The sequence below is a fragment of the Rhinolophus ferrumequinum genome, chromosome X (assembly GCF_004115265.2).
Source record: "Rhinolophus ferrumequinum isolate MPI-CBG mRhiFer1 chromosome X, mRhiFer1_v1.p, whole genome shotgun sequence".
In the NCBI taxonomy this organism is placed as follows: Eukaryota; Metazoa; Chordata; class Mammalia; order Chiroptera; family Rhinolophidae; genus Rhinolophus; species Rhinolophus ferrumequinum.
This window is the reverse complement of record NC_046284.1, coordinates 114,433,821-114,505,909: the sequence shown is the minus strand read 5'-3', so window position 1 is coordinate 114,505,909 and position 72,089 is coordinate 114,433,821. Positions and strand designations below refer to the sequence as shown.

At 41.3% G+C, this 72,089-nt stretch overlaps 2 protein-coding genes across 2 annotated transcripts; both read left to right on the top strand.

Moving 5' to 3' along the window:
* Positions 1-12,083: 12,083 nt before the first annotated feature.
* On the top strand, positions 12,084-46,622 carry GRPR (gastrin releasing peptide receptor). Its single transcript, XM_033114827.1, has 3 exons — positions 12,084-12,888; positions 37,736-38,087; positions 40,103-46,622. Exons 1-3 carry the CDS (start codon positions 12,464-12,466, stop codon positions 40,490-40,492), a joined length of 1,167 nt encoding a protein of 388 aa, XP_032970718.1. The 5' UTR covers positions 12,084-12,463; the 3' UTR covers positions 40,493-46,622.
* Positions 46,623-51,901: 5,279 nt separating this feature from the next.
* Positions 51,902-52,900, top strand: MAGEB17 (MAGE family member B17). Its single transcript, XM_033102722.1, is given in 4 exon segments — positions 51,902-51,980; positions 51,983-52,294; positions 52,297-52,635; positions 52,638-52,900. Coding segments are annotated over 4 exon segments (993 nt in total).
* Positions 52,901-72,089: the final 19,189 nt, after the last annotated feature.

The window sequence follows — 72,089 nt, the reverse complement described above, 5'->3', positions numbered from 1 at the left end:
TGAATTATAAAAGCTCTCTGGACCTTGGTTTCCTCATCTTTAAAACAGAACAAATAATAGTACCTACTTAGTAGGGTTGAAAATCGAAAGAAAAGAAAGCATTTAGAATAGTGCCTACTACACAGTGAATACTCAGCAAATGCTAGTTATAACTCCCACTCCCACTACACATGTTCCCACATACCAACACTCCTGAAAGGACGAGGAGCTCACAGTGAGAATTTAAGGGATCAATGGGTCCAGGTTCGGCTCTGCAGCAGCTATGACTAAAGAAACATTTTAGCCTTGCTTTTTGTATATCCTCGTTTCTGAGAAAAGGTAAAAAGCATGTTTCCTTCAGAGTACAATTTGTGTTGCTTCCGGATTGCCTATAACAGAAGCCTCTTCTCATTCTTTTCCTGATCTGTTTTCACATGAACGATATTTTAATGGAAGGTTTTTAAAAAATTGTTAATTGAGTTCTGCTCCCTTGACCATTTGAAGTCACTGAATCTCAAACAAAATGCTTCAAAAGTCCATAAACATCATCATCTGCTACAGCCTGCTCAGAGTTATTAACTTTCCATCTTTACATTTTTTGGATGCTTGACAACCAGGCTTTCTTTGCTATAATGTGGTGTCACCCTTAAGTCAGCCTCACAGCCTGTGTGTGTGTGTGTGTGTGTGTGTGTGTGTGTGTGTGTGTCTGTGTGTGTAGTGGGGGAAGGGTCTGGCTAATCTCTTCTCAAAGGCAGAGTTCCCACATTTTCAGCCCTTCAATTAAGGAAAGAGAGTGTGCTTTGGAAATTGATTCCAATGGTACAAAACCCAAAGAACAAGACTATTGTCAACAATAATCATCAAAAGGAGCATTTACAGATGAAGGAAGAGGAATGGGTGGTTTTGAATGACTGGACAGAGGTCTTTTTAATCCCAGCAGAACAGTTTAGCTGTTCATTTTAAAAGGTGGCATCCTCACTGTTGGCAAAGGGACGCAGAAGTGGAATTAGGACTGAGAATAAGGTGTGTGAGAAGGAAATGGAAAATAATGCAGCAAGCCTCGCTCTGATCCTCCAAGTCACGTTTGCTATGAGATCAGAAACAGTGGCGTGCTTATTGTTGTTAAGAGTCACCCTGAAGCCATTTCAGCAAAATGGTGTATAATTTGCTTCATGTTTCTATGTGGATGTTTCATCTGATTTATTGAAAGAGGGAGCACAGTGGAGGTGTTGTCACCATTGGGAACCAGTGAGTTTCTTCTCTCTACATCTTAAATTACTTTGATATTAAAGAAATGTGACTGTAGACATGAGACAGGAACTTAGCATTCTGTTTATTTCCCTAGAGGCAAAAAACCCAAAAGCAGAAAAACAAAAAGCACAGGACACCATTGCCAAGGAAGAAATAGAAACCACAGCTGCTGGACTCTGTTTTTTCTCACTAGTTTTTCAGCTCCCTAATGACTTATCCCTAGTTTCTACTTACCTGTGTTGCAGCACACGTTTTTCTCTTTCCCCCTTGTCCATTTCACCTCCCAGGAGAACTCTGAGGTGTGACCATCTTTCTAGTTCTACCTTTTGTCCCCTGAGAGGCCTGTGGTTTAAGCACCCAGTTACCAGAACACACTTATTCACCATGTAAATTCAGGCCAGTTGCTTCCCCTCCCTATACCTCATTTCCTCATCTGTAAGAGGGATGTAAATAGTCCTGTACAAGTGGTTACAATTAAGCTCACAAACTTATTGCAACGATGTTGCTAACCTTTTTTGATATCAGAGGGATTATTCATTATGAATTTGTACCAATTGGACAAACAGTTAACCAAGTTTACTATTTGGAAGTGCTGAAAAGGCTGCATGAAAAAGTTAGACAACCTGAACTTTTCGCCAACAATTCATAGCTCTTGCATCACGACAATGCACCAGCTCACACGGCACGGTCTGTGAGGGAGTTTTTAGCCAGTAAACAAATAACTGGATTGAAACACCCTCCCTACTCACCTGATCTGGCCCCCAATGACTTCTTTCTTTACCTGAAGATAAAGGAAATACTGAAAGGAAGACATTTTGATGACATTCAGGACATCAAGTGTAATATGACAACAGCTCTGATGGCCGTGCCAGAAAAAGAGTTCCAAAATCGCTTTGTAGGACGGACTAGGCACTGGCGTCGGTGCATAGCTTCCCAAGGGGAGTACTTCAAAGGTGACCATAGTGATATTCAGCAATGAGGGATATAGCACTTTTTCTAGGATGAGTTCGCGAACTTAATTGTCAGACTTCATATCGTAGGATGATTATGAAGAAATGCATATAAAACATCTAGAATCAATGTTGACTCTTTCTATTGTTATATCCTTTGTCCTCACCCCTTCCCATAGATCTCATACTACGCATTATCTAGCAATTTAAAGGAAAGGAAGAGAAAAATGACTAAGGGAAACAGAAAGGTGGTAGCAGCTTTCAGGCAGGGGGGAAATGGAATGTTCAGCTGTCATTGAAATAGAAAAAGGCCCGCTCTAGAATTTTTGTGTAAGGGTCTAGACCAATCATTTGAGCCTATGTAATTCATATGGGAAAATAAGAATATCGGCATAGCCATTTTTAGTTTCTCTGGCACCTGTGATAGAGAGCCCTATGTAGTGTACCTAGTCTTAAAAACGAATTTGGTCTAAAAATTGATCTCACATTTTTGGCTTCTGTAGGACATAAGCAGAATTTAAAATATACTAGTATGGCCATGGGGAGGAATGGGAAAAGATGAGAGCGAGAGGGTAGTTAAAAAAAAAAAAAAAAGTCAGTCCATTTTCCCACTGAGGCATTTTCCTAGGCTGACAGTCCAACAGCAAGTCTGAAATTAGTTCTATCCAAAATCACTTGGGCTCTATGGCACTTCAGTGTTGGGCCTCTGGATTGATGTGGAGCAGAGGAAATGCATATCTGAATGGCTGGCATGATGGTACCACCCTTCTGGACAGCTTCACTTAATGCCAGCCAGGCAAGGCCTCAAAGATACAGGCGTAGTTACTCGGTTGGCATTATTCATCCTGTGAATAGTAAACGACATTTTTGACATTGTACAAGCTTTTAATAGTGGAGGATTTAAAACATACAAACTAGGTAGATGCATAACATAAACCCTACATACCCTGCACGTATCTGCAACAATTATTAATTCAGGGCCAATCCTGTTTATTTTTGCCCCTACCTACTTCTCTACTTTCCATATGATTTTGGAAATCATATGGATTTCCTAGCTATCATATCACTTCATCCATAAATATTTTAGTAAGTTTCTCTGAAACAGAGGTTGGCAAACTCTGGCCCATGGGTCAACCTCCTGTTTTATAAATAAAGTTTACTGGAAGGCAGCCATGCCCATTCATTTGCCTGTTGTCTATTGGCAGCTTTCCACATAGATCCTATGGCCCACAAAGCCTAAAATATTTACTATTTGGGCCTTTAAGAAAAAGTGTGCTGACCCATGTTCTAAAAGATAAAGACTTTTAAAACCTATCTACGAGGGGTGGCCGGATGGCTCATTTGGTTAGGGCGGGAGCTCTGAACAACAGGGTTGCCGGTTCAATTCCCATATGGGACAGTGAGCTGTGCCCTCCACAACTAGATTGAAGACAACAAGCTGCAGCTGAGCTGCCGGAGGGGCGGCCGGATGGCTCAGTTGGTTAGAGCACGAGCTCTCAACAGCAAGGTTGCTGGTTCAATTCCCTCCATGGGATGGTGGGCTGTGCCCCCTGCAAGTAAAGACTGAAAACGGCAACTGGACTTGGAGCTGAGCTGAGCCCTCCACAACGAGATTGAAGGACAGCGACTTGGAGCTGATGGGCCCTGGAGAAACACACTGTTCCCCCGATATTCCCCAATAAAATTTGAAAACAAAAAACCTAACCATGATACCATTATCACACCTCCAAAATTAACAATAATTCACTACACAGTAACTTAAATTTGTTTAGGACTTCATACATTTTTAAATGCCTTCATATTTGTCATCTCATTTGAATCTCACAACTTTGTGAGGTAAAGACAGAAAGTCTTATGCCATTTCAATCCCTTTTATATGTGAAGAAAACTGTGATCGTAGAGAGTTTAAAAGTCAGAGTTTAAAAGTAATTTCATCAAAGGCAAGCAACTAATAAGCAATTTGAATAAGATTCTGCCTCTGCTATATCGTGGCAGGGTGAAGGGAAACCTGAATTCTACAGTATGTGAATGATAAATTCCCTGTGTATTTCTCAGTCGCTCCATTTCAAGAATATTTGACTTGAAGAAACTGGTATGAGATATATATTTCAGACATCATGACTTGGAGTTAATTTAAAGTGATCCTCCTTCAAGCGGTAAAAATAACAGAGTTTTTATATTGAGTGAGCATTCTCATGGAACCACTCTGAGTTTGAAGTGCTATAGTGGAATCTGGAGAAAAATCTACTGGTAACCTGGTTTCCTGGCATCTTCCTTAGAGAAGAACATGGTGTATTATTTAATAGGCTGGAGAAAGGGGGTGAAATGTGAGGTGTGGAAATTCACTCTAGTGACATGAGTACTCAGGGTCTGGGGGTGCATCCCAACTTTTTTGTCCCATAAAACTGGCTGGAAACAAAATAAAAGCCAGACTTTCTTGTGAGAAACCTGATGGCATTTTTATTAGTTTGCCCATAAGATAATACTCCAGTTTGGGGGAGAAAAATCCAAGAAAGCATATAAAAGTGGGAAATAGTCACAGAACACCGAATCATACCTCAGCAACTATAAGAATATTAGTTTCCATTTTCACATGACCTGAAACGCTCTATAAAATCAAAGGTCATCACCAAAGCAGTGTCCAGATTGTTTAAAAGGAAAGCTTGTTTATGTTTATGTTTATAAACTGGCTTTCCTTAAAAAAATTGAAAATGTTTTCCTGGTTAGGCAATTAACTCCTTGAAGGTGGGACCATTGCTTGTTAATTTTTGTATTTCCAGGGCCTAGAACCGGGTCTGACGGGAGTGACACTAAATGTAAGTGTTGAATGGCTACATCATTACGTTAGCTGTGAGCACAGTCATACTTCTGGTAGTTAAAAAGGAAGCTATCCCCCAAATAATAACTTTCACAGTGGAGAATCCTGGCACACACCACCTTAACCAAGTGATGAAGGTAACATCACTACTGATAAATCATGTGGATATTATGCAGCCTGCTTTGGGCTGAATAATGGTCCCCAACGATATCCAGGTCCTGATCCCTGGAACCTGTGACTATGTTATATGGCAAACCCTATACGGCAAAAGGGAATTTGCAGGTGCAGTTGAGATGGGTTGATTATCCTGGATTATCTGGGTGTGCCCAGTGTAATCCAAGAGTCCTTATGAGAGGGAGGCAGAGAGAGATTTGACTATGGAAGAAGAGAACGCAATGTGATGACGGAAGTAGAGATTGGAGTAAAGCAGTCAGCAGCCAAGAAGCAAGGAACTATTTTCACCGGAGCCTCCAGAAAGAACAAGGCCAGCTGACACCTTGATTTTAGCTCTACAAGATTCATTTCAGACTTCTGGCCTTCAGAATTGTAAGATAATAAATTTCTGTTGTTTTAAGCCACTAAATTCATGGTAGTTCATTACAGCAGCAACTAATACATTCCCTCTGATAGAATGTGAGAAGAGCACTTCACCTCTACGGTTTTTCTCCCCAAAATCCATATCCCCTGTTTCACAACGAAAAGATATCAGACAAACCCAAATGGAGGGATATTCTACAAAATACCTGACTAGTACTCTTAGAATCTATCAAGATCATGAAAAACAGAAAAGAACCTAAGGCATCATGATGACTAAATGCAGTGTGGTGTCCTGGACTGGATTCTGGGACAGGTAATGACAGTAGTAGAAAGGCTGGCAAAATCTGGATAAAGTCTGCACTTTAGATAATAGTATTGTACCTATGCTAACTTTTTAGTTTTGTTGATGTCAACAATAGAGGAAACTGAATGAAGGGTATATGGGAACTCTTTGTACTATTATTGCAAAATAAAATGTTTCTAAACGAATCCACCCCAGCATCTTATCAGATCTGTTATTGGAAGTAGAAATAATACAGGGATGTGTTTCAGGGGTCTAGGGATGCACTGATTGGATTCTTCCAGCAGAGAGGAAGAAAGAGCTGGTAAGAGAGATGACTGAGGATAGAGGGAAGGTACCACTCTCTATTGCCTTAGGTGACATTGGGTGGTACCAATGCCTCCAGTCGTCCTGGAGCATAGGCAAGGGGGAAATGCCACTATGTTTTTATGGATGGAGACTTCATGGCACAGAACAATTCAGTGATAAATAATGACCACTGAATTGATTTGACTTGCCCAAGCTCACTGAGCAAATGGATAAATGGAATATAAATTTTCTAACTTCCACGTATATGGTGGTTAGGCAAGAAAGTTCAGCTCATTTATAATATTTTAATACATACATATTACCCATATAATAAACTTTGGGTTACTGAATAACAAATGGATTTCAGTCTCCATAACTTTTGTAGATTTGACCACACTTTCCTTTCCCTCATACCCTGTCTGACCACTCAAGGTTCAAATCAGGTTTATGGCACTTGCCTTTTTCTGGTATTTCTTTTCTGTTTTATTTGTCTCTTTGGTGGTTTTCTCTTCTTCCCTCCTCACCATTATACTTACCAGGTGTTATCTATTGCTGCATAAAAAATTACCATAAAACAGTGGATTAAAATAAAAAACATTTGTTAACTCACAGTCTCCGTGGGTCAGGAATTTGGGCATGGCTTGACTGGGTGGTTCTGGCTCAGAGTGTCTCTTGAGATTGTAGTCAAGACGTCAGCTGGAGCTGCATTTCATCTGAAGGCTTGACTGGGGCTGGAGGATTTCCAAAATGGCTTCCTCACAGAGCAAAGGACAGGAGGCCTCAGTTGCCCACTATGTGAACTTGTGACTTGAATGTCCTCACAACATGCTGGCTGACTTCCCTCAGAGCAAGTGATCAAGGGGAGTGTATGGAGGAAACTGCAATGTCATTCGTCGTGTAATCCTGGAAGTTACGCACTATCACTGTTGCCTTATTCTATTAGTTAGGAGCCAGTCACTCAGAGCAGCTCACATGTAAGGGGAGGGAAATTAATCGCCACCTCTTGAAGGAAAAAATATCAAGAACTGGTGGATATATTTAATAACCACCATAGCAGGTGTTCTCTTAGTCTTGAGTCTGACTAAGAGTTTGGTCTTCCACTCTAGGCTTTCTCTGTGCATGTACATGTACTTCTGCGGCTTTGTGTGGCTCAAAATGAAACTGACTGTTTCTTTCTGCTGATGTCTCCACTGCCCCCCCTAAGTTTCGAAGCCCCATGAAAAGTCATGGAGTGTTAAGAAAAGGGAAGGGAGCTAGAAACGATCCCAGCATTACCGGATCTGGATATAGTCATCTGTCTCTTTTGTTCCTGCTGCAGCACTACAGTTTGACAGCTCTGATTCTTCTCAAGCAAGGGGTGCTACAATCTTTTCAGCAGCTTTTCCACAGCGCTGTCACAAACATAATACTGAAATTATGCTCAGTAGCCACTGACTTTCACCACGTGACCTTCTCCTCAAAGCCTAACACCATTTGACCCTCGGTGAGCCTTTCTCTATACATTGAAACTGTTTGGCATTCGGTGGCCTGGTTCTCAGGCATTCCTCTTTTATTTAACCTGTCTGCCTTCGGACTTCAGTTTTCATTTCCGTTAACTTCCTTACTTTCCCTTGTTTATATAGTGAACTCAATATGCCTAAAAGCGGATCAGCTTCCCTCTTGTTCTTACTCTGTATTCTCTGACTCATGAGCCAAAAAAAAAAAAAAGAAAAAAGAAAAAGAAAAAACTCACCATCTTGAGCTTTTCCTTGCTTATAGTTCCTACATTTTCATGGGATTCTTGTCCCTGTGTTGTGGCAAAAACAGCTTCCCTGCCATGTAGTCTGGGACAATTCCCAGCCATTATCAGAGATATCAAAAAGCCCCAATTCAGTGGTTCTTCATTCAGCTTAATGTTGGTCCAGTTGCTGGTTCCATTCTGAACTGGAGATTCCAGTCTCCTATCTGTTCCCAGTTCCTGCCCTGATTTCTTAACTTTTTCTGCCAGGTTTCCCTAATGCCTAAATTAGCACTTCTCACTCTTTGATTTTGTTAAAGTGCAGGTCATGATTCATGAAATCTTGGATGGTGCCTGAGAGTCTGTATTTCTAACAAGCTCTCAGGTGATACCCATGCTGCTGGCTCAAGGACCACACTTGGAGTAGAAAGGACCCATAGCAACCATGTCCTGAATGTGCTTCCTTGCTCACCAGAAGGAAAAGCACAAGCATTGTCACATTGCCAGGATCTCTAGGTTGCACACTGCCTGCATCTTTGGTCCCCACCATAGCAGCGTGCTGGAATCCCCTGGAGACTCATAAAAAAAAATACTGATTCTTGGGTTACATCCCTGGAGATCTGATTCAGTAGATCTGGGGTAGGACCTCTGAATCTGTATTTTTAAGCACCACAGGCAATCTTGATGATTTTTTAAGAGCCAATGTCTTCTAGGCTAAAGTGCAACTGAAACCTTACATGTAAACTCTTCCCCAGGAGATCCAACCTCCTTTATTTCTCATTTATTACTCCCCTTCAAACTTCAAACCTTTTCTCCAGGCAGACTGTCTGTCACACATACCCAGAGCACCCCCTTCTCTTTACTCTGGTTCCACCTACAAGTTCTACCCACTCTATAATTAATATATTGTATCTGTGTATGTTCATTATCACTCTACCAGGAACACCAACTACTGGAAACCATAGTGCCATGCGCATAGCTGATGGGAAGAGACTTTGTCTCCATTCTCTTTGGTCCTGTTGAGCCCGCCTATTCTCCCCAATTCTACCAGGTCACTGACCCCTCATATCCAAGTCCCACATAAAATCCACTTTTCTGGAAGAATGCAAAATGTGATTTGCTTGACTGAAATAGAATGAGAAGTGACACCCCTGCCCCAACACATTAGAAAGGATGCTGAGTCACACTCCAATTCTATTCAGAAACTAGAGTCCCTGAGGACAGGGACTTCGTATTATATTTGTTCTGTGTCACTTTCATAAGTCCAAGGCATTTCATGCTCACCATTAAAAAAAAAAACTTCTAAGCAAATGTCTGAATATGTTTGGTGATCTGCCGCAAGGTGACACATAATGGAAGGGACGGAAAGAGTCATTTAGCTAATTAGTTGAAATGACATCAAAGTTCTCTAATTAGTTTTTTAAAACATCCTTGATCCAAGAAAATATTAGACATTGAAGCTCACGATATCTTCACTCCTTGAATACCATTAGAACAAGTCTCTAATGCTGTGGAACACGTAACGCTAACACCGGCTGTGAGAAATCAATACTTCGCAGCATTAGCTTAACTTACATAGGAAAAAACACTAATAGCCCAGTTGGATTTACGAAGTGAGTCTGACTCAGCACAGAGGGGTGTCTAAAGAAATAAAGGGAAACAGCATCCAGGAGTCCTCTTTGTGAACCGAAATATGTCCTCTAGTCCAGACTTCTTAACAGGGAAACAAGATCGATCCATCACAATCTCACCCAAACCTGCCTCTAGCTGCATTTCACACTGATCTTTCCCCACCCACTCTCTCATCTAACTTGGATGGCTTTTCTGGACTTGTATTTGTCCCCTGCTCAATGCTGTGCTCTTCCCTTTATGCCTCTGTCCTCGGCACATACTATTTTCTCTGTTGAAAAGGTTCTGCCAAACACTTGACCTTTAAGATTCAAATGTCACCTTCTCTGGAGAAAAGGTAGTTGCTCCATCCTAGAGAGCGGATGGGGTCTAAACTGGGACTTTTTAAAAGAAGCCAGAGTTTATTTCTATTTAAACAATACTCAAGGAACTTTCAGGAGGTTAAAAGGCCTAAAGATAACGGTTTTAATATAGTATTATAGGCAGGTGCTGGCTGTTGTTGCCAGTGTTTTGAAATTCTCAGGACAACCCTAGGCAGTTCAATGTCTCACTAATTCTTCTAGTTCAAGAGTGGTGAATTCCCCTGAGTTTTGGCATAATTCATACAAGGCTATCCTCCCAGTAATGATGACAGAAAACAATGCCAGAAGCAATCATGGTCACTGAGAGGAAGAAAGGTAAATGATCAGAGAAGAAAGCCACCACAGCAATTTCGAGGAGCAAAAATATTAATCCAGTATAGAACAAACAGAAGCATTTGCAGAATCTACGTGAAAGCCCTTCTTTTTTGAAAGCTTATCCTCAGACTGAGCTTCAGTAGCTGGGATCATGATGGGTCTTATGATAACATGTATCTTCATGTTGTTTTTTTCAAGCTTTTGCACAGTGCCTGGAAGCTGGTCGATGTTTGATAAATTTCCTTCAAGTAAATGGAGGAGTCGCTGATTCACTTATATGAGTAGGACTTGTTGTCTACTGATCCAAGGTCAATCTATTTTCTGAACTTCCTGAGCTTTTCTAAAGTGAAATCACAACAATAATCTCTCTCAATCACAATAATGATAGTTATAGTAGTAGCAGCTAATATTAATTGAGCACTTACTATGTGCCAAACATTATGAAGTCTTAACATGGATAATTTTGTTTAACTTCACAAATTATTCCCACTTTACAGATGAGGAGCTTGAAGCTTAACACACCGAATAACTTGCCAAGGTAATAAATGAGGGAGCCAGGATTTCGGCAGAGCCCATATACTGCTTTATTAAGATATCCTGCCGGTAACTAATCCAAACCACTAGGCTGATGGTTATTGACTCCTAATGGGCAGTACTGATCTCCACTGAGAAGCTCTTCCCCCTGCAGAAGCCCTTTGGGTTTATGGAAGGAGCATGGCAACATTCTCGGTGCTGTAACCTGCCACTGAAAATTTCCATGACAACACAGTTGGAAGCTTTCTTCCTGGGCCCTGGCTCGGTGATAAGCGCACGCTTCTTTATTCCTTATGGACCCTGAAAAAACAAAATCTTCAATGGCAACGCCTGTTAGTAACTGGCTTCCTGTGATGTGCCTGGAACAGCTGGCTCTACAGAAGTCCTGAAGACACACACTTGTAATGTATTATGAGTTGTTGGCTAAAGGTCTAAGCTCAACTCTAACAGTATCTCCTCAATAAAGCCTCCCCCGGCACCCCATTAACTCAAAGTTATTTCCTTCCACTCTCGAATGCCTCAGTATTCTATCTGTAACTGCTTTACAGTTCATTTTTCCACTGAGGGCTTAAGAGGAAATTTGCTAAAAAACGTGGTAAGCATTCAGTAAAGAAGTGCAAATAACTGCATGAAAATGCCAGTTCATGTCATTTTCAGATCCAATGAGAAAAGACCCATTTTTCTGGAAAAGACCACTGATCTTTGAGAGTTAAGAATACAGCTGGCTCACAATTTAATTTCACCTGGTACAGGGAACGAGAGTGGCCTGGCAGACCTGCAGGTGTGCGTTCTGCTTCTTGTTTTCCCAGAGGTCAGTAGCTGAAGGTTGAAGGCACGAGTCCTGTGCCTATTTGTCCTCAGTCGTATCCCCGTTCAGAGGCTCACACAAGGACATCCTGTGTATCTGTGTGCATTTAATTCAGAGACCGACCCCATTTTATAGCAATCTTCACCTGTCATTCTAATGTAGTGGCAAAGATGAGAAAAATGGTCTGTGCGTCCCATCGAGATTCATAGGCATAGCATCCAAGGTTTGCAGCGCCTCTGCCGAGTGCTAGCAACACTCATGAAATACCTACCATAGGTGCTGAATCTTACATGAGAAGCCACAGGTACCTGTTTGAGCAGACTGGGCATAGGAACCGCAGTCGGCTGCTGTGTTCTCCTCTGGGGAGAGCAGGTGACTGGGCAGTGATTGAAGTGTCCAGCAGGGGGCTGGCATTCTCTGTCTATAAGGAACCCTGTTTCCTCTTCACAGCCTCAGTTCAGCAGAGCTGCTGTTTGCTAGTGAAGGCAGTGACGTCTAAAGCCTCCTGCCTATAGGATTTGAGGCTTGCTCAGTGCAGTTTTTTTCTACCCACTTTAAAACTCCAGGTTCTAAATATCAGGCAAGACAGGAAATGCCGTGTGAAAATTGCAAGCCAAAAGTTCTTAGTTAACTGCAGCCAGGGAGGGTCAGATTAAAATGGAGGTGAAAAGAGTTGATACAGAGTGGGTTTCATTCTAAGCCCCCCCTTTTTTTTTACTGAGTTTGTTGTTTTATTGGTTAACTTATTGAATTTAGAGATGGATTGCATTGGTCATGTGAAGACCAGAGGAGAAGCAGCATTTAAATAGTGACAGACAATTTTGAATGCCGTAGTGTATATATACTCAGAATATTTTTAGTAAAGAAGCTAGAGAGCCCACCAGAGATTTTATCCTCATCTTCACCCAACTGCAAAATCAAAAGTTAAGAAACAGCATCTAAGGGCACGATTTCGGGGCGAAAGAATCTAGAGGATGGCTCTGCATGACTGCTTGCTTCTGAACTTGGACCGTTTCGTCTCCAATCACACTCCATCGCACTGCAATGTCTCCAATCACAGTGTGGATCTCCCCCCGAGTGAGGACCGGTTCTACCCGGGGATCCTCTATGTCATCCCGGCAATCTATGGGGTCATCATCTTGATAGGCCTCATTGGCAACGTCACCCTCATCAAGGTCTTCTGTACCGTGAAGTCCATGCGCAACGTGCCAAACCTGTTCATCTCCAGTCTGGCTTTGGGCGACCTGCTCCTCCTGGTAACGTGTGCTCCCGTGGATGCCAGCCGCTACCTGGCCGACAGATGGCTGTTTGGCAGGACTGGCTGCAAGCTGATCCCCTTTATACAGCTTACCTCGGTGGGGGTGTCTGTCTTCACACTCACGGCTCTCTCGGCAGACAGGTAAGTACCGAAGGAAAGTTATATTCTCTCTGAGGGTGCCGGATGCCTCAGGAAATGAACTACCACATCGGGATAGACAAGCTGTTTGCACAAAGGCAAGTTTTGCTCAAACTCAGATTCCCTTCCAGGCATGTTTTTGTTCTGGGCATTACTTCTTCAGTTTGACATATTACTTCAAGAGAGAAAAGTGAATGGATGGCAGGGAAAAAGGGGGACAAGTGAGAAAAAACATCTCAGCATAAGATGGAGTTGCGTTTTCTGGAGACGAATGGATGTAGCATGGCTTTTTCTGAACTTGTCCCTCCCTGAAAAATTAATTGACCAGTGAGAGAGAAAAAAAAAAAAATCACAGCTAATAGAATTTAAACCCCAGGCAAATGTTTCTTAGAGGCAATTCAAAATCTTCAGAGAACAGAAAAGGACCACTGCATTTCTTCTTCAAAGTATTCTTTGAGAAATAACCGAGAGGGGAAAATAAGTGGCATTTCTTTCAAATTCATTTTCCTCAGCTTAACTTTTCTTACATCTGATTTTGTATTTGGCTCTCTCTAACTGAGCAGTTTATGTTCTAGTTTTTCTGAGTACCTCTTAAGTGAAATCGTGCATTATTGGATTTTTTGTCTTGAGAAAGCTCCATTCAAGGTTGATTTTTGAATTTAAATATCTTTGTTGATGTACTTCCATATGCAGTGCTTTTGAGGTTTTGGGGGTAGGGGAGGGTGTCAGTACAATGTTTTGTTCTGGGAAATATACATATTTGTCAACTGCATTTCCTGTGTGAACCTATTGCTTAAATTTCATATTTATTCATTCGTAAAAATCCATACTCACTCTTTGAATATTTATCAAGCGTCTATCTCATCAAAAGTTCCTGCTTGAATTAACCAGGCAGGAAATACCTTCCGGTTGTTCACACAGGTTGCTGAACGTGTCTTATGTACCTGTGAGCTCTAGGAACTGGATACAGTAATGAATATGCTCCAGACACATAGACCAGATGGTCAAACTAAGAAAAACTGGCACAATGAACCAGAGACTATACATTTTTATTTTAAAATCAACTCTACACTATGGTGTTAAAGATACCTAAGGATTTGAAAGTATACCAGGAAAGGCATAGAAGCAGCTCTTGAAAGTTTATACTCTGAAGAAAATATCCCACATTTTAATACATGTGGTGCTGGAGTCTCATTTTGTAGAGGAACAAACAGTCCCCAGGTGATCTGGCTTTGTCGAGTAATGAACAAATAAAGATAGTGTTATCAGTATTTGTAGACATGTGTTTATACTCAGCTGCCTGAAGTACACTGCTCAGCGCACAAGACATTTTCAAAGATTGAAAATGAGCAGCCCTGAAAGGAGGTTTGCATGTAACACCTGCTGGACAGGGTTTCTCAGTTCCTGCCTCTCATCTCCAGCCCGCTGTGATCCTGAACATTTGCCCACCAGGTTCTAATGACCACATGCAGTTTCGCATGTTGATTCAGGGCAGGCAAACTTTGGAGCTGACAGGAAGGTCTGGGGCTGTTTACCAACTGGCCAAGGGCACCTCAGGATGAGGGGAATTTTCTTGATGGGAAGATGAGATTTTGGTGTCCGGATTGATGAGTGCAATGGTACAGATGGTGTTTACTGTCTTCTTGGGGTGTGTGTGGGGGACGCAGAGAGGAAAGTGAGGGCATGGGGTGTAAAGGTGCAGCTGCACGGAACTCCTCTCTGGAGTTTCAAAGCAGACCAAATTCACCCTCAGCAGAAAGGTGCTTTCAGAAGCCGGGTTGCATGCTTTGGCAGCTCTAGTGTGTTCTCGGTGAGTTTCTAGTTACTGCGCATCTTTCCCAATTTCAGAAATTACTATCAGCTTCCACGTAACTAACTTTTTGTGTTTTGCTAAGGCTTAAAAAGGCTGATGGATCATCTGAATGACAGGTAGTGCATCTAACCAATTTCCACAAGAATAGGGATTGAGCTACTTAAATAATGTAAGACTGTACTTACCTGTTTATTTCATTTTAAAAAGCTCTTGGTGCCCTATAAAAACCTCATGAGATTGGCAGGCCAAATATATATATATATATGTATATATCTCCACACATACACACTATATATATTTTTTCTTAACCAGGTATAATCTACATATATACAGTAAACTGAACAAGTGTACAATTCAATATATTTTTTACACATGTCTATATAACAACATTGCCACCACCCAGATGGAGATATAGAACAATTCCAGCACCCCAGGAGTTTTTTTTTTATGTCCCTTTCCAATTAATACCCACCCCCACAGAGAAGCAATCACAATTCTGAGTTCAATTACCAGAGATTATTTCTGCCAGTTCTTTAATCTTATATAAGTGAAATCATACTTCTTATGCTTATCGTTGTGTTTACGATAATCATCCATCTTGATGCAAATGGCAATGGTTTGTTCTTTTTAATTGTTGTATAGTAGTCCATTGTATGAATATGCCTCAATTTATTTATCCATTCTAATACGAATGGATGTTGGGTAGTTTCCAATTTTGGGTTGATAATAACCCGCTCTTGATATTCCTATTCATGCCTTTTGGGGTACATAACTGTTTATTTCTCTTGGGTATGTGCATGGGAGTGGAATTGCTTGATCATAGGGGATATATATTTAGTAAATATTGTCAATGAGTTTTCCAAGCTGGTAGTCTGTAGCTGATAGATTCATAAAAGGGTGAACCAGAAGACCCTCCAAACTGTATGAGCATCACGATCATTGGGGAACTTGAAAAATATACAGATTCTTTGCTCCCATCCTAAATCTGCTGAATCAGCTTTTCTGAGAGACGAACAGGCGCGGCAATAATCATGCATCTCTACATTTTTCTAGAAAAGTTTATACTGCTACCACTGTGTCAAAGGGAAACTTCAAGACAGCTCCAGACACCAGAATTCTGGCTTTCACACGGCCAACCAATTGCAGATTTCCTTTCAAGTGCCTTCATATTGGTTCCCAGGCTCCCTCTCCTTCCATGCTTTCTTCCCTTTACATACACACTGATAGCCTTGGACACTGATGCATTCCTGGCTCTGCTTCCTTGCTTATGCTGTGTCCTGCCACTCTCCAGAATTCTTCTCCTTTTAAATTAGAAGACTTGACTCCCCATCCCATGTGATATATGGTTTGGAATGGGCATCAATAGCCCTGCATTCTAGGCTTTTCTCTGCCATTACTACCTAGAAGAGGGAGTCAGACCAAGTTGTTTAACTCTCTGGCCTTCACTGAATAATCTATAAAATAATATATAATAGTTGAACTTGATTATTTCAAAGGTCCATCCAAGTTTTAAAATCTTATGTTTTTGTTTTTAATCTGTTATCTTGCCTATCATTTGGAATTTGGCTCAAGTCTCCTCCTTAAAGCCCTAAGTTGGGCCATTCTAGCCCAAATTTCATAACCCTCTTCTAAACGTGGGGCTTATTATCTGAGACATGAATTATCTTGTGACATCTTTCATCTTGCTGTTTTGAAGTATTTCACTCATTTGTCTTTTTTTTTAGCCTCTCATATATTCATCGTTTCAACTTTTCAAATAGATTATTAAGAATGTTGAGGGCATAGATTTCTTATATATTCTTATGTCTTCCACAGTGCCTCACGTGGTTCCTTGTACCAAATGGATGATCAATAAATTTCGATTAATTAAAATTATGGTTAATTAATACATACTTTTCTCTCATTCTTATTATTCTTCCCCCCCTTTCTGGAGTTCACTGGAAAGCATACTCTTAAAAACGCATTATGCAGTCACCTGCTTCTTATCTGTTCCTCTTTATTAAGCTGTCATTATTTGGTAAATGAGAGGAAAGCTATTCTTTATGAATCAGTAAATAGATTCAGGAGATAAATAGATGGGTAGATAGATGGAAAGATAAGTCGATGGATGGGAGGATGGGTGGACCGATGGATGGATGGATGGATGGATGGATGGATGGATGGATGGATGAGTGAATGGGCAGATAGATGGACAGATGGTTCGATAGATAGGTGAATAGTTGGACGGATGGATATATTTTTTACATAATGATCTTTCCTACCAGATGCCCATCTATGTACTAAGTGCCTCAGTGTTATGTAAATGGAATTTAAGATGTGAATTGGACCCTCATCAGGAAAAGGGTAAGGAGAATATGTTTTCTTTTCCAGTAAATGTACAGTTTAAAGCTGGATTTAATGTTGACAGCATATAATGCCCAAGTTATAGTATGCCTACTTCAGTATTATTATGCAGTGTTATTTCTGCTAGAACGGAGCTGGCAGAATGAATCCTAAGGACAGATGGATACAGCAGTTCCTCTATAACATGGTCCTTCTTCGATTCCATAGAAAAGACTGTTCATAAGCCCCCCCCCCAAACTTGTGACTTGGAATGTATAAAGAAACAGGAAACTTACATTTATGCAAACTTCTTTAAGTACAGATTTTTAAAATCCATTGCCTGGAATTTGTGAGATAATGTAGTTTTCAGCCTTTCCTGACATCTAGAGCTGCATGGTCCAATATGGTAGCCACTAACCACATGTGATTATTTAAATTTAATTCAATTTAAATAAAACTAAAATCTCAGTTCTCTAGTCACACCAGCCACATGTCAAGTGCTCAGTAACCACATGTGGCTCTACTGGACTGTGCAGCTATAGAACATTCCCACCATTGCAGAAAATTCTATTGGACATTGCAGAAGAGAGTTTGGTCTATGCTTTGGGGCCCAAATCTCTTTCCTAACATCCACGTTAGCTGTTCTCTCTCATTGAGGATAATCAGGAATTCCTCAAATAGGCAAATGTCAAATGCCTCCCAGCTGCATGGGCTCTTCCTGTCCGTAAAATATCTTCTATTAGGAGATACGAAAAAATAAAGAGGAGAGAAACCAGGCAGCCCAATACAATCACCAGTCACAGGCTTCAGTAATTTAGACTCTCCGTTGGTGAGATTTTGAGACCTTGTAAAGAATGCATGTGGAGTTCACTTTCCGGGTCTGCATTACGAACTTCTTCCTGATCCTTCCATTCTCTTTTGCCAAGTCTCTTCCATCTGCCGGTCTATCTTTCTGTCTTCCTATCCCAAGACTCGTGAGATCAAACACTGTTCTAGCTAAACTCTTCTCATTGTCCCCCACATGTGCCACCTTACTTCTCCCTTCTCTGGCTTCATTTTCCTCTCCCTGGTGGCTGGGCTCTATTCCCTCTATCTATCCAAATCCTAGCAATCCTTCACGGCACACTTGGAGTCCCTTCTCCTCTCTGAAGCGTTTCCTGATATTTGTTTTCACTGACTTTTTCCCCCTTCCTAAGATGTTTTTGCCTGTTCATTAAATACCAAAGCTATCCTACCTTCTATTACTAGGTCTTTTTCTTATAGATGTGTTTTCTACATTCTTAATCATATGGGAAGCTCCATGGGGTCTCTGTCTTCCATGACGCAGAGGCCCACCTTACATCTAGTAGTGAGAGGACAATAAATACAGCTTTGTTGATGTTCGAGCAATGACAAAATGATAAACTCCAGCAGCTTCACATAGAAGTCACCTTAAAGTTCAACTCTTGTAAATGGTGTTCACAGATTGAATTTTCAATGTGGTGGAGGTGGCGGGGGGGGGGGGCGGGGGGGGAGGTCACCCACACTTCCAACAAGCAATTCTCTGAAAACCAGCTGGGTATCTGAGAATTCAACTCAATTCTGACACTATCTGTGCAGAGAGCGTGCATCAGATTCCACAGGTAGAGGGCTCAGTCCCTGCAGTATCCCACCCTACTCCGATTTCAGACATGAGTCAGGTTGTTGCCTGGACTTCTGACCAACTGGCTATAAATTCAAAGGTTCCCATAGCCCCCTCTCCTGGGGTTCAAATAATTTGCTAGAGTGGCTCACAGAACTAGAGAAGCATTTTACTTACTTAACTAGATTATCAGTTTATAATAAAAAAAAAATACATAACTCAGGAACGGCCAGATAGAAGAGTTGCATAGCATAAGATGTGAGGAAAGAGCGTGGAGTTTTCATGCCCTGGCCAGGCACACCACTCTCCCCAAATCTCCATGTGTTTATCAACTCTGAAGCTCTCTGAACTCTCTCCTTTTGAGTTTTTATGGAGGCTTCATTACATAGTCATGATTGATTAAATCATTGGTCATTGGTAATAGATTCAACCCCCAGGCCCTCTCCTCTTCCTGCAGGTGGGGTAGGGGTCGGTGGGGGTAGGACTGAAAGTTTCAACCTTTCAATCACATGGTGACCAGTCTCCTAGTGACCAGCCCCCACCCTTCAACACTTTCCAAAAGTCACCTCATTAACATAACAAAAGACACCATCACCCTCAACTCTTAGGAAATTCCAAGCATTTGGGGAGCTGTGAGCCAGGAGGAACTATAGGTGAAAACCAAATATAATATATATGAGAAATATATTTCGGTCATCTGAATGACCAAATACATGTTTCTTATAAATCACAATATTACACCTTGTTTGACACAGAGACCAAAAGACGTGATGGAATTTGGCCTTGTCACAACAAATTCAGAGTAACGTCAGACTAGAACCCTCTCTCCTCATTCCAAGTCCCAATTCCTTCAGGGGAACCGAAAACTTTTCTTCAGAAACCATCAAAACTCAGGATCTGATTCCATTTCCCTTCTCTGGCCAGTGGGAGCTACTGATCTCAAGCCCTACTGTTCTTAGGGAAGATACTCTGAGTGACTCCAAGGTGTCCCCACCTTAAGGGGACCACCTCAGTGATTTTAAAGGCTCCTCTACTATTCTAGAGGCCCTGCTGCACTGATTCCAAGGAGATTGGCCTTTTCCCATGAGAAGACAATTTCTTGTCCCTCTGTTGGAGGAGTTCACATGAATCACCAGTCATAATTTCTCTATGGTATGATTTTTCTAAAGCATATGCTCCCTTTCTGGAAGGAAACTCAACTTGGGTCTCCCCACAGTGATGGATCTGTCACAGCTGCTGGCAGACTCTGGGAGTGCTCAGAGGGCAGGTGCAATAGAAGTGGAGTTTCCCAGAAAGGCTCTTTTAATTGGAACCTTTTCAATTATGCTGTGGAGAGAATGGCAGCAAAGAACTTCGACCTTGTCCCTCACGCATTATCTTTTACAGCGTTAGACTTTTATATTATTAATTATCATTTCTGATAACTTAATATGCATGGAAGGAAGAAAAAAAAGCACAAAACTTGATCATGAAACATAGAGCATAGGCTGAAAGGACTCCCTGCTGCGGTTTTTTGAACTGTGCTTGTCAGTAACATCCTTTGAAAATAGACTAAATTTGAATTTTTGCACTATGTGGGAGTTGCATAAGTTCTCTTAATGAAAACATGTTTTGCAGAATGAAAGAAAAAAATTTCTTCATTCCTTCTTTTTCTACCTCCCAATAATAGAACAAGGTATATATATATATATCTTTTTTATTACTGTCATCTTTGAGATGGTGGTGATTAGTATCTGATATTTACCTTGCTACTTTAAATGATTTGATTTTCTTCAAAAACTGTAAGAGGCTGTTGGTTCATTTTTGATATTAAAGGTCACCTTCTGTCGGACGTCTTGATTGCCCCTCAGTCTAAAAGAATGACCAACACTATTCTGTCATCCAATTTCTTTTTTTAGGTTGATTGAAGTATAATTTACATTCAGTAAACTTTTAGGTGTACATTTCTATGAATGTTGACAAACTTATGAAGTCAGAAAACCACCACCACCACCACAATCAATATACAGAACATTTTCATTATCCCCCGAATTCTCACAGACTTTTTCGTTATCCCCAAAATTCTCTCATGTCCTTTTTTTTTCTATCCCCTTCCTTTACCCCCAGCTCTTGGGAACCACTGATCTTTTCCAGAAGATCATATGAGTGACATCATGCAGTATTGGTTATTTGAGTTTGACTTCTTTCAACTCATGCTGCTGCATGTATCAGTAGTTCATTTTACTTTTTATTACTGAGTAGTATTCTATTGCATGGCTATATCACAGTTTGTTTATCGATTCTTCAGTTAATGGGCATTAGGGTTGTTTTCAGTTTGGGGTGATTACAAATAAAGCTGTCATAAATATTCACAAACAATTTTTTTTTTAATTAAAATTTTGGGGGTGACAATGGTTAGTAAAGTTACATAGATTTCAGGTGCACAATTCTGTATTACATCATCTATAAATCCCATTGTGTGTTCACCACCCAGAGTCAGTTCTCTTTCCATCACCATATATTTGATCCCTTTTACCTCATCGGCAAACAATTTTTTATGGATGTATGTCTTTATTTCTCTTAGGTAAATAAATATCATCCAGTATTATTTTCTTGAGAATTATTTTGTTCATTTTTTTTGTTTCCTATCTGTTTTCCACCACTAGAATATAAACTCCCCCAAAATGGGAGGCTGTCTCATTCATTAGCAGATTCTCTGGCACTAGAACAGTCACTAACCTGTGGTAGGTGCTTGGTAAGTATTCTTTGAATACATGAATGGATAGATACATGAAGGAAGGAATAAAGGAATGAATGAATTTTGGTAGATCCTACTGAGTGAACCTGGAATACTGGAATCTGTAAATCATGTTTATTTTCTTTGATTCTGTTCCATGTTCCTACGTTAGGAACAGTGGTTCCAACCCTAAATGACAAGACCTTATCCAGGTTTCATGGGGACTGTTTGAAGGTGCTTTTTAAGAAAAAAACAAATAAAATTATGAATACAAAATTAGGTAGAGAAGTGAATGTTTTAAAATATTTAGAAATTATATATTAGATTTAGAAATCAGAATAAGTTACAAATTCAGTAAGTTGATAAATTCCAAAAACATCAAAAAATCCAGAAAAATAACAAAATTTGTTAATTAACTGCCTGACATACATCTATCATACTTATTTTCTTAAGCATTTTGGTTTTATCCTCATTAGTTTCCTCTGAAAATAACAATGGTTTGCTGATATCCTTTTCTATGGAGAAATTAGAAAGATAAGTCAATCTTCTAGTACGGTTGATGAAAATTGGCTTATTATTAGAAAGGTGAAGGGATTAGGAAGTACAAATTAGTAGTTACAAAATAGTCATGGGGATGTGAAATACAGTATGGGGAATATAGTCACTAATATTGTAAAAACTACATATAGTGTCAGATGGGTACTAGACTTTTGGGGCGGATCACTTCATAAATTAAATAAAAGCCTAAACAAACAAACAAACAAATAAAATTGGCTTATTACTAATGAGAGGTTAGAAAAGTTTCTTTCAGTTTCATAATTCATTGTTAGTAATGTCATATAAATGTTTAGGATAATTATCAAATATTTAGGATTACTTGATAAAGCCACTATCAAGTTTCTTTCTTATATGGGCTATAAAATTTCACAGCATTTCAAGTTTTCTTGTGCCTTGAGTAATCTTAAACTCTCGTTTAATTGTTGACGCTTATTAACTTATTGGTCATGGGTGTCTTCACATTTTGAGTTTTAAGTTATCTTTATCAGCGTTGGTATTTGTGGTATGAATAACACAAGTGACTTCACACAAATGTATTTGCTATTTGTAATTTGGCTACAAGTTTCTGCCCTGTAAATACAGACACTGTGATAAACTCGATTTTGCTCCTACATTTAAATCTGTCATCTTATGACTTGTTGCTCTCACCTGTTTCTTAATCTTTTTCCCTCCCCTTTTGCGTCCTTTTAAATTAATTAAATAATTTTATTCTATCCCTCCCCTATCCATGAGTTTGTTAATTATACTACAAGCTCTTGTTAGTATTCTTTTAGGGGCTACCCTAGAGTTTACAACAATGTCTCCTTGACTTTTTGCAATTTGCTATAAATTAGAACTTTCCCACTTCCCGACAATGCAAGGATAATAGGACACTTTAACTTCATTTTAATTCCCTCCTGCCTTTTTTGGGGGAGGGAAGGCAATATTGTTATTCTATATTTCAAATCTCTATGTATTTTAAAACCTACAAGACATTATGTTTACTGTTTTTTACATACTTTACATTTACTCACATATTTACCTTTAAATTTAGATTTATTCCTGTATTTACCTTCTCTGTTGCTCTCCATTCCTTTCTGCATCTCTGTGGCTTTATCTGAGATCATTTTATTTCTGCCCAAAGAATGCCCCTCAGTATTTCATTCAGTGTACGTCTTAATGGTGATACATTTTCTGTTTTTGTTTAAAAATGTCTTTGTTTCATGTAATTTGGGGGAGGATATTTTCACTGAGCATAGAATTCTAGGCTGGCATTCTTATCTATCACACTTTGAAGTTACCATTTATTGTCTTCTGACTTCCACTGTGAAGTCAGATGCCAGTTTTATTGTTGCTCCTTTAAAATTAATTGAGTTTTATCTCTTTGGCTGATTTTAAGATTTTTCTCTTTACCTTCGGCTTTCAGCAACATAGCTATGATGCACTTAGGTGTGGTTTTCTTTGTATTTTTCCAGCTTGAAATTCATAACTTTTCTTAAATCTTGAAGATTTTAGCCAGTTTTGGAAAGTTCTCAACCATTACAGTTTCAAATGTTGCTTCTGTCCCATTCTCTTTTTCGTCTCCTTCTTTATTCTGTCTACATATAAATAGAATGGCTACAGGTTAACTTTAAGCTTTTCTAGTATTTCCCCCCGTGTGGTTGTTTTTGCTTTTATTGAGGCAGGAGATTTCATACTAGGGTCAGGTTTCTGTTACTGAGAACTATTTTAAGCACAAATTCATTTCACTACTCACTGTGTCCCATGAAGTTTCTTTTCCCTTTTCTGTATTTTCCATTTTGTTCTCACTGTACTTCAATCTGGACATTTTCAGCTCACTAATCCTCTCTTCATCTATGTCTAGTCTGCTTTTGAAGCTTCCATTTAATTCATTTCAGTTATAGTATATTGCAAGTCCAGAATTCCTATTTGATTCCATCCTGTCATCTAATTTCTTGAATTAGTCTCAATATATTGTAAAATCCCTCTCTGGTAAATCTAACATGTGGAACCTCTATAAGTCTGTTTCTGTTATATATTTTCTTCTTCTGTTTTATGGTCATTTTGTTTTGTCTGGTAGATGAGGCAAGTTTTGTTTGACTACCTGATTTTGTATATGAAGAATTGCAAATAATTTGAGGCTCTGGATGGTATTATCTTCCAGAAAAGATGAATTTTTGCTTCTTGCAGGTAGTTGGGAGGTGGCCATATATCTGACCCAATCAGGGATAGAGCAGATTGGAGACTCGGCTTGGGTCTTTGTGCGAATGAGTCTATTTCCGGTTCGCCCCTACTACTAGGGTATACCACTTTGGGCATGTCAACAGAAAGTCTGGGGTGTTTATCTGGATTCCTCTCCTTGGTGGACCCTGACCTTCATTTATTGTCCCTGTTCATCCTAAAATTGCTGGAAGCTCTGCGCAGCTCTTGGGTTCTCTGCTGCTGCTTGATATTTGGAAAATGCCTTAAGGGGAAGGTGATGCTGAATAACAGCTTCACCTCTTTGCACTTGCCTTCTCTCCAGGATTTTGGCCCGTCAAGTCCTTACTGCCTTGGTATTTCTGATGTTTTCAAAGAAATTTTCTAGCTTTTCATTTCAGGAGAGTTGGTCAGCAACGAGCTAGTCTGCCATTGTCAGAAGTGGAAAATCCTATACCACCTCTCTTACTGACCTGAGATGCTGCCTTCAAAGCTATGTACATAACAGCCCCTCTAAAGAGCAGTACAGACCTACCTAATCAGAGCCTCAAATTATCTCAACAATTTAGGTTCAGAGAAGTGAGTTCTGCTTCACCTCAAAGCGAGTAAGTCAGAAATCTCAGCCACAGCCTGCAGCAGTGGACACTGCCAAGTATTGTAGGTATATCAAAGCATCTGGGATTTTTCAACTAGGCCAGGACTCGTAGCCCCAGTAACCAGGAGCTGGAGCCAACATTTAGTCATGCAGTGATTGATAATAGCTGAAATTTCACGGGAAGGAAAGAGCCAAAATGTTCCTAAGGTACCTTTCTTTAAACTTCACTTCTTTATTACTTTTTCTTTTTTTGTATTGTACTCAGACCAATTGACCGATGGTGATAGCTAAAGGTTACATAGGAAAGAAATGAGAGTGGGGGGGATGCGAAATGCAGCACATAAAGAAATTTATTCCCAGTATCAGAAGAATTTATTGTGACAATATGTCCACGTGACTCATTTATTTCTTTATGCTGTCTACATATAAATAAAATAACTACAGGTCAACTTTAAGCTTTTCAAGGTTTCTTTTTTCCCTTTGGTGGTGGTTGTTTTTATTGTCAAGCAGTTTCATACCAGGGCCAGGCGTCTGTTATGAGAAATACTTTAAACACGATATAAAATTATGTAGAAATAAAATTACAGTAGTTTCTCCATGAGAACATATGGGAAATGTTTATTTCTTTTTTAAAAACAAATAGTGTCCAAACAGATTTTTAAGAATTTCATTATTATCTTTTCTTGTTCCCTTCCACTTTTAGTGATTGGAAGCATCACAGAAGATCAGGAAAATCAGAATTCGACATTCCTTTTCTTTCCTAGATTGTCAACAGAGGTGAAATTGAAGGTTAAAATGATGGCTTAAGGAATACATGTGCTGCAGGATGAAGATTAGTGTAATAAATATTTAGTTTTAAGCATTCTTTACATGTTCTTTAAAAAGATCTGAGAATCTGAAGTACTCGAGTCAAATATAACTGAGGTGGGGATCCAGCAACCTAGGCTCTGGTCTTGGTTCTCAGCTGGCCAGCTGTGGCACCTGTATAGGGACCAGTATCCTCTTCTGTAAGTTAAGAAAATGGGGCGTGATGACTTCTAAGGTTTATATTCCATAGTTCTGTATAAAACAGTTTTGTTATCAAACACCTGCTCATATGTCTGTACCACGCTGACAGCTCTTTATATACTGACCTAGCATCATCCATCCTAAGCATGCTCAGAAAGGGGAATACACATATGTAAGTATCATTCTGTTGTTCTTTAAGAGCTTCATCTGGGTATATCTTGCTTCCCCAACCAGATTTTAAATCCTTAATGGCCAGGGATTTTTATATCCATACCGCCAAGCAGAGCCTGAGATACTAAGTTAGTTCTTAAATGTGCTGATAAATTAACTAAGGATCCTGAGCAATCAGTGTTTAATACTACAAGTCCAACGGCAGAGGTCAGTGGCCTAGTGTCTTTGTTATCACAAATTAAGAAACCTAACAGGCAGTGCTCTGTGAAGTGGAAGATGGTCTTTCCTCCATTTATTCATTCATTCATTCATTCATTCATTCATTCATTCTCATTGGTTTTTGTTTTTTCGCCATGGTTGAAAATTCTTCTCCGTTTAAAGAAGGAACCAACAGCATTGGAGTGGACAGGCAGAGAATGGTTGGGGAAAAGTCAAAAGAAGCATAATATTTTGCAACATGTGAAAATTACATGAAATTTCAGTGTGCATAAATAAGGCATTCCTGGAACATAGCCACACCCATTTGCTAACAAAATGTCCATGGCTGCTTTTGTGCTATAATAGAGACATTAGATGTTTTCGCACATTCAGTGCACACAGGCCAGGGGATGGTAAACTTTTTCTTTAAAGGGCCATATAGTAAATATTTTCGGCTTTGTCAGCCATATGGTCTCTGTTGCAACCACTTATCTCTGCCATTATAGCACAAAAGCATCCAAAAGTATTTGGCTAGGAGGTAGGAGGGTGACAGGGGAGGAATGGGTTATGTTGAGCATCTTGAGCCCATTTCTTTATCTGAAAGTAAGACAGTACAGGCCAAACTGGGTGCACAGTTCTAGATTTTCAGTTTTAATGATATATTTATTCAATAAATAAAATAGGTATAAAATGAACAAGACATAGACCTGACTCAAGAAACTGAAACTCATAGTGCTGTGACCCAGGGTGCATGAACCTTTTTAATTTCCAGAATGGAATGAGAGAAAATGTCACTGAGTGTCCAGGGCTTATGCTTCTTTCGATCTCTCTTGTACCAAGTACAGAGCCATGTAAAAGAAGGTGTTTAAGATATGCTTTTGATGGTTAGATGTGCTAGTTTTGGAGGAGGGGGTGCTTTGCTCCATTTAGGCGTGCTGTGTTGTCTGGAGCTAATCCTAGGAAGAATCTTTGAAAGGAGGGACGTGGCCCTCTAGTGACCACCGGGGCTCCTTGGAGCTGGATGGACATGGTGCCCAGAGAGGCCGGCTGGCATCCGCAGAGAGCTGCCTGCTGACTAGAGGGGTCGTGGGCATCTATGTGAGATGGAAATGCTTAGGCTATAGATCCTGAAAAAAGATACAAAATTGTATGCTCTCAATTCTGCACAAAAGACAGAGGAAAATTGAAAGGAAACATATCAAAATATCACATGTAAGACATACGGATGATTTTCTTCTTTTTTTGTTTTTAGGATTCTCTGCTGTCTAAATTTTTACAATGAGCTGTTAGCACTTTTATACTAAATTTTTTCACTGAACAAAGTTATTCAAAGTGACTAACTGCCTTTCGACTACCTTCCTTGCGGATGTCTTTGCTGACTAAAAGCAAACTTTTTCAATTGGTTCTTAAGATACCCCCAATTTGCGTGGTGAGAAACTTACAACTATTTCTTCTTTCTCCCTCCCGCCCTCCTTCCCTCCCTCCCTCTTTCTCTCCTTCCCTTCTTTCCTCTCTTAATTTTATTCTGGTAAAATATACCTAACATACAAGTTATCATTTTAATCATTTTTAAGTTTAAAGTTCAGTGGCATTAATTACATTCACATTGTTGTGCAATTATCGTCCAGCATCCGTCTCCAAAATATTATTTATCTTCCCAATTTTGAAACTCGTACCCATTAAATAATAACTTTCTCTCTTTCTTTCTTTATTTTCTCTTTTGTTCTTTCTTTTATTTATTAATTTTTGGAGGTGACATTTAGTAGAGCACTAGTCTTAGTAAGGATAAATTCAAAAGCGTTGAATTTGAAGAGATGTCTGAGTTTGAGCCCTGGTTCTTCTAATTGTCAACTGTGTGAGTTTGGGTAAATCACTCTACCAGCTTCAGTTTTCTGATCTGTAAAATGGGAATGCCGGTGTTTACCTTTAACATATTACAAGACCATTGTAATTTGTCTAATGACGAAATGAAATAATGTGTCACATTTTTTATGAAATGCTAGAATTACTAGTCAAGAGAGGAGTGTACCATTAGTATGATTGTTTTTTACATTCATAAGGGATCCGAGAGGATATCATCCAACTCTCGACCATTTGACATTCTAGTGGACAGTCACGTCTTTTCAGGAAATGCACTAATACCCTTTTATTTAAATAGTGTTTACTAGTTTTCAAAGTACTTTTGGAACACCTCATTTAGCTCTTCTCCATGGCAAGTAAGGTTGATAGCATTAGCTGCAGATGAAGAAAATGGAGGCATTAAATAAAGTCTTGTGGTTTAAAGTCTGGACTCAGGAGCCAAGTAGACTCTGTTCAAAACCTAGCTCTGCCCCTTGTTAGCTGTGTGACCTTGGACAAATTATTGAATCTCTCTGTGCCTCAGATTTCTTCATCCGTAAGAAGAGGATGACAACAGTAGTACCTACTTCTTAGTGTTGTTATCTGGGATCCAAAAGGTTAATTCTTGAAAAGTGTTGAGAGCTATACCAGGCAGACAGTAAGTGCGATATAAGTTTTTGTTAAATAAAAAGAAATCAAGACAGCATGCTTACGCAAAAATAGCTACTTATGGAAGTGAAAGTAGAAGGCTGAGTTCCCAGTCTGCATCCAGTGCATTTCTCTCCTGTCCTGGGTTTCCCCACCACAGTGATACTTCCCCAACACTGCCAAGATCAAACTTCTAGCCTAGTGGACCCGATAAACTACAAAGTTAGGCCACTATTTCACCACGTATAAAGCCTCTCACAGAAGGCTATTTAAATATAGCGCTGTTAAATTTCTATAATGAGATACAGTGGCTCATATGCCATAGTGGTCTTTTTGAGCTTTAATGATTCTTATTTTGGAAAAAAAAAAATGCATTTTTATTGAGATAATTTAGAAATTTTCTTTTTATCCTCAATAATTTGAAATATATTTAAAAACTGAAGTTGTCTCTGATATTTATATATATGTTTGATAAACTGACTGGACTGGCAGAAGACTTTACATAGTGCATGCTGTTGGTGGCCCACCCGTACCCTTGCACATCCGGAGTTCACTTACAGATCTGGGCTTCCTGTGTTTCTCTGACCTTGGGTGATCTCTGGCCAAGGGAAGGTTTATGGCAAAGCAGAGTGCCCCAGAATTAACACGGAAGACTCCTCACTCCTTGGTGGCACAGTTCTGGAATGCGCTCAGCACAGCCTCTTGGGGGTGCCCAGCAGTCCTGTGTTCCAGTTGTCCAGAGTGGCACCCTTTACTGGCTTCTACTCCTTTTCTGGGCTTTCTGGGATCCCTTCCCAAATAAACAACTTGCACCTAAATCCTGTCTCAGGGTCTGTTTGGGGGTGAATGACAATTTATGACTCAGAGTCTATTACACCTTCCACCCCAGAATGTGGGTGATTTCCCCCCATTGTCTGTGTATCTTCTATGCTACGCGGTAGAGTAAATGCAGGCCGTGTGTAACCACAATTTGGAAATGGGATTTATAAACAGTCTTCAAACTTTTTGGCTCATAAATTGCTGAAAAAGTCTATAATAAGTTATAAATATATGTTCTTCCCTCCATAACATTTTTGAAGAATGGCCTACGAATAACTTGTGCCAGGATGTTTACGCACCTACTGAAATTTAACTGGATGACTGCTTTCCTTTGTCATTTTAAACATACCCACCAGCAACTGTAGTATTTCATCCTGCTCATACCCCTTCTGACGGCTCCCTCTCAGGATTAGCACTGAGCTCTGGAATTAGATCATCCTGCTGAAACCTATTTTGGGCTCAAGGGTCAATAGTTGCCCAACTTCTGCCAAAGCACCATCAGATGTCCAACAGTTGTTTTTATCTCTCTTCCCATTTTATACCTCAGCTTCTACATCCCTCATATCCCAGAACTAGTACCTGCACTCCTGACACCTCTCCTCTGTCAGTGGCTCTTTCTTTAACCTTGTTCTAGCCTCTTTTGTTTAGTTCTTCCAAGAAGCCAAGTTTCATCTCAGCTCAAGGTCTCACTCAGATGGCCTCTTTAGGTCCTGATGCCTCTGAATATATGACAGAGCTCAGACTTCACTCTAGGCCTCAGGCCACAGCTGAACTTCAGGGTATGTATATAGGGATGAAAGAGGCAAGAGGTTCAGTATAACAGGCTCACAGAAGAACAGGAATTTTGTGTCTGCCTAGAAACACACTGCTTTCATCATGGCTGACACAGGTGAGGAACAGACATTCTGCTTATTTCTTTGGTTTTCTTCCTTAATTCCAATACCAGTGAAGCGGGGGAGGGAGAATTTGCCACCCCAAAATGTGCCTCTTTGTAATTAGAGGTAGGACTTTTCTTATAGGAAGATAATTGCATTGAGTTCAATCCATACTTAAGAGCAAATGACTGATATGTACTGCCCTTCCCAAAGCAGGGTTTGCTCTCAGGGAGACAGTGGGTGCCTACAGGGAGAGAACAAGATGGAGAGGAAATTGCAATTCACAAAGAGGTGACTTCAGGACTTTACTCAGGGGTGGTCCTGCTTGGATCCATGACCTGCGGCTTGATCTCTCTGAAGAAAACCAGAAAAAGAAAAGTATGATTACACTTCATCACATGGATGATCCTCTGCCTTGGCCTGAGTTTAAAGCTTGCTTTCTCCGGGGCAGGAAGTACTCTGCTACAGACTCTTAGAAAGCCTGATCAAACCTTAGCTAAATTTTGTGGGCAGTGTCTTCTGGGACAGTGGACACCAAAGTAGGGTTCACACCCTCCAGGAGAAATGCAACTTGATCTAATAGGTAAGGGAGGAAAGCCACAAAACCTCTACTCATATTGATTTGTATTTAGAAATAAGAATGAATTAAACATTAGTAATATGTAGTATCCAAATTGAGGCTCACCCTCTCATTGAATCCACATCCGAAGACGCCTCATCGTGTATAATTCAGACAGCAGGAGGAGGGTCCCACCACATAGACGGCTCAGCAATGGTACATTACTCTGGCCTGAACTTTCAGCTTATGGTGAGGCATTGCACACTGACGTGTGTTTGTGCATGATCCAGTTTTAATTAAACTAACCTCCCCAAATGGACAAGCGGCTTAAAAAGATTCCTGCCAAAATAAAACCGAGCAAAACAGAACCCCACAGATTGTAAATGATACTAAAATTGTAAATCCAAGAGAATAATGTGAATATATATTCACTCCTTGTGTGGACCCTAGTCAGATATGACACATTCAATCACGTTACAATTATAATTATAATAGAGTTTTTCTGATGAGAAAAGGGTTTACTATTAACAAAATATAGTAAAATGTATAACACATGATTTCAAAATTATTTTACTGTTAGTTTATTTTTTAAATTCTGTATTTTAGTGTGTGTTTTCTCCCCAACCTGTTTATGAACTCCTGTATATACGCATCCACATCCAACAATGAACATTTTCTAGAGTTTCTTCTCACTCTTTTTCAGATATATGTATATATGTATATATCTGAAATGTATATGCATCGGATATGTATATATCTGAAAAAGAGTGAGAAGAAATATATATATATATGAATTGTTTTATTTTGCTGAATTCTGGAAAGTGAGGGGCAAACACCCTGATCTTTCACTCCTAAGTATTTCAGTGTTTATTTCCTAAGAATAAGGACACTCTTCTACATAACCCCAATGCCATTATCACACTAATGATATTAACAATAATTCTTTAATACCATCAAATATGTAACCATAATCAACCTTCCCCCATTGTCCCAAAAATGTCTTTTGTAGCTTTTGTTTTTAAATCGAGGATCAAATCAAAGTGTATGCATTGCATTTGGTTGTTCTCTCTCTCTTTTTTTCCAGTTTGACTGAGATATAATTGACACATAACGTTATATAAGTTTAAGGTACATAACATAATGTTTTGATATATGTATATATTGCAAAAAAGATTGCTTGTTGTGTTTTTTAAACCCTTTTTAAGGTTCAACAGTAGGTCCCTCACATTCTTCTAAAAAAAAAAAAGATGTAGGCTGTTTTGATGAATGCAAGTGACTTGTTTTGTAGAATGTGCCAGAATTGGATTTGTCTGATTATTTCCTCATAGTTAGATTCAGGTTAAAATTTGGGGGCAAGAACACTGCATAGGCAATGTTGTGTTCTTCCCAACCTTTATGGAGGGAAGAACAGAAAAGGGTGACTGTAATCTGTTACATACTTAAAGATAGTGATCGAATGGGCACCCAGGACCAGCAAGTTCTCCATTTGGAGAGTAATAGCTCAAAGGGACATAAGATTCCATTGCTCTGGATTATAGTCATTTTACAAGCCAGCTAATAATTGCCTCGCATTTGTTCAGAAAAGTTCTTGGTGTTATTCTCAAGAGAAAATAAAGCCAATGTTTAATAGTCTTATCAAATGTTATTAGGTATTAAAATTCTAATTTAACTGCTGACACTGTATCAATTACCCTAAAGACCATTTAGTTCATTTAGTTTTCTCTTCACTTCAATCCTCTTTAGGTAATGTGCATTGGGATTACGATGGAGGTTTAAAAATGTTGTCATTCAACAATTCCTATGGACTTCAGAAGGTCCTTATGGACAAATAAGGGCTGAAATACTGGATCCTTAAAAACAAACTGCCAATATTTGAATAAAAGACACATCTTTCAGTGGGCAAAGGTTTCCATCTGTGCGTGTGGGAGCCAGCTACTTCTACTTGCCAAGAATCACTTTGACACATTAATCTTGTTACAGAGAGAACATTTTTGGCCTTTTCAATGTCTGCATTTAAAAAATGAAGTGCAGATGTTTTCAGAAGTAGGGAAGTGATTGTCTTGAGTCCCATATTATCAAAGGAGCGAATTTGTCACTCTATGGAAGAATGATTCTTACTAATTATATAAAAGTCGATCTGCTCTCTCTTGTTTGTGAGGAGTTGGAAATAGGAGACATATCTGCAAGTCACGTATTATTAATTAATTAATTAGCAAGTATTTGCTGAGCCTCTACTTTGAAAAAAGTGGTATGTAGGACAAGGGACCTGGAGTATTTTTAGAGATACAGAAAGAAGAGAAAAGGAGAAGATATAAGCTTCTGACCTCAGGACACTTCTGAGAAAGCCAGATAAAAAAGACGTACTCATGGAAAGCTAGCAAACAATTCAAGATAGTGCACAGTAAGCATAAAATGAGAAGAGTCAATAATCCAGTCATAAAATTAGACAGGTTAGGGGAAAGAATGGGAATTACTGACATCTAGATTGGCCACCAAAAACTTCATTAGGATGATACTTATAAACTGGAATTTGGAAGGATAGGATTCAGATGAATGGAAATCCTGGGATTGGGCATGAAGAAAGGAGGGAAGCAGGAAAGTGATGGAGAATGTAGGAACAGAGTATAGACTAATCTATCTCTTGAGCACAACTGAAAGTTGACAGCTCATTCTTTCAGAGGGCCGCAAGTGGGAGATGATCTATGCGCAACGATCTTGGAAATAAATCTGATAACTTTAAGTGATTGCCATGTCTAATTGTTCCAGATAAGACTCTTCTGTTGACAAAAAACAGAAGCCACTCACACTAACTCAAGTGAAATGGGGACAGGAGAATTCTAAGTTTATAACAGGAGACCTCTTGTACATTCAAAAATAGCTCATGAGCCAGGAACCAAGGACACTGTGTATGACTTAGGGCCACATTACATCAGCTTCTCTTACATCTGCCTCATTCTTTCTCTTCTCTCTCAGTCTACCTACTCTGCTTATGCATCTTGTACTTGGTTAAAATATGGCTGCCCTGATCCCTTCCTCAACATCAAAATCTTTTACTTCCAGCCTCTATCATTGACTAACTACATCCTCTGTTTTTTCAGTTTAAATGCTTAAGAGAAAGAGAGACTCTTTAGTAGCTGACCAGGAAGTCCATTGGCTGGGATTAAGTATCCACTCCATTCCAAACAGCCATCACTAGGAAACAAGAATCATCCAGTGGTGTCTCCCTGCATTGGGAGTTCTGGGTAGAGCAGTCTAAACCGGAAGAACAAATTGACTGATATGTTTCATGCTCTATAGAACCATTAGATTTCCAGGGAACATTTGGTGTGTTCCATGCACATTTTGGAAACATCTGGTCTGTTTCTCTGCCTGTAGGGAAACAGGCAGAGAGCTTTCTTCTGAAGCTTTCTTCTGAAAGCTTTCTTCTGAAAGCTTTCTTCTGAAAGAGCTGTGGTATCCTGAAAAGAGCTGGTTATAAGTTGAATAATGAATAATGACTCCATCACATCTGAAACTGAGTTTCAACTTGTCTCTTGTAGAATGGAGATAATAGCACTTACCTGTTGGACTTCTCTGGAATATATATGAGATAATGTAGATGCTAGTCTCTGCTTGGCACAAGGCAAGAGTTTAATAAATGGGGTTTCTTTAATTTCTTTGATATTTTAGGAATATTCCATAACAGAAAATTATTTGCAATGCATTTAAATTTATGTTTTAATTGCGCAAGTAATATATGAATATGTCTGAATATTTAAAAGCAAATCATAGACATTATATTACTTCATTGGTAAACATTTTAGGGTATGTTTTTAGTAAATAAAGGCTTTTTTTAAATTAAAGTTCATTGGGGGTGACAATGGTTAGCAAAGTTACATAGGTTTCAGGTGTACAATTCTGTAATACGTCATCTATATATCACATGGTGTGCTCACCAGCCCGAGTCAGTTCTCCTTCCATCACCATATATTTGATCCCCTTTACCCTCATCTCCCACCCCCCACCCCCCTTACCCTCTGGTAACCACTAAAGAATTGTCTGTGTCTATGAGTTTTTGTTTTAAACAAAGCCTTTTTAAAAACACAACCACAATACGTTATCACACCCAATACATTAAAAATAATTCTTTGATATCACCAGTACTAAATCTGTGTTTGATTTTCCTCAGTGGTCTCAAAAATATTTTTATGGTTGTTTAGTTTGAATCAAAATCCAAAAGGAGTGTATGTGTTGCACTTGATTGATATGTCTTACACATCTCAGTCGATCTTTAACCATTCTCCCTGCTTTTTTATGCCACGTATTTGTTGAAAAAAATGAAGTCATTATTGCTGTAGAATATTCCAGTTCAGGTTTTGTATCTTCATGGCATCATTTAGCAGGTTCTTCTATCCTCACTTTTCCTAAAAACTGGTCTATAGATCTAGAGGCTTAATTAGGTTTAGATTCAAATTATTTTTCTGTTAAAACTATAAAAAATGGTTTTATACTATCTTTTATGTTTTAAAACTTGTGAATTTGAAATAGCAGCTCAGTAGGTCCCATGGCATTTTGTATTTAGGAACACAAGATTCCCAAGAGAGAAGGAGGTACGATTTCACTCTGGTTTCTGACTCATGCACGAGCAAATAACCTTCACTTGGAGAGTTAATGGTAATTATGACTGCTATCTGCCAGAAAACGCAGATAGAAGTCACCCTTACCACTTTATCACTAATCAACTTATTAGAGATATCTTTAGTCATATATATATATATACATATATATATATATGTATATATATATATATATGGCTGAAGATTTTTACAGACCTTTAATTAAAGGTATTAATTCCATGCCTGCATTCTAAACTAGGAATAAAAATGTTTGAAATGACTAGTGACTAGAGAACGTGCCAGAAGAAAATAGAAATTCCTTTGAAATGTTTATGTTTTTCTATGTTTAAAATGAACTATTACGAATTATGGGTGAAAAGCAAACCTAGGTAGACTGAAGCAGGACTACAGTGTTGTTCTGGAGTGCTAGGGATGTCCAATAAATACTAGCCCTCTCTTACCTCCCTGAGGTGGGAACAGAGAGCTAGACAAAGAAATCAGACCAACAACAATAAAAATAATTGCTTCTGTGTCTGATAGAGCTGTTTGGAGAATGTGACTTAGGTCCACAGTGATAATCAAATTGCAGACACTCTGATCTCCTATATTAGATATGCCATTCTCCCAGTCAGACAGTTAGACAACCATAGGTCTCTTTGAGTCCAATGCACATGCCAGATTCTTTTTCCAAATTCACCACTTAATAAATTACCCCTCTCCCCTTCCCTGGAGGAAGGAGGACAATGAGTGAGGATCCAGGGTACAGCCAAAAGTAGTAACTCAATGGAGATTTACTCAACATGGAAACAAGCAGAAATAAGTGTTCCTCCATTACTGAAGTCCATGATATAAAAGATTATCATGGTAGAACCCAGTTTCAATGCAGAATTTTCAGCAATGAACACCCTCACGCTTAGTTGGTTCCAACTTATATCAATTTCCACACTATAGCAGTTCACGTTCCATTGAACAAACATTTGTGGAGTGTGTGCAAATGACAGTGCCGGCACATGCCAAGATGGAAAAAGACACACTCTTTGCCCACCAGGAGCTCATCTTCTAGTGGGTTCTCAGACAAGTGCATACAGAAGAGGGGGGTAGCCCTGCGTACTAGGCCTTGTATGGAGAATTGTGGCAGACATGGAGGTGCTCAGCTCAGACCTCCCTTGAGGAAAAGCTGCAGGGACTGTGGTTAACTGACAGCCTCCAGCTGTCAGCCCCTTCAGGGTCCACTTCAGCTTTCAAGTGACGGTCATGCTCTTCTTGGGCAGTTCCTGCCCAGTGACTGAACCAGGTAGTAACTGAGGTCACACTGTTTTTCGGTGGCCCCAGCCAATGACTCAGCAAGGTGGTGATACAAGGGCCTGGCCATTTCCACCCAAGACAGGACTCTTCCACTGGGCAACCTTTGCTCCCGAGCTTCCGATTGAGCTGGTGTAGGGTGACCAGCAGTCCCAGTTTGCTGGGACTGAGAGATTTCCTGGGACATAGGACTTTCAGTGCTAAAAGTGGGAGATTTTCAGGCCAGCTAAGATGGTTGGTCACTTTCACAGCTATAGATCTTGTCAGGTCTGCATCAGGGTCTGACAACCTCCTCTGCTCAATCCTGCATCCTTCCCTGTTTCCTTTCACAGATATTACTCCTCAATAATCATTTTGTCCTCCTGGCTTCATCTCAGTGTCTGCTTCCCAGAGCACTTGACCCAAGACAGGAATCAGGAGTGACCTAAATACTGCAACAGAAGATGAGGCTGAAAGAAAGTAGGAAAGCAGGGGAAAGATTAAGTTGATAATTATAGGAGTGCTCCTGTGTATAACTTTTTCAGCAGGCTATTCGTTCTATATCCTTTGAAAAAGAGAAAAGGCAGATATAAATATTCAGTGTCTTACTGTTCCCCAAACTGCTGCGTTTGAATACTCAACATGAAGGCGTTGCCCAAAACAAAACAAAAAAACCATCTTGTCTCTGTACCCTTCTTTAAACGTGCTTTGTTATTATAATTTAAGAAGAAAAATGAAAGGAGCTTCAGTTTTTCTGAGAAGTATTCTTAAAATCAAGAGAGAATGTGAGCAGAACGTTACTACTGGAGAAAGGGGATGGCATCCTTCATGGCCGGGACTGGGATAAGGTGATGAGGTGCTTGGGGTGCACCATTTAAGGAGGCACTCACTTTTAGGGTTGTGTGCTTAGAGTCAGCACTTGCATGAACCTGAGAGTGAGCACTTCCTTAACTACTGCACCCCACTTGCCTTGTTTGCCTCACCCAAGCCCTGGCCCAGGTATCCATGATAATATTAGGCAACTTACAAGGACGTTCCCTCTTTTCTGCCCCAGGTACAAAGCGATCGTCCGGCCAATGGATATCCAGGCGTCTCACGCCCTGAGGAAGATTTGCCTCAAAGCAGCATTGATCTGGGTCATCTCCATGCTTCTGGCCATCCCAGAAGCTGTGTTTTCTGATCTCCATCCTTTCCACGAGGAAAGCACCAACCAGACCTTCATTAGCTGCGCCCCATACCCACACTCCAATGAGCTGCACCCCAAAATCCACTCCATGGCTTCCTTCTTGATATTCTACATCATCCCACTGTCGATCATCTCTGTCTACTACTACTTCATTGCCAAAAACCTGATCCAGAGTGCTTACAACCTGCCTGTTGAAGGGAACATACACGTCAAGAAGCAGGTGGGTGCTTAGCGTTGATTCATTTCCTCCTTGGGGATTTGATCCCTTGCATTTCTTTTGGACTCCACCGACAAGTACAATGTTTAGGTGGTTAGATCACCTGATTCTGAAATTAGAGGAGGTAGGTGATCTGCATCCAGATGGTAAATGGCAACTCCGAATCATGGAAGCCCAGGAATTCAGGTGTTCTTTGTAATCTTGTTCTCTTATTAAGGACCTAAGCTAGGAGGTGTTGAGAACTTGAAGGATTTAGAATATGGGTTTCTTTCTGAGAAATAGCTGAAAAAGTGTTGTTGTTTAAAAAAATAAAATGTTGAGGCTCAGAGGGATGTGACTTCTTTAAATTCCAATTACATTGTGTGGATAGGAAGAGGATTTCTACATGGGGACAAAGCAGAGGGGGCAAGCAAATGAGGCTGGTTGAAGGAAAAGAAGTAATTTGATTAAGATAGGCTCACATTAATTTAGGTTCAAATCCATGTTTCATGACTTATTTACTCTGAGCCTCAGTTCCCTTATCCGTGATAGAGGGTAGTAACCCCTATATTGTAAGGCGGTTGGAGGATTACAAAGCAGCATATGTACGCTCAAGAGTGCCAATTACGCACGATGCCCGCCATATGTGTTAGACTGTTCCCCATCCCCTGTAACCTCCCATAATTCCATCCTTGAGGTAGAAACCAAAGGCTCTGGCTTTCTCCTTGTCGTGCAGGGGATCCTGCCGACTACGCCATGTGTCGTGCAGGACGGCCTGCGGGGTCTCAGCTCCCGCTCCCCACATAAGAACGCAGGATATGGCTAGGCCAAAAAGGAACACCCACGGAGCCATAAGTAGGGGAGTCACACCACTATACTCTCGCTGGCGGCTGGATTGGGGACACAGGAACCAGGAGCAACACAATTCTCAACCCTCACTGCGCCGCTTGCAGACTCAGCCACCATCTTCTTGCTAGCTCCCCCTTTTTTTGCTAGCCTAGCCACGGCAGTTATATTAGTGGCCAATGGCTCACTGGTTACAGCTGACGGCCAACTAGCCACAGCTGATGGTCATTTGATCACAGTTGACGGCCATTTACTACCTGAGCCAGCACCTTTCTATGTGAGGCCGAGAGCCTGGAAACTGCTTTTTGGGGCTCTGACCCTACACTCCTCTTTGCCTTCTAGTCCAAATATAGATCATATGGTATTAATGATGGGGAAGCAGAAAAACTCCCCATCCATTTCAATGTATAGCTGACTCAGATGTAGGCTTCACCCTTTAAAGTTCTTTTTTTTTTTTTTTTTTTTTTGGCCTCAATAGTGAGGGAAGAGTAGCAGTTCTCAGTGGTACTGTCTCCCTCCTTGAAAGACCTCTCCATAGTGAACATCCGTTGTATCCCACATTCTTTCATGAGAAAGTACTTCCCCTTGCGGTAGCAGAGGGAGTGGGAGCCCAACGAAACACTCCCCCCAAGTTCATCTAAGAACATTCCTGTATATTATAGTCCAGAAGTAACTTGAGATTTAAAATAATAATGGTAATAATAGCAAGTTATCTTGGTTTAGACAATGAGGAAGAACAACGCTGGCTGCTTTTTTTGAGCATCAGAGGGAATAAGAAATTATTAACTGTGGAGCCATGAAGTCATGTGGCTGGGAAGCTGCCCTCTTGAGAAAGAAGACGGCACTTACTAGAATTTCAGTGTGTAATCCATTCAAGCATATAATCAACTCTGCAACTTTTGTTTAAAGATCTGTTCTCAGTTGCATGGTCTAATTGTATTCTACCTCATGGATTTCTGCTTCCTGGCTTTTCTGTGTTTCTGACTGTTTTCCTTTTTCTGTTCATTTCTGTTGCTTTTTCTCTCCTTTCTCTGATTCTCTCTTGTCGTCTCTCATCTACTGAATTCTTTTTCTGTGGCTCTGTAAGCTTATCTCTTTCCCTAATTCTTTGTCCCTGTCTCAATCTTTGTGTCTTTGCAATCCTCCCATATTTCCCTTGATCCCTCTCTCTCTACGTGTGACTCCCTCCTCAGATAGAATCCCGGAAGCGCCTTGCCAAGACAGTGCTGGTATTCGTGGCCCTCTTTGCCTTCTGCTGGCTCCCCAACCACGTCATCTACCTGTACCGCTCCTACCACTACTCCCAGGTGGACACCTCCATGCTGCACTTCGTGACCAGCATCTGTGCCCGCCTCCTGGCCTTCACCAACTCCTGTGTTAACCCTTTTGCCCTCTACCTGCTGAGCAAGAGTTTCAGGAAGCAGTTCAACACCCAGCTCCTCTGTTGCCGGGCTGGCCTGATGACCCGGTCTCACAGCACCGGCAGAAGTACCACCTGCATGACCTCCTTTAAGAGTACCAACCCCTCTGCAGCCACCTTCAGTCTCATCAACAGAAACATCTGTCATGAGGGATACGTCTAGATTGACCCTTGACCCTGCCCCCCTGGGTACTCTTGGTTTTGCTTTGTGGCTGGTAAGGAACCCTCGCATCTGTTTTTGTCGATGTGCCCCCTAAATACCCTTTGGAAGGCTCATGAGTGGGGAAGGCAGGTTGAGGAGAGGCCCAAATGGATCACTATTATGCTGGAAAGGCCCATCAAGGCTTACATTTTCCATTTCAACTTGTGAATCCTTCTTCTGATGTACAACAAACTTGCCCTTATTTAGAAAAGGGACCAAATAGAAAATTATTATTTTAAGCATTAAGCCCTAATATACAGGTGTGGCCAATTAAATCATAGAAACTATGTGAACAACCAGATTTATACAGCAGAAAATTTGTACATTGAATGCCCACTTTGTGAAAGCCTTCACCTTGTCATTTCTTTAAGCAGAAGCTAGTGCTTTAAAAATATGATTTGGGTCATTTTCAGGAATATTTATAATCACAAACCAAGAAACTTTTTTGACACTCAATATGAAAATTCAACCCTATGAAAGAGTTCCATATATAAAAGAAAAAACAGTCCCCAAATTGATAACATTGGAAGCCACTTTAAAATAAAGCCAAGTGTTGATTGTTTTTAAAAGATATTACTAAGGACATAGGAAAAACACTTGACACATCATTTTAAGGCAAAACCACAACCAAACACATAGACACACATATAAAAAGATCCATGTGACTGAATGTGGAATAATATCTCATATTTTGAATTCTAACTTAATGGAGATTCTTTTTGCTGTTACCCAATTGTAATCAGTTCCACCATAGAAGAGAAATCCCTTGGGGGAAAATTGATCATGCTATCAATTCATCACACGTTGTAAGTACATAAAGTATAGTATTTATCTGTGGTATACAGGTTTTCAGTCAAATGTACTTACTTAGATTTCGCTGTAATCTGCTACATTGAAACAGTAGTTTCATAGGAGAAAAAAAGGATCATATCTGAGTGAAAATAGAAACATGTTCACATTTAACACATGCTTCACCAAAAGTCTGTGGGAGGAAATGGATACAATTTAACGAACATGTATTTCTATCTGACTATGTATAACAAAGTTACGGGAGGCTTAGCTTTAAGAAGAGCTACAGATATATTATGTTTCTACTTAAGAGTATTTACAAAACAACCCATGTGCAGAAAAATACTGGACTTAAATAATTTTCTTTTTCTAAGTGAGTAAAAGAATTTGACTATCTTACTTTGAAAACCTGAATCAAGTTTTTGTTTTTGTTTTTGACTCGAGGACAGTCCAATTGGACAGATTGCAAACATGTTAACCCACTTTCAGATAAATCCAAATTTTGCAAATGTGCCCTAATGTGTATCTCTAATATCCTAAGACCATTTTAGTTCTGGTTTTCTCTAGGTGAAATAGAACAGTCAACTCTCTTTTCCACATGGCACATATTAAAAGATTTTTGTCTCTTGATAGAAGGAAGCGCTCCCTGTCTGCAGAGCCTTAGAAGTTAGGACCTAGACAGTTGTAAAGATCTGTGTTTACGGTTGTACTAGTTGGAGTGAAACCACTTCACTTCTGTCTGCTGCATGCACTTATATACTGGACACACGTGCTTTCCCCATGGTCCACAACAGTTTGGACAGTTTGAAAAGCCAGACAGATAGTATAGCTGAAAGAACCAAGATTTTTAGCTTAACATTCCAACTCTGTCTCTAGCTATAGGAGCTTGGCTATCAATTTCCCTTTTCTAGGCTCTTTTTTTCATCTCTAGAATGAGAGACAGAAGGTCCCTTCTATTGCTAAAACCCTCTGTGTCTCAACATTGTGTCTCGTTCTAAAGCATTTATGGAGCCCACCTGCTCACAGTTACCCCACTTCTGCTACCTCTGCAACAACTCCTCTTGGCAAATCCTTTAACCACCATTCCACACTCATGTTCACATTTGCGGAATGGAAGGAGATAGACCATTCTATGGCTGCCAGGGGCTCCTTGGAATAATTTGTATGAATGATGTCCCATTGTCTTGTTATATTTTGGAATTAGAGCTAAAAGAGATATAACAAAACACATTGCTCAATGTCCTCATTATATAAAGGGCACTCTTGCTATTCACCCTTCTTCAACCTCCATGTTCCTATTATCTCCAACCACTGCTCCACAATTTTACCCTTAGCTTTCTTCAAAACTCTTGAGTATGACTCCACATCTAGTTAGTTGCTAAGGTATATAGCATTCTGGGTACCTAGCAGGACTTGTTCAAGCACCTCTGATCTACCTGCTTCCAAAGACATTTTAGGAGTAGGACTCATCTTAGTGTTTCCTTCAGTTACCATCATGGCATGGATTGTGTCTGATCTCCTCCCTAGCTTCCAGAGAAAGAGTGAGGAGATTGAAGTTTAGGTCTAGCTGTGTGTCGTTAGGCAAATCATATCACCTCTTTGGCATTCTTAAATGAAAGGGTGGGAGGAGGTCTTTGCCAGCCAGTGATCTAGAACTGGTAAAAATATTTTGTGAATCAACTGATGGATTGACTCAAACCTGACTGGCTTGACTTAGCTGGACCCTTCTCTAGGGGAGTCACATTTTTATTTCACCTCAACAATCAAAATCACAGTGGAAGAGACCGCCACCCTTATGTCATATCAGATCTCTGCTAGGGTGGATGGAGAGTGGCAGAGGCTTGGAGCTAAGACATTTCACGCCTGGCTTCCAAAGATAATCACGTTTAACATTTATATATTTGGCGAAGGAAAAAAAATCAATTTTTGCTGTGGAAAACCATCTGTGTTTATTCAATTGACAGATACTACCTTTCAATCTGTCTTAAATTGAGCCTCCCTAAGGCAGGCAGTTCAATAGTGATAGATTAAGCAATAAACAAAGCAGTCTTCTCACCAATGACTGCTGCTGGCAGAGTAGGTGCAGCTGCTGGTAGGAGTGGTATTCCACAGCTAGATGATCCTCCCAGCCTGGCGCGGACAAGGCCCCTCCCTGTGGTTGATTTGATGATTCCCCATAAATGGGGATGGCTACGCCCTGTTCTTCTGGCTGCCCTCACTCCCCTACTGACCGGGCCTTCTGCCTCATTAACAAGTCCTGGATTTCCTGGTTTGCCCCACAAATAATTTGGTTTCATTTTGAAGGATGGAGAACCCTTAGATAAATAAACAGTTGAGAGTCTGCATCACATGAACCAAGCTCAGCTTATTAGGAAAATGCACACTGAACAAAAATAAATGAACTTGTCCATAGGACGTGGGCATACTTAAGTTAGAAACTCTTCATTTATGCCCAAAGTGGCAGTTGGTTATTGGTTTCAAAATCTATGCACCAAATGGCTTCTAGTAGTAGAGATTAGCTTTGTATGGGGACTACAAATTGAATGACATCCTCAATCTGGGACTAAAAGGTAGCTAAGTCACTTGTCCCGGAAGCCAGATACAGGCCATCACCCTGGGAACCTGACTATATGAGAGTAGAATAAACAGTATGCACTTGTGCCATGATGAGCTGAGAGGAATGCAAAGCTTCTTGCCATTTGTGCCCTCCACATCCACACCAGGAAGTGCCATTTTTAGACAGTAGCTTAAAATTACCTCTGGGTTTCTAGGAGGAATGGGCACATTTTGCACATTTGTCTAAGTTTGGGCTGAATTTTCACGAAATGGATTAACAGCTAAAAACAAAGGAATTATTCACTCTCCTGGGACCAGGATTTGTGTGAGCTATTCAATGAAACCAAGCCTTAACAAGCTCTATTTTATTCTGTAACCGGCCGGTCATTCCTCTCAGCCCCCACCTCGATCCCCAACCCCCCTTCCCTCCCCACGGGCCAAACACTAACACAACAAATTTAATATCAAGCAATCTCTTAGCTTTGGCCTTTAAAGACATGCTTTTTTAGGTGGGGGCTGAGCATTAACTCCAGCTGAATATATCCAGAGCAGGCAACAAATAGCACATTGCAAGCAGACTGTTCTCGTGAAATTTCACATTAGAAATGCATGCAGTGGAATTTATCTAAATGTTTAAAAAGTTTAAGAACCCCTGAGTTAAAATATTACATGTCCATGATTAATTGAAAAAAAGACCTTGCATTTACCTAGTGTTCATGGTCTATAAAGCACTTTACTACTCATTGCCTCATCTAATCCAAGCCTTCCCTGCTGGCCAAAGAGCTGCTTTACATCACTGACCATGGAAATTTGCAAATGACATTTACTAGTGATCACCTATTATTAGATTAAAAGGCCCATGAAACCATGAGACTGAAACATCTGAAACTGCTGATAATGGATCCTATTTGACTACGAAAAGGTGATTTCATATGGTTCAACTTGATCTGATTGCATTCATTCTCATGGCTCGCTCTGTGATACTGAAGAACAGAGCTGATCATTGCTTCCTCAGTTTACAGGATAGTCTGTCGCCCCCAAAGCGACTCTGTTTAACTTGGCACAAGAGAGTGAATGGTGTTGTTGTTGGTTGCCCCAAGAGAAGCCTACCAGCGGGAACAGCTTTCTGCATCACAGTGAACTAGAAAGCTAAGCTAAGAAGGATGGGACCCTTGGGAGCAAGAACACAAGCCACGGAACACACCACATTTGTGGGAAACCTGGATGAAGTTCTGTGGCTCTAGATATGCTGGAAGGAAGGGGCTCAGCTTCACCCAGCACCAGTGATGTGCCAAATGCTGTGCCAAGCACATCGCTATTCATCTTCACAAGCACCTTAAAAAGTGTTCAAATGATGAAGCTGAGACCCAGGGAGATTACTTCACGATCCCAAGGTCACATGGCACAGTTGAATTGGCAGAGCTTTAATGTGGACCTGGAGCTCTTTAAGTTCCTACTCTAGATTTTGACCTAAGGCTTGAACTAGTGTGAAAGCTGAAGAATATTCACAAACGTCATCGAAGATGTTTCTAAGCACCTAAGTTAAGGACTCGCGGCAGGCAGAGTCTGAAATGCAGCACGAAGTTGGTGAACAAGGAAATCCCTTAGCTCAGTTGCCTCCAGAGACACAATTCAGTTACAACCAGAAGCCCTGGGAAGATTCTGCCCCCCCCCCCCCGCCCCAGTTTGTGACTAACCAAGAAGAAAACAACCTTGTGTAGAGGTGCAGAGAGGACCCAAGTGAAAACACTCCGTCCAGGGACCCTTTGAATCAGAATTAGTTGGAGAAAAGGAGTCAGGAAGAGGTGGAACCATTTACTCCCCTGCTTCTCCTCTCCAATGAGTAAGATATGACAGGGGATGATTTCCTAGAGCCTGGAGACCCCGGCTACCTGAATAGTCTCTAATAGTAAAACCTCTCCCGGACTAAGGGGCCAAGCCATGAGCTCAGGTTTGGACTTAGGTCTCTGAGTGCCCAGCCCAAAGTGCCCTGTCACAAACCCAAACATCACCATCTCTCGGCCCTCTCTGAGCTCGCATTCTGGAAGATTATTTTCCTTTTTTTTTGCCAATTTCAAATTCACTCCCAGAGCCGTATAATAACATGGAAAGACTCAGATAATTTTATGATCTTTTAAAAGGATCATTTTAATGGACAGTAAAACCTCACACATTCAACACCTCATTAATTCCCAGACAAGCTTGAAAATTTTGGTATAACTCAGGATTTCAGTGTTCAAGTTACATTATATAATTTGGGCCTGTTGTGAATCCAAAATTTTCATCACATTGCTTCAGTTTTAGCTATCGATATTGATAATGTACAACATTAAGAAAGTAAAACTGATTTTCTTTAAAAAAAAATTTTTTCTGTAATCTGGTTTAACTGATTCAAACATGACCTTTTTTGTATCCAAATCAGCAAGGTTGTGGGTAGTAAATTTGTTGAAATGGTCAATTCAGTGAGTTGTAAAAATACATGGCACAAACTTGTTTAATGTCATATTCTGTTTTGTTTTAAACATTAGGCCCATATTTTGTAAATTATAATTGTACTTGTTACTATTAACTGTAAATATTTATTGCATTAAAAATGTGCTGTGTGTTAAATAACTCAGAACAAGTTCCAGGTGTGATACTTAGTATAAATAATGTCATGGCTTGGCTTTGCCTAGACTCCTTAGACTAATGAATTATTTATAAGAAATTCACAATATAGTATGAATGATTCAGATCCTTTTAAATGTACGACCTTAACTGTGTGACCATGGAAAATTCTATCTATGAAGTGTGTTCATTGTATTCTTATTTTTCAAGAAATGTTTACAATGCTTCTATCACATTGTACATGGTCTGTATGACATTAAGTCAAATCCAGTGTAGTAAGCTGAATATTCAAGTTGTAGAAGATAAGAAATGTGTTTTATTTCTTAATATAATAAAGCATAATTTATGAAATGGACAGATGCATGTATTCAGTGTTCAATAAAATATAGCTGTTCCATGAATGTAGTCTGTGGCCTATGCCCTAAGGCTCCTTGCTTCCAGAACCACTTACATCAGAATCACCTACGCTGCTTGTTGCAAAAATGCAGATTCCCCAATTTCCTACTGACTTGGGACACCTGGGGGTGTGGCCTAAAAATCTACTGTTTCAAACAAGCACCCTGGGTAATTCCTCAGAACACTAGAGTTTTGTTTTATTAAACTTTTAAAATATGTATTTAACCTTTGAATAAGTAAGCCATTCTCATGGTTCAAAATTGAAAGCATAGAAAGGTATTCAGTGAAAAGTTATCAATTCTACCTTTTAGGCATATATTAATATTTACCTTATTTATCATTCCAAATAGAACTGTCAAACAATTTCCATTTGCAGTGCACAGAGTCACTCATCAACAGTGAAAATGCATTCCTACGTCAGGACTAATTTTCCAGTTGGACATGATTCTCTTCTACCATGCTGTGGGCGGGTGAGCATCTTGAGAAGGTTAATAAAGTGCAAGCACCTGAATAGAGGTCAGTGTCTGTAAGAGGCAGCTGCCCAACTTGCAAATTCAAACTGTAGGAAAGCACCGTAATTAATAGTACCAGCTAATGTTTATATAATTCACCATTATTAAAAAATTGTGTCTCCTCCAGACATGAGTGAAAGTAACCAGGGTTCCCTGACCTGTAAATACAGACTGGTGAGCCTTTGAAGAGCTCCTTAATGCACATCCCTGTGAATGGTCAAACTTGTTATAAGGTGTCTTAGTCTGTTCAGGCTACTATAACAAAATTACCATTGACTGGATAGCTTACAAAAACCAAAATTTTATTTCTCACAGTTCTGGACTCTGGGAAGTCCAAGATCAGGGTACAAGCAGATTCAGGGTCTGGTGAGAGCCTGCTTCCTGGTTCAGAAATGGCACGTTCTCAGTGTGTCCACACACCGCCTAAGGGGCAAGGGAGCTTTTAGGGACTGCTATTATAAGGGCACGATTCCATTCATCAGGACCCCACCCTCATGACCTAATCACCTCCCAAAGGCTCCCACCTCCTAATGCCATCACCTTGGGGGCTAGGATTTCAACATATGAATTTGGGGGCGAGGGGACACAAATATTCAGTCCACAACATAAGGATTCATTTGAATCAGGAAATATGCTAATGAAAAACATGCAGAGACAAAAGTAAACTTTCTCATACACAGCCCCCAAGAATGGCTTATTTAAAACAAAACTACTTCCACACTATCTCACTCATCCCAGCCTTGTATCTCTTAATTCATTTTTCATCTCCCTACTCTAAAATGTATCTCAGGCAATAAGAAGAAAGACTGTGTACTAAGTACTAGATTGGAATACACAGCCAGAGCAAGAAGAATACCAAAGTAAATAAGGAGTATGAATAAAGAAAAAAGAGATAATATTTGATGACCATATGATCACCTGCACCTGCAATGTTGGATCACCTCAAAAGAAAAGGGCTCACAGAATCTTGAGGCTCTGCCCCTTATCTGTAGAAAGTTAGTAGATTAGAACTAAAGTTGCATAAGAGGCTGTCTGGTTGGTGAAGAGAAGCAATGGGTCAGCTGGCTTTTTCTCTGACAGCCCCACCACCTGTCCTGGGCCTCTTGCCTCTAGCTACAGCTTCCTCTTCTCTCATAACTCCAGAACAAGGAAGCAAAGTTTACAGTTGGAAAACTGCTCAAGAGTTTGAAGGGCTGTGGCATTTCCCAGGAAGACTTTAATCAAGGAGACAGGAGCCAAAATGAGGACCCCACGTAAGAGACTGAGGAGATCAACACTCCACAGTAGAGACAACCTTCAGAGACCAGCCTGTTGCTTCTCCAAGACCTATACGGTGCCAGGGAGTCTTGTGAGGCTGAGTCCCCTCAGTTATACTCAGGGTTCTCAGGAACCGAGAGGAGGGTGACCCCAGGTCAGTAAAGGGAATGCGAGCCTCTGATGGACTTCAAGGTGAGGACCCAGAAAGAGGAATGACAGAAGGACCCAGCCAGAACAGGGGGGTCCTGCGGCGTCCTGCCCCTGCTGTCTACCATTAGAGGTCTGGAACAGTTGTGGCTGGACCTGGCTCACACTGACGTCTAATTCTGTAGTCCCAGATAGTGAGGGCCTTGATCTGAGGGGTGCAGCCTCAGGTTGTCTGAGAGTGGAGTCCCTGGACTAGTCAGGTACCAAGGTGATGAATTTTAGGGAGGAATGAGGGAATTCCCCACATTCAAACAGAGGAGGCACCACGAAGTAACCACCCCCCCACGACCTGGGAGTCCCAGGCAGAGTTGTCAAGTTGAGGAGCCCCCTCATTGCCACCTGCTGGGCCTCAGGGAGAGGAAAGCATCGGTCTGCCCTGTTTCCCCCGAAAATAAGACCTAGCCAGACAATCAGCTCTAACGCGTCTTTTGGAGCAAAAATTAATATAAGACCCGGTCTTATCTTACTATAAGACTGGGAATATAATATAATATAATATAATATAATATAATATAATATAATATAATATAATATAATATAGAGTAATACCGGGTCATATATTAATTTTTGCTCCAAAAGACGCATTAGAGCTGATTGTCTGGCTAGGTCTTATTTTCGGGGAAACAGGGTAGTGAGAGTGAGCCCTAATTCTTCAAAGTGCGGAGAACCAGGAATTGACAGGAGTAAAGGTGAGGACCTTGTGATAGGAGGGAATCCCTCCAGCAGAGACAGTCACACATTCCCTGTGCTCTGTTCTTAGTCTAAACTGAGCAGAACGGTCAGTTCAGGGGCTCCTCAGTTCTTCCTGGAGGGTCTCAGTAGAGGACAGCCTGGGGAGGAAGGGACCAGCCCCAGTTATGCAGAGGGAGGAGTTTGAGACCTAACTGGAGGTCAGGTGAGGACCCTGAATACTAAAGAGAAGACCTCTGGCAAAAAAGGAAGTTGCTCAGAGCTCTACCCCTGCCGGTCAGGTTTGGTAGTCCGAGGCAGGGGTAGTTAGATGTCATACACCCCGACTTTCCCTGCTAGGGACTCAGGGAGGGTGTGAGATTGGTGGACTCAAGTCAGCGGAGGAGAGAGTCCAGGCTTAGTTCCCTAGAACCGCCCCTGCTAACAGTCCTCAGAGACCCCTTGGCCGGATGTGGCTCACTCTGACTTCCGCCTTCGTCTGTGACGTCACCGCCGGTCGGGTTGTTGGAGAGTGGAATTCCGGGACTGGTCAGGTAACGAACTAAGAACCCTGAATGTTTACTGAAGTGGCCATCCTGCCCATCACCAAGGGAACCCCACAAAGTCCTGCCCTAGCGTCAGCACTGGGAGGCCCCAGTACAATTACTGGGCTTGTGTGTGGAGCATCACGGAAAGAAGGCCCTTGGTCTAAACGGGGAGGCCACAGTTCTATTGCAGGAGGAAACCTGGGCCCTAACGAGAGTCCTGGTGAGACCCTGAGTGCTAAAGAAGGGACCTCTTTCCCAAAAGGGGCGGAGGGCAACCAGGTCTGGGAGCGCCAGGCAGCTATAGGCAGATATAGTGCGCCGGTTCTTCCTCTCTAGTGACTAAGGGAAGTGGGGCTTCGGGTGGGAGGCTGACAGACGCAGATCAGTAGAGAGAGGAGTCCCAGGCTTTGATACATATCAGTGGGGTCCCACACAGTCCCGCCCCTGCTCTTAGCCCTTGCAGACCCCATACAGCTTTGGCAGTCAGCCCTTGGAGGTCCTGTACAGTCTTGGCCAGATACGGCTCCCCCTGACTTTGTCACTGAGGAGGTGAGGACCTTGGTTTGAGGGGGCACAGAGTAGGATGGAGTTCCAGCACTGGTCAGGTACGAAGGTAGAGACCCTGAATATGGACTGATGCATTACCACCCAGTGCCCTCCTCTCCCCAACTCTGGGAGGTCCTGGCAGAGCTGTGCGGCTGACTTCTGCTTGGAAGTTTCCAGGGAGAAGAGGGCCTTGGTCTAAGGGGGTGATCCCATTTCTGCAGAGGGAAGAGACCTAGGTCTTAACAGGAGTCCAGAGTGAGGACTTTGTCCCCAAAAGTGGGGGCCAACCAGAGCCCTGCCCTTGCCTAAAGGACACCCACAGATGTGGTGTGCCCCAGCTTCCTCTCTAAGCCTGGTTGACTCCTCAGTGAGGAGTTGGAAGTCCTAACCTGGAGCCAGTCAGAATCCAGAGTGAGGACTGAGCAAATGACCAATGGGGAACTGTGGGATCCTATAGAGTCTCGCCCCTGTTCTCAGGCCTTGTAGGCCCCAAACAGCCTTAGCTGGATGTGGCTTACCCTGAACTCCCAACTCTGAGGTTTCATTTAATCAAGGACCTTGGTGTGAAGGGCGTGGGCTCATATCTACTGAAAGGGGAGCTCCAGGACTGGTCAGGTGTCAAAGTGAAGATCCTCAGTGAGAAAATGAGGACCAATCAACCCCCAATGGAGAGAGCTGCACCAAGTTCCACCCCTGGGAGGCCCAGGGCAGAGCTGACAGATTCAGGTGCCCCCTGACTTCAGCTTGCAGAGTTTAAGTAGATGCGGGCCTTGGTTTAAAGATTGGCTGACTGAGTTCAGCAGAGAGGGGAGCCCCAGGCCCTCTTGGCAGTGAAGGTTAAAATCCTGTATGAGGAATGAGGGGGAACAACCACTCCAGAACAGAGGTGGCTGCATAAAGTCTCACCTCTGTTGTTTCCCAGAAAGCCAAGGGCAAAGCTTTAAGGGCAAGGTGACTCCTCATTTCCTGGGGGGTTGGGGGTTTGTCTCAGAGAGGAACAGAGAAGTGAGGGTCTAGGTGTGAGGAGAGGAGTGGTCCCAGGCAGGGCTATCAGGCTGCAGCCTGAGGGGCAGTCTAATACCTGCACAGGGTCATCGGGACCAGGAAAACAGGAGCCCTGTGGGGTCCTGAAGAGTGTCCTCAAGGACACTTTCAGAGAGGCATTCTTGAAGCCACAATGGCATCTCCCTGTGGAGGGGACTCACGCTCTTATCTTCCTCCTCCAGGTGCCTGCATCATGTGCCTTCCTATCACACTCCCACCTGCTGTCCCTAACGACCGTCATGCCTCGTGGTCAGAAGAGTAAGCGCCGTGCTCGTGAGAAACACCACCAGGCCCGAGGCGAGGACCAGGGTCTTGAGGTGCACAGGCCCCTCCAGCTGGGGAAGAAGAGTCCCCCTCACCTGTGTCTGGGTGTACTCCACCCAGCTCCCCTGCTGCAGGCACTCTCCAGCAGTCTCAGAGAGCCCCAGCCACCAGTTCTCCTGTTGCAACGATTTCCTGTGCAAGTTCTGGTGAAGGTGCCAAGAGCCAAGGGGAGGAAAGTCCAAGTTCTTCCCACGCTCCGGCCTCCTCGGAGAGCACTGGCAAAGATCCTCTGACCAGGAAAGTAGGCATGTTGGTACAGGTTCTGCTGCACAAGTATAAAATGAAAGAGCCCATTACAAAGGCAGAAATGCGAATATTATCAACAAGAAGTACAAGAAGCACTTCCCTGAGATCCTCAGGAGAACCACTGAGCGCATGGAGCTGGTCTTTGACCTTGACCTGAAGGAAGTCGACCCCAGCAATCACTCTTATAGCCTTGTCAGCAAACTGGACCTTCCCAACGAAGCGAGTCTGAGCGATGGCATGGGCTTTCCCAAGAATGGGCTCCTGATGCCTCTCCTAGGTGTGATTTTCTTGAATGACAACGGCGCCACCAAGGAGGAAATGTGGGAATTCCTGAATATGATGGGCATCTATGCTGGGAGGAAGCACTTCATCTTTGGGGAGCCCAGAAAGCTCATCACCAAAGATTGGTGCAGCAAAAGTACCTGGAGTACCGCCAGGGGCCCGGCAGTGATCCTCCATGCGACGAGTTCCTGTGGGGCCCAAGAGCCCACGCTGAGACCACCAAGATGAAAGTGCTGGAGTTCTGGGCCAAAGTCAATGATACGGTCCCGAGTGCCTTCCAGGCCCGGTATGAGGAGGCTTTGAGAGATGAGGAAGAACGAGCCCTGGCCAGAGCTGCAGCCAGGGTCCTCTCCAGGGCCACGTCTGGCATCTCTTCCCAGCGCTAGTGAAGTTTGAGGCAGTCTTCACCTTGAAATTAAAACGGGCTGTCAACCTTCTAAGTAGTAGAGGGGCAAGGTGGGGATGAAGAAAGCATAGTGTATCTTTTCTTTGTGTTCCTGTTTTCATAAGTAACTTCCAGGTTTACCTTTTCCCCTTATTTTTCCAATGTGTTCCTTTTAAAAAAGTTTATTTAGATTCAGAATCTAACTTTATGAATAACATGGCTCACACATTTATTGCTGTTTATCAAGTTTGAGAGTAATGGTTTTGTATTTTGTAAAATAAATTGAAAACACTTGAGTCTTTTATTGTGGTCCAGTACCAGAAAACAGAGCACTGGATACAATTTTTCTTTAAAATGTGAAAGAAGCCCACACTGAAAGAGTTAGGATAACGAAATAGTGAGAAAAAAAATAAGTAAAAGATGGTTACTTCTTGGTTTTTCTTATTCCTTTTACTCCCTCTTTAGGTAAAATTAAAAGCTATGTGGAAGCATTTGCTTAGCATGTTCAAGAATGTAGGAGAAATTAAATTGTTATAAATTAGAACTCTTGGCCATTGTCTCTTTTGTTCCCCAAACACGAATTGAGCGCCTCCTCTTTCTAAAGCATCATGCTAGTTCTGGGGATGTGGAGACAAAGAAGACCCAGCCCCTGCCAATAACATTTTAGAGCCCAGGAGAAGCTTTCACACAAGGAGCATGGTGTGGTCCACACCCAACCCTGAAGGACAATAAACAGCAGGGTAAGGAGGGAGGAGTTTCCAGGCAGGAGCAGTGCAACAGAAAGTGCAGGTTGGGAAGGTGGGACACTGCCGGTCCTCCGTTAGGGGAATTTTAAATTTGGCTGCACCAGGGGTTAGATGAGTCTGATAAAATGGTGAGCAGGGACCAGACTCTCAGATGGTGGTGGGTCTCAGAGTGGAGAGACTATGCCTGCAATGGAAACCTGCTCTTCACAGTTTCTGTGAACCTGAGAGACATCCTGCCCACCTGGGGCAGGTTTGGAAGGACTCCTGTGCTCTATCCCCGTGCAGGTGATCACAGTGCACTAACTAGGTGTTTTTTGCACTTTGTGTCCAGAGTTTCTGAGAATAGGGTGACATTCAGCAGCCACTGGGCTGGCCCACATTGTCCTGGACTAGGGGGTGATCTAGACCATTCCATTAAAAGGGAACCCAAATGTGGCACTCTTCTATGTGATATGGCAAACTGTAATTAAGGTCTAGATCTTTGGCGATGGTGGAATGAATGAAAATGGGGATGGGTAAATGCAAGGGCAGCTTGGCGGGGCCGGGGTGGGGGGGTTATGGTCCTTTGCTCACCTGTAGTAGCTCCACAGTGCGTCTAACTGGGGAAATCTACCTCACGCCCACGTCAAATGAATGATCATCTAATGGGGAAATATTACTTAGTTTTATTTACTAGGCAGCATTTAGCCTGATTTGGGCTTTTTTTTTTTGTCCTAGAACATTGCATGTTCTCTGACTCCTCCTCGATTAGAAAAAAAAAAAAATACCAGTGTGGCATATGGTATCGTCTGAGATCAAAATAATTCTGCTAGTAACTACCATTTTAAAACTGTCAGTACCTGCCAGGCAGTGTGCTGGGATTACAACATACATTCCATATATCCACCAGTCCTAGAACACAGGGTTTAGCAAACCTGCTGAAAGAACCTGAGGCCTCGTGGACTCTGCGAATGACCGTCACTCGCTGGTTAGTGGCAGAGCCAGTTCTAAATCCATGGTCTGAATTTGTTTACAGTCCACATTACCGCACTCCTTGCAGCCCGTCGCAGATACCGTGTGTCATAATTCACATGTCCTTCCAGTACTCCAGGATGTTTCTCAGACAGTAAAAAGAGGGCTCTGTGTACTAACTAGTGGTTTGGAATACATAGCCAGATTAACAACAAAGTATCAAAATAAATGGGTGGCATAAATAAAGAGGATACTATTTGGTAACAATACAATCATCTATGTGCACACAAAAGCATGCGTCTCCACCACTGCCTTGTACAAAACCAATCTATTAGAATCAAAGTTGCATAAGAGACTAAGTCTGGTTGGTGAAGAGAAGGGATGGATCACCTGGCTTTTCTCTGACAGCCCACCACCTGCCCTGGGCACGCTGCCTTGAGCTATAGCTTCCCCATCTGGCATCACTCCTGTGACACTGATCTTATCTGCAAGGTTTGCAGTAGGAAAACTACTGGAGCTTGCATGGATGTAGCATTTCCCAAGAAACCTTTAATCTAGGAGGCAGGAGCCAAGATGTGGGTCCCTATGTAGGAGTGCTGAAGAGATGAAGACCCTAGAACACAGATGGTTTCACAGTGACTAACCTGTAGCTGCCCTCAGGCCTATGGGGCCCCAAGCAGGGCTGATCATCCTCTTGTCCTGCAGGGTTCTCAGGAACCAAGAGTATTGGTCTCAGGAGGGTGACCCCAGGTCAGTAGAGGGAGTGCGAGCCTCTGATAGACTTCAAGGTGAGGGCCCAGAAAGAGGGTCCCAGCCAGAACAGTGGGGTCCGGTGGAGTCCTGCCCTGGCTTTCCGCTCTTGCAGGTTTGGAACAGTTGTGGCTGGATCTGGCTGACACTGATGGCCAACGCGCTGGTCCCTGGAGGTAAGGATCTTGATCTGAGGGGAGCATCTTCAGGTCTGCTGAGGGAGGTATTCCAAGAATGAGCCTGACACCACAGTGCTCAGGTGTCAAGGTGAGGATCGTGAATGATGAGTGAGGGAACCACCCACTCCAGAACACAGTGAGACCCACAAATCTCCACACATGCCCCAACCCTCACTGACAACCTTGGGAGGCCCAAGGAAGAGTTGTCAGGTTTAGGAGCCGCCTTATTTCTGCCTGAGGGTCACAGGAAAAGGAGGGCTTCTGTCTAGTTAGGCGACCTCAGTTCTGGAGAGGTGGAAACCCAGGAACTAACAGGAGTCAAGGTTAGGACTCTGAGTGACATGAGGGGATCCCCACCAGCAGAGAGCTTCGCACAACGCCCCATGTGAGCTTACCCCTAAAATGCCTAGGGCAGGCCTTCAACTCAGGAGCCCTTCATTTTTGCCTGGAGAGTCACAGGAACACAAAGACCTTGCTGTAAGGGACATCCCAATTTCACAGAGGGAGGAGTTTGGGCTCTAACTGGTGTCCAGGTGAAGACACTGAGTGCTAATGAGAGGACCTCTCTCCGAACAGGGGGCCTGAGGCAGGGGTAGCCAGATGTAACTCACCCACCATCCTAGGGACTCAGGGAGGTGAGGACCCTGGTATGAGGCCTATGGACCGAGATCAGTAGAGGGAGGAGTCCCAGGCTTTGATTCATATCAGTGGGGTCTCACAAAGTCCTGTCTCTGCTGTCAGCCCTCAGAGGCCCCTAGAGCTTTGGATGTATGTGGCTCACCTGGACTTTCTTTTTGGGGAATCCAGAAGGTGGGAACTTGACCTGAGGGTCACAGACCCTGAAAGTGGAGGGTGGAGTTCCAGGATTAGTCAAATTTCTAGGTGGGGACCCTGAATGTGGACTGAAGTGATCACTCTGCCCATGACCAAGGGGACCAGCCAGTGTCGTACCCTCTCTCAGCCCTGGATGGGTGGACAGAGCTGTGGCATGACTTCTGCCCAAAGGGCCTCAGGGAGGGGAGGGCTTTGGTCTAAGGGTTGGTCCCAATTCTTCCAAGAGAGGAGACCTGGGTCCTAACTGCCGTCTAGGTAAGGAACCTGAATGCTAACCAGGGGACCTCTCTCCAAAAGGGGGTTCATCCACAGTCCCACCCCTGTCGTCAGTACCGGGAGCCCCAGGCAGGGGTAGCCGGCCGATGTGGTGCACTCAACTCCCCGTCTTGGGAAGCAGGAAGGTGAGGGCCTTGTTCAGAGGCCGGTGCACTCAGGTCGGTAAGGGAGTCCCAACAAGCCCAGAACAGACAGAGCCTCGGAACTGTCAGCCCTGGATGGCCCGTGGCAGGGGTGATGGGATGAGTTGTCCCCTCTCTTTCTCTTAGGGGATCCCAGGGAGATGAGGGCCAGGTTTTAGGTGTCAAGTTCCGCACAGCAGAGGGGAGGGTCCCAGGCCCTGCCGTAGTTGATATGATGGTGCTGACCATAAACTGAGAGGCCCTCATCCCAGAAGAGAGGCTCCCCATTGCCAGCCCCTGCTGTCACTCCAGGAGGCCCCATGCAGGGCTGACAGACTGCAGCCTAAGGTGCACGGCAGTTTCCTCCACAGGGTCCTCCTGCCGCACTCCTGCCTGCTGTCCCTAAGCACGATCATCCTGTCTCGTGGACAGAAGAGTAAACTCTCTAGCAGTAAAAAATGCCTCCAGGCCCGAGGTGAGGACCAGGTCGCAGGGGTTCTGAGGCCCCTGCCACAGGGGAAGTGTCCTGTCCTCCTGCTCTCCATCTTTCAGGCATATTCCCTAGAGCATGCATGATGTCAAGTCACACAGGGCACTCCAGGGGCCTCAAAGAGCTCCATCTACCACCAACTGCTTTCTGTAGGATTCACACACAGGATCTTAGGAAGGTGCTAAGAGCAAAGATGGGGAAGAGACAAATTCCTCCCAGGCTGATGTGACTATTTTTATGTCAGTATTCACTAGAGTGAAGTCCCCTTAACTCAGTGTTTTGGGGCCAGGTAAAGTAGACACATTATGAAATTTCTTTTCTTTTCCAATGAGGTACTTATCATATCACTCTTTAAATCAACCCAATATGCACCAAAAAAGTGGCAAAGAGAAGTAAATTTGATCAACGTATGCAAATACTCAAGAACGGGCAAATGAAAACTGAGAAATAAGATTGGGAGGAGAATGGGAGAGTTTGCTTCAAAGTGAGATCTGAGAAGAACTTGTAAAAGGGTGAAGCCGTGAGTAGGAACTTTGGGTTGGGCAGGACAGGACGAGGAGGTGGGGAAGATAGAGAAGGACCTCTAGGGCAGAAGGAGTCTCTCTCCCCACACGTCCTCCCTGGGCCCCTTCATTCAATTCTCTGTGCATTTACTGGGGAGGCAGCAGACTCCAGGCAGGTTGGCTTTCTGCACAGTCAATAGACAGGTGAACAAGACTTCATCTCCCTCTCGTGTGGGCCAACAGGTTAGGGATAAAGTATCTTAGTATCCGTTAGTATTTAGATTCTCCGAGGAATGAGAGCCCTTAATCACAAGACTAACCGGGAAAAACAAAATTAGGCAAGTCTTTCTTTTCTGGGTTAAGGTTAATTTTGTTTCTTTCATAATAAGCAAGAGTCCGAAATGTCAGGACATCAATGCACTGAGATTATCCAGAGGGATTTTGATATCACGCCTCCTTTTTTCACCCTGAAATATATATTGCATACACAAAAGCATATCAAATATGTATGTAGAGCCTAAAGAATAATTATTGAACATCTATGTACTTACACGTAGATTAAGAAATAGAATATTGCCAACGTCTCAGTAACCCCCGGTGATCCTTCCCCAATTGGTATACCCCTTCCTACCTGCTATGACTGAATAGTTCTGTCCCCCCAAAATTCATATTTTGAAGCCCTAATGTCATGGTGTTTGGAGGTGGGACCTTCGGGGAGGTAAGCAGGTCATGAGGGTAGAGCCCCTATGATGGGATTAGTGTCCTTATAAGAAGAGGAAGACAGCTGGCTCTCTCTTTCTCTCCACCTTGTTAGGACATAATGAGAAGACAGTCATCGATAAGCCAGGAAGAGGGCCAGCCCAGTGGCTCAGGCGGTTGGAGCTCCGTGCTCCTAACGCCGAAGGCTGCCATCTCGATTTTCCCACATGGGCCAGTGGGCTCTCGACCACAAGGTTGCCAGTTCGATTCCTCGACTCCCGCAAGGGATGGTGGGCTGCGCCCTCTGCAGATGACAACAGCAACCGGACCTGGAGCTGAGCTGCGCCCTCCACAACTAAGATTGAAAGGACAACTTGACTTGGAAAAAGTCCTGAAAGTACATACTGTTCCCCAGTGGAGTCCTGTTCCCCTTCTCCAACAACAACAAAAAAAATCTAAATAATAATAATAATAATAAGCCAGGAAGAGGGCCTTCACCAACAAAGGAATCTGCAGGCACCTTGACCTTGGACCTCCCAGCCTCTAGAATTATAAGAAATAAATGTTTCTTATAAGAAATAAATGTTTCTTATAAGAAATAAATGTTGTTTAAGCCACCCAGTCTATGGCAATTTCTTATAGCAGCTCCAGCTAAGACATTACCCCAGAGGTGATCACTATTCTGAATTTTGTTACTTCTTTTCTTACTTTTCTTTTTCCCAACTTTGAATGTATCCCTAAACAATCCAATCCTTTGTCCAGTTTTGCCTGCTTTTGAACTTGATATAAATGGAACTACACTGTAGGTCGTCATCTGTGATTTGCTTTCTTTGCTCTCTATGATGTTTGTGATACTCCTGTCAAAGCATGTGGTTCTAGTTTTTCATTCTCACTGCTGTATAGCAATGAGAATTCCAATGTATAAATATACCACAATGGATTTATCCACTTTATTTTGGTTAATATTTGAATTGTTTAATGCTGCTATGAAAATTTTTGTACATATTTCCTGCTTCACCTGTGAAAGGGGTTTTCTAAGTTTCATATCTAGTAGTAGAATTACTGGGTCACAGGACACGAACATGTGCAATTTTACTAGGTGCTGCCTAGCTCTTTCCAAGGTGGTGGTACTAATTTTCACCACAGTGGAAGAGAATATGTTGATCTATATCTTTCACCAATGTTTGAAACTTTTCCACTTTTTAATTTTTGTCCAGTTCATTTGATGTGTAGTGATGTCTCATTACGGTTTGATCTTGCATTTCCCTATATACTAATGAGGTTGATGGTCTTTCCATATGTTGTTTTCAACAGAGGGGTCAATCTGGAAATTTTGCCTGTCCTATTACTGGAAACCGAAATCCAAAGGCAATTGTTTTTTGCACAATTGCATTAAACTGGTTACTTTTCTATTGTAACGCCTATCACATAGTCAATGAATATAATTAGCAACCCTCAGGCTCAACTTCTTTATTCCCCTGGGAAGCTGAGACAGACAGAGAGAATCATATATATGCTAGTACTTAAGAAAAGATGGCATCCCACTCCATCTTCGCCCATCTCATTTAGCAGAAATGAAGATCACAGCATTGACTTGGCATAGGGGCCCGTATGGAATTCCTACGGCCTCCTTTTTCTCTTCCCCAAGCAATATTACGCAGTATTCAGATTGTGCCCACCATGACTTAAGCCCTCCACTTGTGAGATTTCTTCTTCCCCCAACCTATGTCCAAGTGTGTCTGAATTGAAACTCTCAATGGTTTTCAACCAAGGCTGATACTGCCCCCTGGAGTACATTTGGCAATTTCTGGAGACAGTTTTGTTTATCACTCAGGGTGGGATCGAGAGGGAAGAGGCCTGGGATGCTAGTAAATAGTCCCTCACAACAAAGAATTATCTGGCCCCAAGTGTGTCTAGTGCTAAGGTTGAGACATGCCGGGAATTGATGAACCCAGAGGATCTTACCCATGAGACGATAAATTCCTCAGAGAGTATAGGTGGCACAAAATATGTGCCACAGTCTCACCCAAATGCAATTCTATTGCCTCATGAGAGGAAGGTCTAATTGTTAAGTCCCTCTCTAATGAAAAATGACACCCCTACAGCAAGCTGTACAATCTCTGGGTTAAGAGAAAACTTTCACAGAAATATTTAAGTAGTACATATTTTATTCATCGCAGTACATATAAGAACATGTCTTTGGGGACATGCACATGGTGTGATTTAAGTTAAGTACAAGGAAAAATGTCCCAATTTCCAGTCCTATTTGTTTCTCACAGAAGCGAAAAAATTACTAATTGCATATTGAGTATTAGGACAAATCAGGGCAATTCAGGACAATTTAAACTCCCACAGGAGGGAATTTGACCAAGGGCCTTCCAGGACAGCCATGCACCGGTAGTAACTTAACTGAAATCTGATTAGTGGAGTTGCTGAATCAATATACATCGCCAACAATTTCAGTAGCTTCCATTCAGGAGACCACTTTCCTTCAGAAAAAAAGAATTCACTAGCACTTGAAAGGTAAACAGATTTTCTTCAAGATGATTCAATCACATTTTAATATTAATGTTTAACTTATGGCATAAAATATATAAAATTTCAATGATTCTGTACCAAATAATATGGTACCAGCAGATTTCCTGAAGCCATTAATGAGAAGAGGTGAAATAATTTCTAGGAAGAAAAATGGAATCAAGTAGGTAGGGTTCAACAGAGAAGGAGAAACACAATGATGATGTAGAGTGAGGAATGTATTCTAGGGTTTATTGTGGAGATGGCAGAGCAGTTCATGTAAGGTTGCTTTCTCTGTGTTTAGAGTTGAGCCAGAAGTTACTATAGTTCAGCCAGAAGGACAATTGGAGGTGAGCTGGGCATAGATGAAAGCAAAGACACACTGGAACATACATCTGTCTCTTACACATCCAGTCTCAATACCGTGGGTAACCTTCAGGAGGAGCTGGCTTTGCCCTGGCAATACACAGCTGTAAGGAGGGAACCTGTCAGGAGCTGGATGAGCTTTGTGTCCAGGTACTGCCCCCTGCTGACAAGGTGAGACAGCGGGATCAGTGACAACTTGCCTGGCACTCTACAGCGGAGTTATAAATATAGCTGCTAAACATAGCTGCTGCTTAACTTCTAAACTTCTAAATCTCATGCAACTTTCCCTTGTGGTCATCCCTTACCTGGAAGTACACAAGGAAAGGAATTATGGGAAATACGATACAAAGTCACCTCAAATACACTGCTTTCCAAAAGAGGAGCAAATACTCATAGTGAAGCATTCCCCACCATGAATAGTGGAAATTAGTGAATTAGTGGATGAGAAGCCGGCAGTAGCCTTAGGAATGTGGATGTTAAAGAATAGAATCCCAGAGGATGATAAATAAAGATAAAATGACGCAGGAAGTCTTTCTCAGGGAACTCACTGTCCAGGGGAATAGTGGAACAGACTAGGGACATTATATTTAAGCTGGCAGCTAAAACTATGATTATAACTGGGCAACAGTGGGGGCTGGAAGTTAATTTCTTAGTGACTATAACGTTGATTCTACCTTATAAACGTGGAACTGTAAAAACCTGTGTGGAAGACTAAGTAAGCTGGAGATAGGAAGGTTAACAAATCAAAGGAAAAGGTCCTATAATACTTTGTAGAATCAGAGAAGGCATTTGATAAATTAAATGTCTATTCATAATTTTAAATGAACTATTAATAAAAATAGAAATTGACTAATTTATTTTCTTACGATAGGATGTAATACAAAATCAGTATTATGATTTATGAGAAAATGCTAGAAGCATTCCCGTTAAAACAAGGATGAGAAAAGGATAGTTTTTATTATCATTATTAATTTTTTTCAATTTTTAGCCAAAATAATTAAACTAGAGCAATAACTCAAAAGGCATACAAATTGGGAAGGAGGAGGTAAAGTTATTATTCCAAATGAATGTAGATGCAAAAATTCCAACAAAATACGAGCAAACTAAATCCAACAACATAAGAAAAGGATTATATACTGCGACCAAGTGTAATCTATTCCAGGAATGAAAACTTGACCTACGTGCATCTTTGCAAAATGTAAAATGTATGTGTTTAAATTTATACAATGGTATTGTCTTACAGATCTCATCTGTTTGTTTTTTTTACTTGAGACTGTATTTTTAAGGTCTTTCCACAAGGCAATTGCTTTCAATTCCTGAATAGTATGGATTGAATTTACCCATTCCCCCATTGATGATCAGCGAGTTTGCTTCCAACTCCTTGTTTTTCCAAACAATGTTCCAACAAATAAGCTTATTCAGATACCATCATGGGTTTATATGAGGGTGTATCTAGAGTCTATACAAAACGAGTGTGATTGCCAGTTGGTAGAGAATATACATAACTTCACTCAGAACACCACTGTTTTTCTCCACAATGGCTGCACCAGTCTCAATCTGTGCTGGCAGTGCATGAGTTTTTCTATTTCCTCATGTCTTCACAAACACTTGGTATTTTTTGAGTTTTTATTTTTTGGCAATAAAATAAAAATAAGGTGCACTGCTGTTTTACTTTGCTTTTTTCTAATTACCAGTGAGGCTGAGCGTCTCTTCTTGTTCTTGTTTGTCCATTTAGAATTCTGTTTCTGTGACTTGCCTTTTCATATAACTTGCCCATTTTTCTGTTTCCCCCTTCTTTATCTTGTTGATTTGCGTGATTCCTTGTAAATTGTAGATATTAACCCTTCAAATCTACTTTTTGGTGGTGAAAATATCTCCCAGTAAGCCACTCACGTATTAACTGTATATGTGATGACTTTCATTCCAAAAAATTTTTAGTGTTGATGCAAACAACATCTGTGTCAACTAGACAATAATTAATTTTTAAATAATTGGAAAAATCCATTTAACAGTAGAAAATCATGGACAGTGTGTGATACTGAGATTTGCAAAGTGAAGAAGTTCAGCCCATGTTTCTTTCAATTTTGATTTACCTTTAGGTTTTTATGAAAATCAAACGCCTTGTCTGGATGCAAACACCACTCTAAAACACAGGAAGTCAAATAACCGTATACAATATCCAGGTCATATGCCTGACAAAGAGCAGGATTCTGCTTAAGAACAATGTTAAGCTCTCTTTTTAAAACCTATTCTTTGATTTGCACATATTTTAATACGTATGTATATTTTATACAAATTTTTTTATGAATCACATTACACAATAATAAAAATTAACAGATGTGATGTTTTGTAAGTTTTTAATAGACCTTTCTTTATCAGATTAAGGAGTTCCTTTTTCTTTCCCTTCTATTTTCCATTGGACTTTTACTATTATTGTAATGTTTGTCACTATTTTTAGCAATGCTTTTAAATTAAATTCCACTTTATTTATTGCTATTACTACCTAAGTTTTAATCGATTAACATTAATCTGATGTAGTTCCTTCTTTATTTTACACCTTTATGTGTGCTTTTGTTTTAGGAGATTTTCTTATAAATTAAAGGTAGCAGATTTGGTTTTTGTTTGTAATTCAGCCTGTCTTTTACTGGTTGAATTTAACTCACTTAAATTTATTTTTATTATTTTGTATTTGGACTTATCTTTTTATATATTTTAGAAGTCACCTATCAACTTTTAAACACAAGTTTAAGTATAAAATTTTCTAAGCCAAAGCTATTCAGTTTTACTTACCATCCTTCCTAAGGCAAAGATTTTAACACGCTCTAACTATGCACAGAGTAGCCCCCATCACTTTATTGTTGCTTTGAGATTTATTTTCACTCTTGTTTATAAAAATGATTACTTTTGTCAGTCATTAATTAAACACACTGACATATTTTATCAATGTATTTGTTAATTGTTATTTCACATGTCTTAAGCATTCTCTCTGTGTTCACTTCTCTTCTTGCCAAAGTATATAGTTTAATATTTCTTTCAGCAAGAGTCTGTGAGTCATAAATTCATCCTTTGTAAATTTGAAAATATTTTTATTTTTCCTCCCTCTTGAATAAGAATTAATATGCGCATAAACTTCGAGCTGGAATATATTGCTCCGTTGTATTCTTGCAACTATTGCTGTTAATGAGAATTTTACTCTCTTTCTAATTATTGCATTATATCTGGCTTTTCTATTTAGCAGCTTTGAGATATTTTTGCTTTATCCTTGATGTTATTCATTTCCACTACAATTTGCATAAAAGTTGGTATAATTTTATTTATCCTGCTCTGTCTCAAAGTGAAGACTCAAGTCTTTCTTCAGTTATGGAAATTTTTCATCATCATTTCCTTAAATATTGCTTCTTCAACCACCCCTTCCTTTTTTCCTCATGGAACGTGCATTATGCCTGTGTATTTCTCAGGCTTTCTCCATTACAATTGTTCTTTTATAGTTGGTATCAGTATCTATGTGCTGTATTCTGGATGAATTACTCAAGACTGTTTTCCAATTCCCAAGTTCTCTATTCAAAATGTGTCTAGATTTCATTTTATGCTATCTATTGAGGATCTATCCTATCCTACTATCATTAATTCCAGTAACTACTTTTCATTCTAAGTTTTCTATTTGGGTCCTTTTATATCTACCTACTCTTATTCTTTGAAGTCTGCTTTGTTTTATAGTTTCCTGTTTGATTCATGAAAAAAATTTTTCTGATCTACCATCTTAGGCACACTTGTGACCATGTCTTATTGAAGCTGTTGTATTATTTCAATTTCATCTTGAGTGAGTTGGTGTTTTGATTGCTGATTTTGTCAACTGTCCTCCTTAGCATACAATTTATTCACTTTCTTTGGAATTTTAGTTTGTAAGATCATTTTGAGACTTTGAGAGGGAATCCTCTTTCTTTCTTCTTGCTGCTTTCCAACAGGTTTTTGGTACTTTTGCCTTTGGGCTGACGATACAGAACCAGGAGTTATTTGGAGTTCCAGGTCTCAGTCTCATATGATGTCAGGAAAAGCTCAGATCTAGTCAGATCCGGCCTGTGGACATTTTGGCCCCTTCTGGTGTGAACGCTGCCTATGTCCTCTCTTCCTCACAGGCCCACCTATGAACCGCAGCCAATAAACCGTAGCCCCAGGTAGCAGTGAACAACAAAATTTGACAGCTGCTTTTGTCCTTCCCTGCTTTTTCTCCTGTCCCTCTAGGAAAACAGAAGAGGAGAAAACGCGGCACCTATTTCTAAAAGATGGTTAAAATTTGTGCTACCCCACGGCCTGGGTAATGTTTAGCATGTACAGCGGGACTTCAGTAAAGACAGAGAAGCAGATAGTCTATCCAGATGGGGAACTTCAGGAGTCAGGCTTTTAAAGAGGAACGGGGACACACACAGAGAGAATCTAGGAGTAGGAAAGAGAAAAGCAGATAGAAAAATGAGATAGAGAGATAGGACAGGAGGAGGGAAAGGTATGAGAGACAGAAGCAGACACAGGCAGAGAAGGGAAGATGAGGCAGGGTTTGGGGGAGAAAGAGCCAAAGGGAGGAAGAAGAGAGAAATACACATAATGTGAGAGAGCCAAAGGCAGACATACAAAGCCTGCAAAAAATATTGTGACTACGTTGAAGGGACTCAATTTTCTTGTTTTTTAAAAAGAAAACACGGCCACGACCATATGAGTAGATGTACCCTATTTACTGCTGAGGGGACAACCCAGAAGGCGGAAGTAGTAAGAGTGATTAATCTTCCTATCCGTAGAATGACCACTTCCAAGCCTGAAACAGAAGGCTGCTGCAAGGCACAGACAAGGAACATGCTCACTGCCTCTGGTCACTTCTCACAGCCAGGCTGATTTGATAGTCTCTTCAATAACCCATTCATCTGCAGCCTTATATTAGTTTTCATCCTGAGTAACACTAATTGCCCTTTGGCTGAGAGCATGTGTGAGGTATTGATTGAGACATTGCACCATTTTCCACGTCAGGAGCAGCTGTGTATATCTTGACTGACGCACACACCTCTCCCCACATGGCAGGTAGGGTTATTCCAGGAGCAGTGACTGCAGGGAAAGTGAGCCCTCATCAGTAAACTAGTAGTTGAGTTAATAGAATGAACCACAAGAGATTAACCCCATCCTAATGACTGAGCTTCCCCCTTTGAAACAGCAAGTTCAGTTATCAGCATGAGGCCAAATATTTGCTTTTCTCCAAGAGTGCTTCCATTTATCCAAACTTGTCTATGCTTGGATTTCCCCAAGAGCAGAATCTTAGAGAAGGATATGAAAGCAAGTAGTCGTTTATGTGGGAGGTCAGATAACCGCTGGTAGGAGAGTGGGGAAATGTGAAGAGGGAGAGAAGGCAGCCAATTAAAGGTGCATTTTTAAGCCAGCTTCCACTGTAGGCAACTAAAGCTTATTCCTACAGGGGACTCTGGTAATTGGTGCGAAACCCATGCCTCAGGTTATTTAACCAAAGGGGCAAGGGAGCTAAAATATTTTATACACTAAGTTTTATCAGTCATTGGCTGCTCCTGGAAGATATTCTTTCCTGGAAATTCCAGCCTCTCCTATATATGAACAGAGTGACCTTCCACTTTAAGAAATGTAGACACTGGTAGCTGGAAGTTAGCTGCGGTAGGCTAAATGGTAAGGCCTGAGGGATGTATGCGGCTCCTACAACACTTGCCCAAAAGCCTTAGTGGAGACATTGAGGCTTGCTTCATTTACTGAGCTCATCGGACAGAAGCTTTCTGTGGCTAAAGTTTCATAACATGGCTCATTTACAAGTAGTTTAACAGCCTTCATTTGTGGTGCACCTGAATTAGTCTCAGCTTCAACTTGCTCTACAACTAACCAGGCAAAAATCTTTAACCTCTCCGAGTCTCAGATTTTTTTGTCTGTCTAGTGGGGATAATAATATCTGACTTACTTCCCTCACAGTAATGAAATGAAAAACAAAATCAAAATATGATAATATATATCAGGAGTCAACAAACTTTTCTTATAAAGGGCCAGATAGTAAACATGTTAGGCTTTACGGACCATGTGGTCTCTGTCATAACTACACCTCTGCTGTTGTAGCAGGGAAATAGTCTACACCATAAGTAAGCAAATGAGCATGGCTGTATTCCAATAAAACTTTATTTACAAAATGTGGGGTCAGAGTCCCAGAGAGCAGTTTCCAGGCTCCCAGAGTCACGTGGAAAGGTGCTGGCTTGGTTATTAAATGGCCATCAGCTGTAATCAGATGGCCCTCCACTGTGGCTGGGTGGCCATCAGCTGTTACCGGTTAGCCATTGGCCACTAATATAACTGCTGTGGCTACGCTAGCAAGGGGGTTGGTTGGTTGTCAGAGAAGCAGACGGCAGGTTGCGGATTGTGTGGCTCCTGCTTCCTGTGTCTCCAACCCAGCCGCCAGCGAGAATATAGTGGTATGAACCCACCTACCTATGGCTCCATGGGTGTTCCTTTTTGGCCTCACCATGTCCTGCGTTCTGATGTGGGGAGCGGGAGCTGAGTCCCTGCATGACATAAAAACAAGCAGCAGGCTAGTTTTTGACTAGCCTGCCCATGAGCACTGGTTTGCCAATCTCTTACACACAAGGAAGGCCTTTGTAAATGTTAGTGCTATGCACGCTTCCAGTATCATTTATTCCTCAAGAAGTCACTGGAGTTCACCATCCCTGTCAGCCTACTTTCCTTCTTCATGCCTCACAAGTTTATGGAGCACCTCTTCTAGGAAAGGCATTATGCTGGCCCGGGGGTGTGGTGCTAATACGACAGACACTGACCATGCCTGAGACCTGGGAAGGGAATCCTAACCCTGCTCTCCCACCAACATGCACCACTAGAGAGCCATTCCTTTGGATCAACAAATGACAACTGCAACTGAAATTCTCTCGATGCCTGGCAGTCGGGGTGCAGATGTGGCATTACTAAAGAAGCTCAAGCTTCTCGGCCCCACACTTGCAATGGCTCCTTCCAAGGCCCTGGAAAGTCCCTTAGCAATGATTCACATAGAAGAGTATTAGATTACTCTTCTAAATACAGTATGCATTGAAAACCCCATGGATGCAAGTGTTTATCTGTGGACAGATATGGACACGTGTATTTGAGTGTATATATACACATGTAGCTACATAAGTATATATGACAAAACAAAAATTCAAATATTAGGAATAGGTAACATCATTGTGTTTCCAAATCTAGAGTCATAATATAAATAATGGTGACCATTTATTGAAAACTTACCATGTGCCAAGCATTATGCCCACTGTTTAAATACACAAAACCCTGTAAAGTAGATATAGTTATTGTCTCCACTACTCAGATGAAGAAACTAAAGCACAAAATGTTAAGGAACTTTCTCAAGATCAACTTGTAAATGATGGAGCTGTGATTTAAAACCAGGTATTTCTGACTCCAGAACCTGATTTTGAACTACCACATAGTTGCTTTAAGTGTAACATGCCCTGTCAAAAGGACAATGTCTTGGCAAATCTACCAAGAGCCTTGGGAACGTAGCTGTTTACCACGAGTGTTTGTAGGAAATTGAGTTTTGTATGTCTAGGCTGGGGCAAGGATTCAAGCAGATAGCATTTTCTCCCAGTGTCAATGCTAGGGAGGGATTCTAGGACTTAATCTCACTGTCTTTCTCGTCTGCTTTTTTTCTGTTATGATGATCACCCAGGGGTGGTCTACTTGTCCTTCTCCAGCTTTCATGAGCCTCAGCTTCTGACAAGAAGGTCTATGCTCTCAACCTGCTAAAGATTGGCACCTCACACTTCTCCCCTTGTCATCTTTATCTAGAACAGATGCATAGTCTATATAAGGTATCCCTAGAAGGTAGACAAGTTTGGTTTGTTTCTGCTTCTAGTAACAAAGAGATCAGGCTAAAATTTTAGATTGAGATGCAAGAAGTCTTACTAAGTGGCACAGAATTGATTTTTGGTACTGACCTATATACAGATTATATGCAAGATGTGCTTTTTCTTGGTATTCATGTTGTCTTAACAATTCCACTCAATTTCCTTATACTTCTGTTAATGTCCTCCAGCTAAAGGTCACCAGGAACACAACTATAGTGAAAGTTGGCTTCATTGACTTATTACAATCAGAGTGAATGTACACAATAGGGAACCATAGCACATCTCAATAAGAGGGTGTTAGAAATGACTTATGATAGCATTTGGACTTCTAGTTGGTGATTTGGGGGAAAGTTCAGAAAGTAGAACTTTCATCTGGATTAGATGCTGTCAGGAAGTGGGGATAATTCTGACCGGTATCTTGATAAGTCTTACCTAAAGGAGGGAAGACTAGCATGCAGTCGCAGCTGTAATTGATAAAGCAGCAATAATCACTTATATTAGCCACGACAAGGTGGTATTTTGTCATTTTTGTGGTTTGAACAATGTTCATGTTTGTGTCCGTCTTCAGACACATTTACAGGGTGGTCTTTTTTTCTTGATCCACCGTGGTCTCAGAGCAGACTTATATGACGTTAGGGTTGGGTGAGATTCCTTATGTTCAACAGAAGAGTACCATGGCCCAGCTGTGAGTGCCAGGCTAGCTCCTAGCAGCACCAAGGATTAGCTGACAGTTAGCTAAGCAAACTTCTGGCCATTAGGAGTGCTTTACTCTTTCTTAGTTTTCTTATCCTTAAGCTGATATTTCTAAGTTTCATCTCTTGGATGAGTAAGTCTCCATGCCCACCTCCCCTATATGTAGACCTTATAGGGAAAGATAAAATATCTCAAAGATGCTAATAGTGGGCCTTTGGCCTTCCAAAAGATTGTGCCACATTGCAGTGGAAAATAGCTACCATGTTTTCCTTTCCTCAGTTCTCCATTTCCTCATAAAATGGAAATAACTCCACCTGTATTTGTACCTAGAGTAGATCAAAAGATGATGTGCCACAGCCTGTGGTCTAATTAAAGTAGGTTAAAGAATGAGAAGGAGCATTAATGGAAGCCAAAACCAGAAGTGCAACCGTTCAAAGGTTGCACAATGGCACACATTAACACTGATCAGTAAGGAAAGTCCAGATTCATCTGTGTCATAGCAGTGATTATAGCTAAGTGGTAAGGGAGAATACAGAAGACTGCTTAGGACAGTTCTCAGAATACACATTCTGGCTTTGGGAGCCCTTTATAACTTGCCTCTCCCTTGCATAATAGAGGGCACCCTCCTCCTTCCTTTTATCTTGAGCTCTGCCTCCTCTTCAGCCCTTTTATCCTCCGGAGTGTCACCTCTTGCCCATACCTTTTTCTTCCCACTGACTGGTTTCCTATGAGTTATAAGCTTCCAAGTGCCCTTCTGTGCTGGAGAATCAAGTGTTTGACACTGACACATGTGGTTTATGTTTTCTGAGCTGCTAATAATAACAGTCGCCATCTTGATATTCTCAAATAGAAACCGAAGCTGCCTGTCAGTAGGATTTGGGTTTGTGTTTCAGACAATACACTTTTTCTCCCTGCACTGTTCATATCCTCTGTAGTGTTTTCCCAGCATGAAAAATATTGGCTGGAACTGAAAGTTGTCAGCTTGTTCTGATTGCCATTACTTTATATTAATTTGCAATTAATTTCATATAAATGAAATAATGTAATGCAATATGTGCTTTGTGTCTGATATCTTTCACTTATCATAATGTTTGTGGGACTCATCCATGTTATTGCTTGTCTGGGTAATTTATTATTTTTTTATTGCTGAGTAGTATTCTATTGTATGAATTCATTGCAATGTGCTTATCTAGTCTGTTGATGGATATTGAGTTATTTCTAATTTGGAGCTATTATAAAGTTGTTAGAAACATTCTTGAACAAGGCTTTTGGTGGATATATGTTTTCATTCTCTGAAGTAACCTACCTAGAAGTAGAAATTTGGAGTCATAGGGTAGCTGAATGTTTATAAGAAACTAACAAATGGATTTCCAAAGTGATTGTCCTATTTTACACTCCCACCAGCAATGAGACTCTTAGTTGCTCCACACCCTCACCAACATTTCATGGTGTTAGTCTTTTAAATTTCAGCCATTTTAGTAGGTTTCATAGCACTTTCTGATTGTTCACATCAATAAGAATGCTGGATTCAATTCTTATATATTTGTTGATAAAAATTTTTTATTTTTCAATTCTTATATTTTGTGAAACTAGAAAAGATGCATTTTTTTCCTTTAAAATGGTACAAGAAAACACTAAAAGAAAAAATTGATATATTGGACTTCAGTAAAATTAAGAACTTCTCTTTATTAAAAAAAGACACTTTTAAGACAATGAAAAAGAAAGCCACAGATAGAAAAAAAATTTTATATGTACAAAAAAGACTCATATTCAGAATATATAAAGAGCTACAAATCAATACAAAAAAAGACAAATGATGAAATTTAGAAAAGGGCAAAAGATTTGAAGAGATGTTTTACAAAGAGAATATTCAAATGGTCCATTAGTACCTGAAAAGATGTACAATTTCTTTAATCCTCAGGAAAAGGCAAATTTCAACCACAGTGAGATATTACTATACACTGAGTAGAATGGCCAGAATTAGTAAGATTGGAATACCAAGTGGAGGCAAGGATGTGGAACAGTTGAACTTTCGTATACATTATTGGTGGGAGTGTAAATTGGTAAAGCCACTTTGAAACACTGACAGTATCTACTTAAGCAAAACATGCATCTGCTGCATGAGCCAGCAATCCAACTCCTAGGTGTAGAACTAAGAAAAATGAGTGC

Coding starts and splice junctions, on each gene's coding strand:
- GRPR (XM_033114827.1), top strand. CDS start 12,464: ATGGCTCTGCATGACTGCTTGCTTCTGAACTTGGACCGTTTCGTCTCC. Junction 12,889..37,735: donor ACGGCTCTCTCGGCAGACAG/GTAAGTACCGAA, acceptor TTTCTGCCCCAG/GTACAAAGCGATCGTCCGGC. Junction 38,088..40,102: donor ACATACACGTCAAGAAGCAG/GTGGGTGCTTAG, acceptor CTCCCTCCTCAG/ATAGAATCCCGGAAGCGCCT.